Here is a 72,089-nt window from a genome sequence, read left to right as displayed (position 1 = left end):
GTCGGCGATATCGTTCGCCCATCGAATGATTTAAGCCCAGCGAGGCTAAGTTATACGGTACTGATTTAGTGAAGAATGCCTTGGAAAAGGTAAAGTTGATTCAGGAGCGGCTTCGCACAACACAGTCCAGACAGAAGAGTTACGCAGATCAGAAGGCGCTTGATTTATCATTTATGGTGGGGGAGAAGGTTCTCTTGAAAATCTCGCCGATGAAGGGAATCATGAGGTTCGGGAAGATGGGCAAGTTGAGCCCAAGGTTTATAGGTCCATTTGAGGTGTTGAGACGAGTTGGGGAGGTTGCTTATAAACTTGCTTTGCCTCCCAGTCTATCAGGAGTTCATCCGGTTTTCCATGTGTCTATGCTCCGGAGGTATCATGCCGACAGGTCGCATGTGTTAGTCTTCAGCAGGGTTCAGCTAGATGAGAGCCTGGGTTATGAGGAGGAGCAAGTTACCATTGTTGACAGACAGGTTCGCCAGTTGAGGTCTAAGGAGATTTCTACGGTAAAAGTTCAATGGAGGGGCCAACCAGTCGAGGAGGCGACTTGGGAGGCCGAGGAAGACATGCGGAGTAGATATCCACACCTATTCAGCACTCCAGGTATGATTCTAGACACATTCGAGGACGAACGTTTGTTTAAGAGGTGGAGAATGTAACAACCTGACCGGTCGTTTTGCTTTCTAGATCCCCTTCCCCTAAATAAGACTCCTCATATGTGCTTTTATTATTTTATGACTTGCGGGGATGGCTAGTTCGAGATTTGGAAGGGTTCGCGTTGAAATCGAAACACTTAGTTCCTTAGTTTGGCTTTAAAGGGGCTAAGTTTGACTTTGGTCAACGTTTCTAGTAAATGACACCGAAACCGGGATTTGATGGTCCCAATAGGTTCGTATGAAGATTTTGGACTTGGGCATATGTTCGGATCGGGTTTTGGATGACCCAGGAGCATTTCGGTGCATAAAGTTGAAAGTTGGCGCATTGAAGGTTTTAAAGTTCTATAAGTTTGGTTCGGAGTAGGTTTTGGTGTTATCGAGGTCCGTTTGTGATTCCGAGCCTGGGAATAGTTTCGTATGGTGATTAAGACTTGCACGAAAAATTTGGTGTCATTCCTAGTAGTTGAAGTATGAATCGGCGCGCTCGGAGTAAGTTGGAAGAATTTGAAATTCTTAAGTTGATCCTATTGGTTTTGGGTTGCGATTCTTAGTTTTAATGTTGTTTTATACGTTCCGAGGGTACGAGTGAGTCCGTCTCATATTTACAAACTTGTTGGTATGTTTGGATGAGGCCTCGGGGGCCTCGGGTGCCATTCGGACGATGCTCGGATCGATTTAGAGCCCAAAGGGTCTCTGATGTGCCCGCATCTGCGAACTTTTGGCCGCAGAAGCGAGCCCAGGGCCGTAGAAGCGCAAGAGAGAGGGTTGTCTCGTGATCGCATAAATGGGGAAAGGGCCGCATCTGCGAAGGCGCAGGTGCGGGATTCCTACCGTAGAAATGACTTGGGACTGTGGCATGTAGACCGCAAAAGCGGTGAAAGTTCCGCAGAAGTGGACTCGCTTCTGCGAGGAAGCGCCCGCAGGTGCGCTTGGAGGCTATCCAGGCCTGACCGCATATGCGTCCTAGCTTCTGCAAATGCGGTAGACCGTCCACAAAAGCGAAATCACTGAAGGCAGTGAGGTCGTTTAAGACGGACTTAGACCGGTGTTTGGACTCATTTCTTTCTTTTTCTTGAGCAATTTCGGAGCTTTTAGATAGGGGTTTCCACCTAACTATTTGAGGTAAGTAATTTCTATCCAATGTGAGTTAAATACATAGATTATGGGTAGATTTTAACATGAAAATTTGTGAAAATTATGGGTTAGATGAATAACCCTAGGTTTTGATAAAAATGGGATTTACCCACGAAAATGGTTATGGGATTAAGTGAAAATTATATATTTGAGTTCGTAAGGTTATGGGTAACGATTTTCTTCGAAAATTTTTGGAATCCAGGCACGTGGGCCCGGTGGCAAATTTTCAGAATCTTCCAATTTGGGTTGGGTAATTACTCTAATAGTTAAACCATTAACTTTTAAGAGTATATTGATTAATTTATATAATATTTGATTAGTTTCGGATTGTTCGGCACCGAGTTTAGGCTTTAGGGTGAATTTGAGGCCAGAAAGCGAGCTTTGAGATAAGGTAAGTCTCTTGCCTAACCTTTTAAGAGGAAATTTACCCCCATAGGTAATTTAAATTGCTATTTGCTTCTAATTGTGGGGGGCTACGTACGCACGAGGTGATGAGAGTCCATGCGTAGCTACTAATTATGCTTATGTCCGGGTAGTTTAGGACCTGAATCATGAAATACTTGTAATGTTTTCACCATACTTGTTAATTAAAGTGCCTGAATCATATTGGAACTTGATAAAGGAATTGTAAAAGACCGAATTTCACTTACTTGAGTTTTGGCGGGTTACTCAACCGTTAATAAGAATTGTGTTTCGTTGTACATTAGCCTTATATTAGCTCTTAAACCGATTGTTTATAAAGTATCATCTCTTCTTGTGAAGCGGGCTGAATGCCTCGGCAGTAGATAGATGCATCTATGGTTCGTGCCGCTCGACCCTTGGCAGTGTACACATTATTCTGGATCGGGCCGTACTACCTCGGCATAATCGTGCGTGATAACACTCGAAGTGTAATTATATATTTGATATCTCTCTTTCTGGCTTGAGAGGCTAAAATTATATAAGACAGAAATTTATTTGGAACTTACCATGTGTGAAAGAATTATTTACTTTCTGTTTGTTATTGAGTTATTATTATTATTTACATAATCCATGCTCATTTAGAATTCTGTATTTCTTTGTTGTTAGCCCATAGTAAGTGTCAATGTCGACTCCTCGTCACTACTTTTTCGAGGTTAGACTTGATACTTACTGAGTACATATTGTTTATGTACTCACGCTACACTTCTGCACAAACCGTGCAGGATCTGAGGCAGGTGCATCTGGCGGTCACACCGGCGCGCATCCCCGATACCCTGAGGCCTAGTGGTGAGCTGCTTCCTGAGTCGTTCTGCAACACCTAGAGCCTTTCTTTTGTACTTATTTTCTGTCTATGTTATTTCAGGCAGTAGTTAGAGTTTTGTATATTCTACGAGCGCTCATACACTTGTGACACCAGGTCTTGGCACACATACTAGTAGACTTTATGGTTTTGGAGTACTTATATATATCTATGATTGCACTCAGTTGCTTTCATTTTATTTATTAAACTTTCTACTTCTTAAATTTTTTAATAAATGAAATTTAATTACTTGAAAACTTATAAAAAGTGGTAATCACGTAGTTAGTTCACTGTTGGCTTGCCTATCGACGATGTTGGGCGCCATCACGACCTATAAGAGAAATTGGTTCGTGACACTTGGCTCCTTCCCCAGCCTGAGAAGTGGTTGGTGCCATAGGGATCACATCGGCCTGGGCCACACTCTCCATAAGGCCCATGAGGAGGACTAAAGTGTCCTGAAGTACGGGGGTAGTAATGAACCCCTTAGGACCTGAACTGGTCTAACTGGCACGGCCGGAACAAGAATCTCCTCCTTCTGCTCGATCTGAGGCTCTGCAATAAGTGTTGCTGCTCGGGCTCTAGGCTGAGCTCTGCCTCGGCCCCGTCCTCTACCCCTAGTAGTGGCAGCAAACCTGGGGCTCCAGCTCCTGACCAGCTGTAGATGTTGTCCGTGTCCTCACCATCTATGAGAGAACAAGAATATAATAAATCAAACTTCAGTGATAGAATAAAGTCGCACAACAGAATAAGAAAGGAGTGAAATTTTCCTAAAGCCTTATAGCCTCTAGAAAGATAAGTACAGACAACTCCGTACCGATCCTCAAGACTCTATTAAGCTTGCTTATGACTCGTGAGACGTAGGCAACCTAGTGCTCTGATACCAACTTATCACCACCCAAAATCCCAACCGCGGGGCCGTGATGGCACCTAGCACCGAATGCCAAGCAAGCTAACATAACAGGTAATACAAAATAAAGAAAAGCAATAAATAACTGATAACTGGTCAATAGAACATAAACCACCCCAAGATCTGGTGTCATAAGTACATGAGTGTCTATATCCAACTAAATACAAGGTTTTAAAAAAAATACAACACTGTCCGAAATAAAATGAAAACAATACAGTGGAGATAGGAAAGTGACTCTAGGGTCTGCGAATGGGGTGCAGATCTACCTCGGATCACTGATTGGTATCCGCTAAGTGCCTCTCGAAATTCTACTGGTACCAACGTCAAAATCTACACAAGAAGTACAGAAGTGTAGTATGAATACAACCGACTCAATGTACTTAGTAAGTAAGTGTCGAGTCTAATCCCGATGAGGTAGTGATAAAGCTAGGACAAGACACTTACTAAAACCTGTGCAGATATATATATATAAAGCAACAAAAATAACAAGTAAGGCATTTAAAAGTAATAATAGGGTGGGGGCATATAAAAGGGAGCAACAATCGGAACAATAAATACAAAATCATTAAGTAAGTCTCTTTCTGAAATGAGCAACGAAGCAGCCAAGGTAAATTCATAATCTGAGAATCAAGTAAATCAATGAAATCATCAAATTGCACGGCATCACCATTTGTGCTTTTACTCTCATCCTCACCATATAATATAAATGCAATGGTACGACATCATCCTTCGTTCTTTTACTCTCATCCTCACCATATAATATAAATGCAATGGCACGGCATCACCCTTTATGATTTTACTCTCATCCTCACATGATAAGGATAATAAAGCAAACAAGTACACGACATCACACTTCATGATTTAATCCTCATATTCACTCAATCAAAGATAACAATATGCAAATATGACATGGAAACGCTCTTCGTTATTTTCACTCTTTCTCACCAAGCAATATTAATAACCCAAAGTATCAAGCAAGGTGGGAAGCAAATTTCAACTTCAACCATGATGTGATGATAAGCAACTTAACTTTCAATATCCCAACAACCTCAAAATAAGAAATAAACGCGAAAGCGAACAATTAAAGGAATAACAATCTAACTAAAGCATGGAAGACATAGTAAATGAAATAACATGGTACAACAAGATAATTTTCACCCGCATGCTTTAACCCATGACAATGTGTATATACTCGTCACTTTGCATATACGTCGTCCCCACACATAATTCAACTAGAAAATAGAATAATAAGTTCTAATTCCCTCAAGTCAAAGTTAATCACGGCACTTACCTCACTCCGCAACCAAATCAACAATCAATCACGGCTTTGCCTTTCGAACAAGCCTCTAAACCAACCGAATCTAGCCAATTATCGATCAAACAATTCAAAATAAGCTATAGAAACTACCCACAAATGAAAAAGGTTCAATTTTGATCATTTTTTAAAAAGCCAACAAAAGTCAACCCTGGGCCCGCTTCCTCAAAATTTGAGATTTTGACCAAAACTCAATTACCCATTCACCCCAGAGCCCAGTTATGTAATTTGTTTCGAAATCCGACCTCAATTTAAATCCTAATTTTGCAAAATTTCTAAATTCACTCAAACTCCTAATTTCTACCATGAAATTCTTAGATTTGATGTTAAATGTTCATAAAAAGTAAACAAAAATTAATTAAAAACTAGATAAAGGTGTTTACCAAAGATTTTGGGAAGAAAAGCTCTCAAGGAAATCGCCTCTAGAGTGTTTGAGATTGAAAAATAGTGTAAAATGAGCTAAGTCCTGAATTTTCAATCTTTTACCCAGTTGCAGACGTTGTATTTGCGAACACTTGTTCGCAAATGGGATGTCCGCAAATGCGAGACACTGGTCGCAACTGTGAAAAGTGCATCAGATGCACAAAAGTCGCAACTGCGGCAAATTCTTCGCATTTGCGAAGGTCCCTCCTTCCGCAAATGTGAACAAAGCTTCGCTTTTACGAAGCTGTCCCAAAGTTCCTAGAGTCGCAAATGCGAGGCTCCAGCCGCATTTGCGATTTCTCAGCCTTCACAAATGCGGTCTCTTTTTCACAAATGTGAAATTTCCCAGTCTCAGTGCCTTTCACAAATGTGATCACGTGACCGCAAAAGTGAAGCTCGCAAATGCGAGATCTGCAGGATGGCACCAGCAACTGCTAAGCATCAGCAGTTCTAAAACCATCCAAACTCATCTGATACTCACCCGAAACTCACTTGAACCCCTCAGGCTCCTAACCGAATATGCACACAAGTATAGTAACATCATACAAACTCGCTCGCTACCTCAAATGATCAAAATAACACCAAATAATAAGAATCGATCCTTAAAACTCAAGATTTTAACTTGAAAACTCAATTTTCACAACCTTTCACATAATGCGCCGAAATACGCTCGGGTCACCCCGGACCCCAATCAAACATGCGTGCAAGTACAAAAATATCATAAGAACTTACCGGAATTATCAAAATACCGATCCGAGATCGTTTACCAAAAATATTGACTGTGGTCAACTCTAACCTTATTTTTAAGTCAAAAATATTATTTTCTTTAAAATTTTACTTAAAAACTTTCCAAAAAGCGACACGAACCATGCACACAATTCAAGAAACATCAAATGAAGTTATGGGAGGTCTCGGAATACGTAAATAAAGATTAGTACTCAAAATAACCTATCGGATCGTCACAAGAGGAAAAGCTACATTCATCAATAAGATTGTTATTACTTTCCATCTCTCAATTCGTTTCTTTTTATATTTGTTCCTTTTTTAATATCGTTCATACTTGGAAAAGTGAGTTAAATTGATTATTAGTAACCCGAATTATTTGTCTACTTGTTTTGACCACAAATACTACTTTTAGGTTAAACAAAATATAAATGTATGTATGTAGACAAACATGTAAAAAATGTGTTCGAAGAAGTTACTCAATATTTAAATTAAGTTTAGTAATATTCACTTTTTATTAACACTGTTTTTTTTCTAAAATTATTTGTTAAAATTTAAACTCACATCTCCTCTTTTCTCCTTCCTTTTTATCCTATCTCTGCTGATATACGATTTGATTTTGAGACACCAATTAAATAGATAGAGTATGATGAGCGGATGTTAGTTCAAATTTTTACGAGCATGCTTAGGGAGATGGGTGAGAGGCATTTAAATATCAGACGATCGGAATAAACTTGTATGACATAATACGTGGAAAAAGAGCAATCACATGTCATTATTCATTGATTTTGTAAACTTATAGCATCTTTGGCTGAGTTTCTCTGAAGGCCAAAAGTATTTTTTTTCTCCAAAAGTATTTTTTTTCTCAACTTAAGGTGTTTGACCAAGCTTTTTTGGGGAGGAGGGGAGAAGTATTTTTGGAAAGAAACAGATAGGGCCGAGCATATATCGGGTAAGACCAAGCCTAAACCAAAAAACATTTATTGGGTCATCAGTTTCGGGTTATTCCGTTAATGTTTAAGTAACGGTTTTGTGTTATTTGACTATTGGGTTATTGGTTTGCCCAATTTATTAACGATTTAACCGATAACCTAATAAGCTTTATCAAAATTATAATTTTACTCTAAGGTCTATAAAGCCACCTTAGGAATTCATTATCTATTAGTACTATGGTTGGACTTCATAATTTTCAAGGTATAATTGCTACTATTTTGTATTCTTTCTACTGCGTTTGGACAAGTAGGCTTGAGCAAATTTCTTAATTCCTGATATAAAAGCAGTTTTTATAATTATGGTCCTCTAATAGTTTTAATGTTTAGTATATTCTGCTAATTGATCCTCCCAGTGAATCCTCCCGAATAGCCTAGAGTACGCGTGCCACTTTTCCAAAATATGTTATTTCTCTTGCTACTATTGTTGTATAAGTGCATTTTACGGTATCAGTATATTTAATATTTCGCTCTTAAACAATAAAACATTATTACGTTTGATGAAAAAAATTAATAATGAGTTCTTCAATCATTGTCTTGGTAGGATGCAAGTTAATATGGTGAACTTATCCTCTTTCATTTCATAATCTCAATGATGTTCATACGTGTGTGAATATATGAAGTATATTTGAGCAAAAGTTGTTGGTGTATGCAATTGAACAAAACTTTTTGACGAGGGTAAACATGTGTCGATGAAACTTTTGTTCACTCTTTAGAATTATAATTGAAAGAAAGCAAGGTTATAAGATAAATTAGCGTTATATTCTACGTTTTTTCCTCTAAATTAAGTTATCTTATGGGGTAAATCGATAATAATCGATAATCGATTAATTGATACTCGATAAACGATATCTTATCGGTTCAGTTATCGGTTTAGTATATTTGTAAATCGATAACCGATATGTCGAACCGATAAAATTCACAACCGAACTAAACCGACTGATACCCACCCCTAGAAGCAGAAGCAGTTTATGAGAAGCGGAAAAAAGTAGCTTTTTATTAAAAGCAGGAGCAGTTTTGACTTTTCTTCTTACCAAAAATACCCTTAACAAAATATAGTATATACCAATGTAACCTTACTTATTTTAACCTAATACTTAGGATATTAATGTATAAGTATTTTTTTTATTTTTAGGATAGCTTTCTAATATATAGTGACTTCAAGGGCGAATACTTTTATATTTGTTAAATAATTTTTAATATATTTAAATCATCTTAAAAGAATTAAAGTACTTTTTAATTTTATTTTCATATTTTACTTAAATAAAATGGAAAGATTCAATTATTGTTTTTAATAATAAAATTTTGAGATTATTTATTTACTTACAATATTAACTATTAAGTAAATCTATTCACATCCTTATTCGTAATTTGATGTTTAAAAGTATTTTTCGAAAAGTTTGGTTAAACACAAATTATCGCTCAAAAGTGCTTTTTAGATTGATTAGCAAAATGTAAAATATTTATCTCCAAAAGTATTTTTTCGAAAACACTTTTGAAAAAAACTCTTTTCGAAAAAAATACTTTTTAAAATAAGCAAATTTTTTCAGTTTGGCCAAACATGCTATTAATATGGCAGAAAGTAAGAAACTAAATGTGTAGTCGTAGGACATTATAAAAATGATATTGCAGATGATCCTCGTTAAAATAGGGAGAATATTTTAATATTATATTAAATAAAATTATGTACTAATAATAACAATTGATTATGCTCCGCGTATAAGATAATAAATTTTTATTATTAGTTTCTTTAATATTAATAGCGTGCAAGTTCTAATATTAGTCTATATTAATTGAAACATTTTTTTTGACAATTTGAAACTTGTAATGATTGTATCATTTTGATAATTAATTTTGAGGTCAAGAAAATACTTCATCCAATACAAGTGTAAAAGTATTGTTTCACAAATTAAAATAATTAAGGGTCGAACGAAATTTACTCTACGTAAAATGGTCAAAACTATCCATGGATTATGAAAATTGGTACAAAATATCCTTCATAGACCTATTAAGCAAAGAATATTTTGTCGCTCACTAACGGCTATAATTAAAATTTATTACGTGTCAATCTTCCTATTGGCTAATTTAAAACCCTTTCCAAATTATGTTAAGATCCATATTACAGTCTAACTAAAGATCCACCTTTATATACAAAGTTTCCTTTCTCTTTATCTATAACTATAATACCAACTCTTATAATCTTAGATTCAAAAGTTTCTCTTCTCTTTAACTCAACTCAAGAAATCCAGTAACTCACTTTTAAACAAGGAAGCAATGGCTAAAGGGGGAAATTAAAGTTCACAAATTAAAGGTCAAGTCAGTCCTTGGAGAAAATGCAATCTTTCAAAAGGTAGGCCGTATCAACGAGAGCCTAAAAAATTCTCCCAGTCATGATAGTTTTTATATATTCCTATATGATAGTCGTTGCTCCATTAAAGACCAACATCCAGTCTATGTTGGTCAATCACGAGGCCAATACCTCGTTAGCTCTGACGTTGTATTCCACCTGCTCTTCATGGAACTTATTGGGGGTGACTCAAAAGATTCCACTAACATCGCATGTGAAGTCGTCTTCTTCTACCACTTGCTCGAAAATTCTTATCCCCATCTGCAGAGTCCTTGGTTTAGCTCGTCAAAATGTTTTTGATTGTTGGATTCCTTTGGAAATTATTAGAAACTAAAATCACCAAAAAAGAAAAAACTTTTGCGTTGGTCAACCATCATATATATGTAAATTTATTTTCATACTTATAGTTTTATAGATTTATGAAAGATGATGATAGATAATACTTAGTAAAATGTTGATCTCCAGCACCGGTCAGGATGCGACGGCGTGATTAACCTATTCTTACAAGGTTAGTCTCTCAATTGATGGAGAAACCTAATCGGGCTACTTGAGTCTCTATGCAGGTCATGGGTCGGTGTTTTAATTTGGGAAGGGATACTAATTTGTGCCAATCATATCAGCCCACACTAACAAATAAATATTCATTTATTTTGTATTAAGAGGACTATTATTAGTTTCATAGGTAGAAAAGAACCACAAAATTAAGCATACTAATATTTTGGCTCAACAGGCGGACAGAGGCATATTAAAGCCTCATTTTTTTTTTAAGACTAAGACGTCTAAATCTGAATGCACATCTGAATTTTAAGATATGTATTAAGATTAACATATTTGAATCTAAATGTATAACTGAATATCAATATATGCATTAAGATATGAATAGTAAATGATTAAAAATATTTATTTTTTCAATATCTGAATATATAAATTTTATTTTTATTTAAAATTTAATAAATATAAAATTCAAATAAAAATAAAAACTATTAATTAATCAAATATTTATCAAAAAAAATTAAAATTATAAATTGGTAGTTGGTGGAGGTTGGCTAACCGTGATGCTTGTGGATGTCGTTTGGAAGCGGTGGTTGATCGTCGTTTTAATTGATGGTGGTGGTTCTAGGTAGTAATTAGTGGTGATTAGTAGTAGTAACAATTTATGATCGAGGATGATGGCTGGTGATAGTTGACAATGGTGGGGTGCTGGTGATGGTGGACGGATGTTGATAATTTATAATGGCGGGTGACGACGGTTATGGTTGATGACGGTAGTGGTGGTGGTGAAGTTGAGTTATGTGAGTGAGTGGTTGAGAATGATGGTGTGGGGGTGATGGATGGCGGTAGTTGATAATAGTTGGGGTGGTAGGTGGTGATAGTTGATAATAATGGGGGTGATAGAAGTAGATAATAATGGGCAATGGCAACAATAGTTGAGGATGGTGATGGTGGGTAGTGGTAGTTGTGGTTGAGTATGGCGGTGATAGGTGATGCGTGATGGTAATTGATAATGGTGGTAGTAGGTTGTGCATAATGGTAATTGATAATGGTAGGTGGTGGTGGCGGTTAGTGGTGAATGCAAATGATAGTATCTTAATGAAATTAAATCTTTGTTCTAGATCTTAATCATTTTGAAATATTCAAACATATTAAGTGGTTATAAAATATAAAAAAACAAACATACTTAATGATTAAGATCTGAATATTTAAAATTCAGACTTAAAAAATAAATACATTTAATGTCTGAGGTCCGAATGATTAAGATTCAGACCTCAAATAAGTACAAAGAAATAAGACCTAAGAAATATTGAGAATATTTTTAATATATTATTATATATAATTAATATATAATCTATGTATATGGGCCAAAATTTTAATCCGGTAGACTATTTGTGTAAAATATCTTCCGTTTACTCTAACTTTTTAACGCTAGGAAAAACCAAAAAAAGAAAGAAAGATAAGTACGTAACAATATTTTCAACGCGTTTTGAGGTTTAGCACGTCCATTCTCATTAGTCACTCCGTTGGGATTGAGGTCACACAGACAGAGTGAGAGGGAGTGAAGAGTGACAAAAAATGGCAAAATCGTCGGCGACCAGAGACGCCCAAGCTCTTTTCCATTCTCTCCGTTCTGCTTATGCTGCCACTCCTACTAATCTCAAGGTATCCCTCTCTATTCTCTATTTCTGTGCGCCAATTTCTTTTTCAAATCTATACGGTGGGTCCTAATAAAATTGTTTTTATTTTCGCCCCAGATCATTGATCTATATGTCATGTTTGCCATCTTCACTGCCTTAATTCAGGTATTCTTTAACAACTTTGCTGTTATTTAATCCATTTGATTTGATTTGTATGTAGATCTATATTTATAAGTTGTTAACTTTCTACTGGCCTTTGAAATTATAATAAGAAATGCATGTTATGGAATTTGATTACTGCTTGACGGCTTATGAGGTCAGTTAAAGCATTACCTAGCTTAAATTGATCTTGGTCTAATCTGATATGCTGCATTGGAAATATAATTTGATTTCTAAAGAAGGCTGAGGCTGAGGCAGAATTTCTTGGGGAGGAGGAGAAGGACACATTATGTGGAGAAAGTGGGGTTGGGGTATTATATTTTATATTTTAAGGTTTCTTTTAGTATTCAAAATACTAAGGTGTAAAACTCTAAAATGTGAAAGCTAGGGAGGGCGGCTGCACCATAATATCGACAAGCTATAATAAATGAGCTGAAAGATATATTATTTTAGCGTTCTGCAGTTTGCAGGAAAGGATATAGGAATTTCTTTTCGAGGTGATACGGGTATTTTGACTTCCACATTGTTGTTTTATCTGGTTTATATGTTTATTAAGGCTTTATTAGAGACTGGATATTCTTGGTCATTAGAGAAAATCAACATAGACACATGAACAATTATCTATTGTCATAGAGATTTGAGATTACATATGTAAGTACGAGTCTGCAAGACCAATCACTGATTGAGCTTGTGCTCCACTGATGTAAATTTCAAGAAGTAAAATGACTTCTATTAACTGATCAAAGGTTCCCGGTTTTCCTCCTTACTTTTAGTCTTAGTTCTTCAGTTTGAAAGTTGAAGAGAAGGTTCAAATTGTGTGCAAGTTTTTCCTTTCCGACTACTGTGAATAATGCCTATTTTCAAGAATTGGCTCCTTAAAATTTTCAAGATATTTTGTATGAAATAAAATGGATGGCATGCGACACGGTTAAAACCATTAATTTGTACCGTAGAGTTCCATAGGCCATTAACTATTGATTATTTCCTTTTTTACCAAAAAAATATAAATTGTTGGTGTAACAACAATGGAATATGATGCATTTGTTTGATTCATATACACATTTTTGAAATGACTATGACTTCATTAGTGATCCAAAATTAGTGACTTTCTATTGCCCCAGGGCATTCGTCAGTGGTAAGGACGCAACGCAAGATGTGGGGCGCACGCCATGAGTTTGAACTTTGCCACTGACATGAAGTCTAGTATTTAAGCGGGAGTAAGGTATAGGTGCGAGCCCACACTCCCCCGTGTTTTGAACCTGCGGGTCAACTGAGGTTGAGCCACCTAACTCGCAGGGGGATTTGTTGTCTTAGAAAAAATAGTTACTCCCTCTGCTTCAATTTAGATGACACATTTCGTTTATCGAGAGATAATTTGAGTGAACTTTAAAGTTAATTTGGATTAGTTCAACTCAGTATTTTAGAATTAAAATTTAGATATTTAAAGACTATACAAAAAGTACTATAAGTTGCAATATTTTTTCATGTCAATATGATAAAAAATACGTTTTAAAATGTTGGTCAAACTTCACACAGTTTGACTCTTGAAAAGCGAAATATGTCATCCAAATTAAAACAGAGTATGTTTTATATCTTTTGCCTGTTTGATTTTCTCTTTGTGCTTGCTTCTGGCAAAACCAATGTTTTATGCACTTAAAAGATTTAACTCTGCCACGAGCAGGGCAGAGGGGCAGGCCCATACTCTAAGTTTTGAACTCGGCTTAATACCTAAGGGATTTTCTCAGTTATCAAAAAAAAGAACCAATCTTTTATCTACTCAAGAATAGATTAAAAAATAAATAATACAGGATTCATTCTGTATTTGATGATTAGAGGGAATTGATCTCGTGTCCCGAGTTTGGTTATCAATAAAGAAGACTTAAAGACAATCATATTAATTGTGCATACAACATCAATAAGGTTAGATAGTCCATCATTTTGGGTTGTTTGGAATAGTTTGCCAAATCAGATCTAACATGGAAGGTCTAGAAGGTCACATTCCCTTTTTGTTTGTTTCAATTCCGTCATGACTTCCAACATTACAATCCGCCAATGTGGTAGTCACCTCTCATGGATTTCCTATTATTGTTAAGTAGATACTGCCCTATTCCTCTATCCCCTTTTATACATCAAAATATTTTCATTGATAACACCAGAAGACAGTATCACTATACAAAAAGCATGTTTTTACACGGAATAAAAGTCTCTTATCTCTTAATAGTAGACTCTCTATTTCTTCGGAAGTTCTTCTATTCCTTTACCCATATCAACTAAAAGCACAAGGGTGAAGCTGCTTTCTACATGTCCTTCCTAGCCTCTATTTTCTGGTTTCCTGTCGCCAGATTATACTGATATTGAACAGAGAATGCACCAACAATAGTTCCATTGCGAACTGATTATAACCATATCCTTCTCAAGTATCTCTTGTTAAGATGGCTTTCCAAGCTGCATACTACGTGAATAAGGTCACTCTCTTTGGTGCCTTCTTCTCCCATGCTGATTTCAAATGGGCCTTAAAGTCAGCAACTTTCAAAAGACGAGCATAACAATTATAATTAGAAGCTGTAGGTGGCGATCTATTCGACATCACTCTATCTTCTAACCCAAAACAGTCATGTCTATAAATACTCTTAAAAGTTATCGACATCATCCTATTGCCACTCTTATACGGATCTCCTAAACGATAAATCTGACAACACTTGGCTTCCTCCTCTTTTAAGGAGTTCAACTACTGTTGCTTCTTCGTCAGCTGTGACAAATATAATTGGGCAAACTCATTTTTCGAAGTTGGGTTCTGATACCACGCATCCAGCCCAAATTGAATTTGGTTACCTATCCCTACCATAAAACCAATGATTCTGGAAAATCCAGTCCTTCCTTCCATGATTCCTCTCTGTAAGCTCGTCTATAACGGTTATAGACAGTAACCTCCCGTGGGAACCATCCATACTGCTTACTCCAGCACCTAGTAACAATCACCTCATCCACATTGAATCCTTTTGACTCACAAATCTCAACCACTTCCTGAAGAGTTTGATATTACTCAGGCCACCCAACTCTGGAGGGGCTATCATCTTATCCTTTCTACCAATGATATTGTATCTCCCCTTTGTATCATCTCATAAGAAATCTCTCATTAATTGCTCAGTTTTCTTTTACCAACTGAGATGGAGATAGTGAATAAGGACATAAATAAGTGTACGAGAAAGACCTAAAAAAGAAGTGTACAGGAAAGTGCTGACGTAATGAGGGTGGTTTTTCCTCTTCTAGCTAAATGCTGCATCATTCCACCCATCCATTATCATCACTGGTTGTCAGTAGAGCTGTCAAAATGGGCTGGGTGCGGGCCATGAAATTTGGTAGGATAAGGACGGGCCGGAACCATTTTTTAAAGGGCCTTAAAATAGGCCGTCCTAAGCGGGTTTTGGGCTAGGATGGGTTTTTGAAAGAAATTTTTTCCAATCTAAATTGGAACCAAAAACTCTGCCAATTTGTTAATATTTCAAACATATGATGATGTGTAGGTAAGTAAAAATTGCAAAAACATCTATTTTTACAAGACAATATGCCAATATTACATAAAACTTCAACGTATTCAAGAAAGCTGACTTTATATGCAAACTGAAGGATGAAGATGTTAATAAAATTGTGAAGCTGTCAACTAAATTCTAAGAAATTACCATTTAATAATCGAAATCGAGAAAAAGACACTTCACAAAAAGAACCCTTAACCCAAACCATGGACAGATTCACATCAAAATATATCTACCCAATAGTCACATACATATAGAATATGGTTAAGAAGAAAATAAAATAAACTAAAGGATTCCCAATTATCCAACATGATCTGAATTCATCTATTTGTTGAAATAAATTCTATTGTGTAAACAAAGAGCTGAGACTGTACAAAAACTAAATAATTAATCTTAATTAAGGGAGCTAAAAATGTAAGATTCAAGTAGATTCATTTTAAGAAACCATGTCCCAACAACTCAACTCAAAAGACTTATTGGTTATTTGGAGTAAGACCTGTCTCTTTCTAACAACAACAACAACAAACCTAGTATAATCCCATGGGTGGGGTTTTGGAGGGTAGTGTATACGCAGACTTTACCCCTACCTTGAAGGTAGAGATGTTGTTTTCGATAGACCCCCAGCTCAAGGACAAATAAAAGAAAGAAGTAGCAATAAGCAGCAACAACAACAAGATAATAATGAAACGAAGCGAAATGAACAACATGTAGTAATAGAGATCTAACAATACTAGAATACAAGACTACCACTAATACTTATGTTATGAGAAAGCTCACTACTACCTACTAGCCTTCCACCTTGATTCTCGACCTCCCCACCTTCATGTCAAGGGTCATGTTCTCGATAAGCTAAGTAACGCCATATCCTACCTAATCACCTCTCTTCAATACTTTTTTGGTCTACCTCTACCTTTCTTAAGACCCACCAAGGCCAGTCTCTCATACCTCCTTACTTGGGGCATTTTTGCGTCTCCTCTTCACATGCCCAAACCATCTAACCCTTGCTTCTCGCAACTTGTCTCCCATCGGGGCCACTCCCACCCTAGCCTGAATATCTTTATTCCTAATCTTATCAATCTTGGTATGCCTACAAATCCGTCTCAACATCCTCATTTTTGCTACTTTTATCTTCTGGACATGAGAGTTATTGACTGACAAACACTTTGCCCCATTACAACAAAGTCGGTCTAACAACCATTCTATAGAACTTAGCTTTAAGTTTAGGTGGCACATTCTTATAGCAATTTTTATTTTTAATTTTTTATAATTTTTATTTGTTTACCTTTAAGTTTAGAACTTAATTTTTATTCTTTTACTTTTTCTTTTAAATTTTAATTTTGAATTAAATATATTTTTCTTTTGGCCCATGGGCTGGCCCTGGCCTGGCCTTGATCGAACCTCAAGGACCAGTAGGCTAGCTGGGGCCTATAAGCCTCATTTTTAAATTGGCTAGAAAAATCTTAGCTCAACCCTACCCAAGTAGCTAGTTGGGTTGGGTTGGGTTGGCCTGGCATTATGGGCCAAGTCCAGTTTGACATCTCTAGTTGCCAGATCTCAGTATACTTAACTATTTCCCTCTAATATGGCTGTTTAACCCTTTATTACGTTATGTGGTTTTGTTCGTCTCAGGTATTGTATTCCCTATTGCTATTATTTGGTACTACTTATCTTTTATCTCTCCCTTTTTCTTTTCTCTTCCTTCTTTCTTCCTTCCTTGCTTTCCTCTTCTTCTTCTTGCCCTTCCCGAGCCGAGGATCTATTGGAAACAACCTCTCTACCTGCATTAGGTAGGGGTAAGGTCTGTGTATAGACTACCCTCCCCAGACTCCGCCTGTTGGGATCATACTGGGTTTGTTGTTGTTGTTGTTGTTGTAACCCTTGATCCATAAAAAACAATGACATGACTCATATGAAGCACGCTCATCTAGCTCCTATTAGCTCAATGGTGCCATACCAGATCTTTCACCTTCTCCCTGTAACTTTCTCTTCTTTGCAGTGACCCTTCTGTAAAAGATAGTGCATCAATATAAAATCTAAAATGACGACCAAATACATTGCTAGACAATTATAGACCAATACCTTCTCTGTGCACTCCCCCATGTACACCAAATACCCCCCACTCAAAAAAAAAAAAAAACACTCAAAAAAAAAATATCTTACCTCCTTAGGGCATTGGTCTAGTGGTAAAAGCATGATGTATGGTTAGGCATATGTCATGAGTTCGATCAATTATCGCGAACTAAAGCCTGGTATTTAAATGGAGAAGGGTAGAATGGCGGGTCCGTTATCCACCAAGTTTCGAACTGTGTGCTGTAGGCCCTCAGGAATTTCTCGGTTATAAAAAAATTACTTTACCTTCCCAAAGAATTTTTGCATAAAAAAGCCTATTTATTCACCTATTTTACAAAATCCACATCTATTTGCCGGCATTACAGTTTGTATTGTTCCCAGCAGCACTTCTTTTACACAAGTCACTACTTCTCTTTTTCTTTCTTATACTCCTCCTCCTAAGGTCTCATTTGTGTAAAGTTTTTTTAACTAAATGTGAACTCGAAAAAGCTGTGTGAGAAAGGATCATTTGCCTGAAATTTGTTACAAATGTGCTAACTTATAGGAAGCCGAAGATAATGTGCCAAACTCAAAGCAGAAATTTTGCCTGTGTAAAGAGCTCCGCTGCTAGTTTATTCGTTGCTAATTGAAGAGTAAAGACTTGATTCAGTGTTTGAGAATTGAGATATATTTGCTTGATTTGCTTATTAGTTTGTTTTATCTATCTGGTTGATTGTTGACATATTTTTCACTTCTACTGACAATAATCAGGTGGTATACATGGCTTTTGTTGGATCGTTTCCATTCAACTCTTTTCTCTCTGGGGTGCTCTCTTGTATTGGCACGGCAGTCCTTGCTGGTGAGCTAAGTATTCTATTTGGGTACCCTCCATTTTAGGAAAATGTTAATTGGAACTGATTGATTAGTATCTTTGGGCGCAGTTTGTCTTCGAATCCAAGTAAACAAAGAAAACAAGGAATTCAAGGTAAGCTTTAGTGGAGTAGGATCTTCCATCTTACAGTTTTACCTCGAATCTTCCCTCTACTTAAGTTGTGTTAAAAGATATTGTGAAGTTGTAGATTAACGAGGAATGCGTAACATCCTAGTCCTGCACTTCTAATTATGTGGTCTTGCTTCCTCATAGAAGAAGAGAAATGTAAAGCGAGAAAATTACAAGTACTTGCAGAAAATGTTTTTGGTTCGCATTTGATATTTTGTCCATCATTGCAGGATTTGCCTCCGGAACGTGCTTATGCAGATTTTATTCTCTGCAATTTAGTGCTCCATTTGGTGATCATGAACTTTCTTGGCTAGATTGAGGCATCAAATATGGAAAATATGTTACTTTTACAAATATTGGTGAATTATATATGCAAGGATAATACTGAGTCAATCGTGAGGATTTTGTTAGGGCTTTAGAAATATTAAGCTTCTCGTGCGTGAAACTATTGCGCCCTTCTCTATCATTTGTGAATTCGATAGAATATCAATCAGGTAGACAGACTTTGGCCCAAATTGGTAAGAAAGAGAACTTTTCCGGTATCAATTTTTTTTCCTTATTTCTTTCCAAATTGTTTAGGTACAAAATTTTTTCCTGATTTTAGTATAGTTAGTGGAATCCAGAAATCTAAGCTGAAATTTGATCAATGGGACCGAAAAGGTGACACCAGTAGCCTGAACGTATAGAAAATTCTAACACACGTCATCAAATATGTGCATATATATTTATCCAAGGGCAGATTCCTCGTAAATACATCTGGAGAGGAATTGTCGTATATCCAACATCAAATCAAACTAAAGTTAGAACATATCACTTAGGTTGGTTGATATAAGTATATACACATATTCTGCATTCATTGGTTTGGTAACATTGGGGTAGGGTAATTGTTTTTCCTTAACATCACTACACTGGCACTGCGGCCAATTCAGTTGCTTACTTTATGATGTTGGCGAAAACCTGCAACTGCATTTGCGGTCAAATTCTGCTACCTCTTGTTTTTCTTGATTCATTTGAGGACTTTCGTTTTACCGCGGATTTTGACCTGCTATTTTTCTTAGACGTGTGCTTCATTGGAATTGATTTGTCTCGAAAGACAATGGACCATAGTTTTTAATCATTTAATTGACCGATTCTAGGTTTCTTGCATTAGTGATTCAAAGTGTTAAATCATTTAGTTGGCCAAGTCTATAGGTTTCTATTTTGTAATAGTAATTTCTGAGGTCCTTTATAGTATTCCCTCAATCGTGCACAGATTTTTCTTATTCATGTTGCTCAGTTCTCTCATAGACATTTTTTGACGACTTCTACCGCTGCGGTTTTCTTTCTAAAAAGAGTTCTCTCGACTTGGCACTTATTAGGTATGCAAAATAGCTTTGCCCCCCTGCGTGTTCTCTTAGGTTGCCAATTGCCAATTATCATATGTGGGTCTGAATAACTATCTTGCATTTTCTCTTCCTATTTTTAACTTCTAGAGGGTCCTATTTCATGGGTTAATTTCATGGATAGTTATTGAACTAAAAGGATTGTTGCAACGTCATAAAATTAACAAAAAAATATATGTCACATAAAATGAAATTTGTGCGAAAATTCATCAAGCGGGTGAAGAAAGTTACAATTAAGCAGCAAGTCTGCAACATAAGATGAAATTGCCAAATAAGCACTGCCACATCATCTACCCATAGGTAACTTGAGTTTTTGTATATTATGTCTGCTGATAAATTTCAACTTTTAGTCTAAATTGGGGTGAAAAATGGGAGATATGTGGATATGGGTTTATTGTGCTGATGACATGTCAGTTCTTATCAGGCATGTGGTAGTTTAGCTCTAATTTTTAGCGTCGAATTTCCGGCAGCCGAGGGTTTACCTCTACCAAGAAGGTAGGGGTAAGGTTCGCGTACATACTACCTTCTCCATAACCCACTTATGGGATTACCTTGAGTTTGTTGTTGTTGCAAAAATATAAACATAGTCGATTTACTTTTTGGTTACATAATTTAGTTTTAAGACTTTGCTATAATAAACACTAAGAGGTCGTTTGGTAGAGTGTATTAGAAAAAATAATGTATGCATTGGCTTTGTGTATTAGTAATACCTTGTTTGATATACTTTTCCAACCTATTTATAACTAATATAAATATTAGTTACACACCATATTTGGTATTATCACATATATAGTTAATACATAGCAAACCATAGTATTAGCAATACCAAAGTTATTAATACATGCATAAGCTTAGTTAAAAATAAAATTACCCTTTCAAATTTTATGCTTGATTAAAATTCTTTTTACCTGTTTTTTATTAATGTCAATAAGATACATGTTGACAAATTTTCCTTTTCTAATATTTGATTATCGCTGAAACTGATCCGTTATTTGATTCATGATCTCTTCAAATGGAACAATATGAATTGTAGAACTTGAGCCACCAGATTTTACCGTAGCTATGGCTTAAGTGATTCAATTTAGACGTAACAATTAGCATTTACAGGTGAATAAGTCTTGGCTCCAGCCTCGACACAAATTATAGTAAATCTTTAACAATGTCGAATAAACAAATATTATAATGTTCTTTATGTTATTAGAACAATAAAAGGCCGTGTATTGATATATCGAGCATTGTCCTTCAGAAAGATAAACGACAAGTGCTTCCGAGTTTGGGATAAACGATATAAAGCAAGCCAATTATTAGATACTTCCCTAAAATACAAATTAACATAATCAGATTTTGTCTCAGCTATAAGATATCCTAATCTTGTGGGAAGTGTTTTCCTTGTTGATTTGATCGCATCAGTTTTGGATAATCATTGCAAATTGCAACAAAGAAAAGATACTTAGTTAAACTAATACTTAGTGTATACTTATCAAATATACTAGTTCTAATGTACGTGTGTTGTACGTGTATACCACGTCAAATTTGTTAGTTATATAGTATTTGTAAATAAATATTTTATTGTATAAGATACAAGTATGTTAAGATGTATCTCATCTAACATCTCTTTATCAGCGATGTTCTTGGCGTGTATACCACGTCAAATTTGTTAGTTATATAGTATTTGTAAATAAATATTTTATTGTATAAGATACAAGTATGTTAAGATGTATCTCATCTAACATCTCTTTATCAGCGATGTTGTTGACGTATGTTTCCTTCTGTCGCTAAGTTCCTGGTGTATATTCCCTTTTGTTGCTTGACTACTTTGTCGTGATCAATTTTACTATGGACATTGGCAAATAGAGTTCAACTTTTGCAATTGTTTGACAATGTGATTTAAATCGATGCAAATCACAAACATATCCGAAATTGTCTTTGAACAAATTGATTTTTTAAAATGAAAGTAGAGTTTTATTCATTTATTTATAATTAGGAATAGTAGTGACGCATTCAATCAGAATTTCAATATAGATCTCTAATTTGTATTTATGCAATAACAAAGTCAAAGAGTTAATTCTATATAGGTTAAAATCATAAAATATGGAATTGTCTCATTTTTAGAATATGAATGAATTAGGATAACATTTAGACTTTTAACACCTGGAATATATAACACTTTCACATTCAGACATTTAACATAAAACGACCGGATATTTATGCAAATAGGTCATATCAAGTGCTTGTAGCTCTAGCTGCTGTTTTGAATGTTTCTTTTAGTTTCCCGAGCAAACAAATCTGCATCGTACTATGAAATTTTAAAAAAAAGTTATATGAAAAGCGTATTAAAATATTTATTAAAAATAAATTTAATAGCCTTAATATCAGATAGAGCAGGACTAAACATTAGAATAATGAACTCCTAACGAATACAACACCATTTTGTAGCTAAAAGGAAGACAATAATTAAGCTCTTCACCCATGAAATCCCCGCCATGTATCGGAATTTAAGTTTAATTCTTCGTACTCAAAGTGATAACTTCTTTCAAACCTACCCCTGAATATATTATAGTGTAATATAAAAAATTTAATACAGAAAAATCACTCTTTTACATTCGGTCCTTCGTAGTTATATAATCCCCAACAAGCAAGAGTCAAGATAATTTTATACTTGGAAAAATAAATGCACAATGTTATGTGAGGGAAAAAGGAGAAACTTAAGTACAAATAATTTAATACATAAAATAATAATGTAATTACATACATTAATTCATATTGTTGTTATGGGCGTCATCTTTAACTTACCAAAGATCTCCTTACCAATATGCTCTGCGCAACCCGTATTATTCCTACAAATTTCAATTCAGTTATAGTATGATTAACTGGGGTCCTAAATTTAATAAATACCTTTATTCATCAGTGAAATCTTACTAATTAGGTACCTGCCACACTAAATTTTATAAAGACACAATCAATACCGAATAAATATATCAAGTAATCTGATCTCAAATATTGAATTAGATTAGCTGAATTGAATAACAAACTACACATAAACACGCACTCTACAAATTATATAGGTCTCCTAACTACACAAAAATCTCGTGTTTTCATTAGTATGCTAGATTTATAGAAAAATAATCGAATTTAATGAATACTGCGATTAGGATTGAATGTACCTTAGAATTTTGAAGAAAATAATACAACGTAAGAACTTCAATTGAAAATCAATATTCAGTTGAATCTGTTTCACCTGAGCAATAAAAATATTTTCAAACTCATCAACACCTAGAAGAACCATATAATAATTTGCCTCCTTTGAATCTTGCACGATGCTCTTCACGACTTCGTCTAAATGCATGACGGCTAATTGTGACACCAATAGCTTATTTTGCATTAATACTTTCATGGATGGAACAGACCCTAGCGTAAAGGACAAAAAAACAACAAGTCTAATTTAAATATGGAATAGTTTATATATGTTAGATTTTTAGTTGATATTTAGAGTCCTTAATATTAAGACTTTTATATAATTCTAATAAGGAAAGATTTAACAATTAAAATTTTAGTTGATTTCAATATCCTAAATATTAGAAAAATAACTTAAATTACAATTTTATCTAATGTGAAATATATTTTTTAAGGGTAAAAAAGGCGAATCGCTAATGATTTTCGTGCTTTTAATATAATATAGATAGATAAAGTACAAAAATATAAAAAAAAATATAGGTAATATGGACATCTGGACCATACGAAAGTGTAAATTGAAAATGCATATAGAGACATTATCACATGTAATATTAGTATACTACTAAACAGTAGAGGTAAAGTTTACGTACACACTACTTTTCTCAAACTCTACTTGTGAGATTATACTAGATTTTTTATTGATGTTTACTAAAAAGTAGAGATAATTATTTTGTCCTTATGAGGCCCATGGTTAGCGTAGTTTTACTTGATTTACTAACAGGATTTTATCACTAAATATATATTACTTGAATATTCCCATGAAGTGGGTTTGTTTTTGAATAGTTTCTAAATATTCTTTTCGTCTTTTTTTCTTTAAAAAAAATAATCTTGGAGGTGGGGTTTAAAGTGGCAGGGATGTGGAGAAGGGGTAAATCTCATGCATTGTAGACTAATAACAAAATCGTAAATCCTAAATGAAGTTACCTTCAAAATCGGATAACAACTGAATCTGTTAGTGGTTATAAGGATATGTGAATTAACTTGATATTAAGCGATAAATTATATTATAATTAAAATAAATAGCGATAAAATAAACTGCAAACCACAGGAGTTGGACGATTTCAATTTTAAGAATGCCAGCCACCCTTGAGTTAAATATACTTTTATTGACAGAAAAATATCAAAGAGTAGGAGTTTGGAAAATATATTGCTTATGAGCGTATGTTACAATGTGTTTAATGGATTGTCAAGTCCCCTTTATATATTGGGGGAGACCTACCCTTTAGGGTATTATTTAATTATACTATAAAAACATAAGTACTTGATTTTGGAAGACCGTTGGTTCTCTTTTTTGTGATTTCTGTCATAATGACTGGTTAATGGCGAGAATTACGGACCCCTATCGGATGAGTTGGCAAAGCTTTCTTCGAGACCGTTAGAAACAAGACCGGTTACGCCTTTGGCAAACTCGAAGGCAAACCTAATGGTTTCGATGGCTAATTTTGATAGTGCTTTAGGTTCGATCATAATCACCATGTGCCGACCTCGGTTAGTGGTGTTAGTCATAAAATCGATCTTTGAGCTCGACTTCACCCGATCACAGATATTTCGACCCTGGCCTAATCAAGGAGTTCGGAAGCTCGGTTTTACCCGTATATAGATAGTCCCCTTATTTTTCGGAGAGTGGATGACGAGAAACAATATGAGCCTCAGATTCTCACTTCGATATATCATGACGCAAGTGACAAAAATATGACGTCAAAATTCCCTTATTTTTTGGAGAGCAAATGATGGGAAACGATTTGAGCTTTCGCTTCTTAAAACCGTGACAATGAATTCATGACGTAAGTGATAAGAATAATGAAAACAACCCGTCGGTCCAGTCTTCGAGGCATTAAATGTGTGTCAGTCAATGATCGGCCATTTTGGGATACGAACCGCCGTGATGAGAACCGCCGTTTGGGAACACTATAAATACCCTTCAACCCATTCATTAGAACCTTTTCCATTTCAACTCTTGCTCTTGCGTTTTAAGAGAATTTCATCGTCCTCACCTTCTGGTTTTAAGCTTAAAAACTTCCTTCCTAGTGAGTTCTTTGAAATTTCTTCATAAGTTACCTGCTAATTACAACTCCTCTTTTACCAACATCTTCTTCTTTCCTCTATTTAGAAAAAATGGCAAAGACTTCAAAATCTGTTCCTAAAAAAAGAGACCTCTTCTTTCTTGAAACTATCGGAAAATATTTCACACGTTGCTACTGAGGAACCAACATCGGAACCCCCCTCTAAAGTCGTTTGTCCCTTCGGGGTGCCCAACCAGGACTAACTTTAAGATCGAGAACACCTCTTGGTACCGGGTCGGTGCAAGCTGGTCTCGAGGTATATATGCACTAGTACTGCCAGCATCCTCGATAAGGTCAAAGAGGACTGCCACTGGGAAGATAAACTTGTTGTGATCCCTACCCCAGAGGAATCGATCACCACCTACGTGGAGGGTTTTCTAAGTGTTTACACTTACTCTTTCATGCTCGGTCCCTTAGACCCAGTCATCATAGCCTTTTGCAAAAGATACAAGGTAACTCTCGGGCAGATTTACCCTCGTTTTGGAGGATTGTAATTCTTCTGCGTTTCTTCGTGAGCAAAATCGAGGGGTGTCCATTTACTATCGACCACCTCATGCGCATGTATAGCCTTAGACTTTACTGAGGGGGGTTAATCAAGCTCACACGCCGAGCCACTAAGGCCATATTCTCGAGCATCGATGAGGATCGGGACCGGGGCTGGTTGGGCCGATTCGTTCGAGTGAGGACCTCGAACTTGATCCCGAATGCGGATATGCCATTTAATGAGAAATGGAATATGAAATGTAAGTATAACTTCGCCTTCAAGATTTCTTTTATTGCTTTTCTTTTTCATCCCTTCTCATCGATGTTATGTGATGATACAGTTGCTGCCCAGATGCCGGATGTCGTTCCTCAACTCAAGGAGTGGGTCGAGGGCATTGTGACACATAGACTTTATTCCGAGCGCTTATGGCATGAGCTCTCGAAGGGCCGATGGGAGGCCCGTAATCATGGTGAGAATTTCTTCTCTAAGTTATATTTGATCTTACTTTCACATCATCAATCTCTGAATAGTTATATTTGATCTTACTTTCACATCACGACAAATACGCTAATCCCCCTGCTCCGAAGCAAGATAAATAAAAGAAAGGGAAAAAAGCTCTGAGTTCCCCGGGCATTGAGAATAAAATACCGAGGAAGCGGCTGGCGCACAAACCTAAGAATGCCAGCCCGAGAACTCTCATCGAACTCACTCCAACGGTTGAGGGATGAGTCCGAAGAAGAAGAAGACGATTCCGAGTTGGTGGCCCGCGTGAGAAGCGGTTCCGAAATGCCTCAAGCCATGGAGGCCATAGAAGAATCAGTGGCTGAAGTTTTCGAGCCAGGGAGGGTCGAGACCGATTTGCCCCGATCTAGCGAGGTCGAAAAAGAAACTGTGACCGGTACATCTCGGCCAAAAGATAAATCGCCTAAGGAGGCGCTTGTGGTGATTGATCTCTCTGGGTCGCCTTCGTTTACCAATTCTATGATAAACGAGGCTCAGACGTTGAAAGGTAACCTCAGCGAAGGGGCACAAGGAGCAACCGATTCTTTCCATAATTTCTTCGACGGCCTGGATTCTACTACTTCGGAGGACGTCACCGGTTTGGGCGACTTACCGGTACCAAGGAAGATACCATCCCCATGAGCTGGCAGGTCTTCTTCAAGCCCAAAATTAGTGAATCAGTTCCCCGCTCCGAGGTAGATCCTACTCGGAGACGTGCAATTTTTATGTCCATTCCAGAGGACGCCCGGGTTCTCTCTACCCTGGTGGGGATTGCTAGTTACCTTCGGTGCTTGGTGACCGAAGAGGATCAAGCTAGAATGAACGAGGTGGAAGCGCCCTGCCTGTTCAACGAAGCACAACAGGTGCTAAATTAGGTAATTTCGAATGTCCTTTCATTATGTACTTAGATTTGATAATGAATAATCCTAACATTTTCCTTTGTGCTTGCAGGCCTCGGTGCTTCATCACAAGGCCTTTCTCCGATACCGGGAGGAGTTCAAGCGTCACGAGGCCGAGACTCGGGAAACAAAAATGCTTCCAAGCTTCTTAGTGAGAAGCTCCAGGACGAGTTAGAAGCGGCTCGGAAGGAGCATGCCGGTTTGGTCGAGCAAGTAATACGAATATTCGAACTTAGTGATGATGATTCAGATACATTGGCTAACGACTCTAACCCATAGGTTCAAAAGAGACTTGACCAGATCGGGCAGCTCCAGGTGGAGGTGGACATGGTGAAGGCTGAGGCCAGAATGGAAGAAAAATATGGACCGCTTGGCCTCGAAAAAAGAGACTACCCGAGCGCAGTTGCCTTCGGCTGAGGTTCAGCTTCGGGCTATAAAGGAGAAATATTCGGTGCAGGCCAATACGATCGAAAGACTCCATTCTCAGTTGGCTTCGGCTGTTTCTGGTCAAGAGTCCCTCGCCAAGGAGCTTGAGGCGGCCAAGTTAGAGATCGTTGTGACCAAGACCGAGGCCAATGATAAAGTGGCTCAGTTCAAGGACGATGTCCAGGCCATTCAGGAACAACCGAGAAACATGGTGAAGCATGCGAGGTGGCAATCCCGAAGGGAGACCCTCGAGGGAGTCCATGCTCAGAGTTTCGACATATTGGCTGAAATCGAGAATTCCAGGATATGCGAAGCCAAGGCCCAGAAGTTGGCTTATCTCGAGGAGGATTCTGAGGGGTCTGAAGAGTCGGGTGGGTCCGATGGTGGCGAAGACCCTGTAGGCGATGATGTAGCCCCCGATGAAGATTAGGCCATTTAGGGTTTTTTTACCTTTTGTACTGTCTTTGTTGAGGCCGTTTGGCCTTTTGAAAAAAATATTCATCGGGGCTATTCAACCCTTGTAAAGAAATTTTTGATGTATATATATATATAAGGTTTTTCCTTTTCATAGTTTTTGAATCTTTCCATTGTTTTATTTGTATTCGCAAAGGTCGAAATGCCTTAGCATGAAATGATTAGGTTATGTTCGAAGGTTCGAACAAACCTTGTCTTTACTTGGTTATGTTCGAAGGTTCGAAGGTTAGAAGGTTTGTCCAAGTATCTCTGCATTCGTTCTTCTCTGACCTCGAATGTCCCATTAACCTGGTTTACCACAATGAGTGAGTCGCACTTGGCTTCGATCACCCCTGTTGTAATGATACAATCGGTCGTTTTGAGGCTTATAGTTATGTTCCCCTTTTCTACTCATCCTTGTGCTTCACTGTTGTTTTATGACTTATCGGGTTGGTTCGTTCAGGCCGGAAGAATTTCAGAGTGAATTGAGACACTTAGTCTCTTAACTAAAATCTTTAGTTGGAAAAGTCAACCGGATGTCGACTTATGTGTAAACAACCTCGGATTGGAATTTTGATGGTTCTGTTAGCTCCGTTGGGTGATTCTGTATTTAGGAGCATGTCCGGATTGTGATTTGGAGGTCGGGGGTAGAATTAGGCTTGAAATGGCGAAAGTCAAATTTTTGGGAAGTTTTACCGGGGGTTGATTTTTTGATATCGGGGTCAAATTCCGATTCCATAAGTCGCCGTAGGTTCGTGGGGTAATTTGTGACTTGTGTACAAAATTTAAGGTCAATCAGACGTGATTTGATAGGTTTCAGCATCATTTGTAGAATTTGGAAATTTCGAAGTTCATTAGGCTTGAATTCGTGTGTAATTCGTGTTTTTGATGTTGTGTGAGGTGAATTGAGGATTCGACTAAGTTCGTAGTGATTTAGGACTTGTTGGTATATTTGGTTGAGGTGCCGAGGGCCTCGGGTTGATTTCGGGTGGTCAACGGACTTGGTTTCAAGTTGGTGAAGCAGTTGAAGTATTGCTGCTACTGGTGTAACCGCACCTGTGGAGTGGGCACCGCAGGTGCGAGCCCACAGAAGCAGGAAGAGAGACGCAAAATCGGGCTAGGTGGAGAAAGCAGTGGTCGCAAGTGCGATGTTCCTTCCGCACCTGCGAGTACGCACATGCGGCAAGAATGGCACAGGTGCGAAGTTTGAAGGTTTGGTTATTTTCGCAGAAGCGGACAAAGGGCCGCAGAAGCGCCTCCGCAGGTGCGAAACCTGGAGCGCAAGTGCGATCCCAATGACTTAAGTGGATTCTGTAGAAGCGGAGTAATAACCGCAGAAGCGGTCCCGCAGGTGCGAAAAGCCTAGGTAGAATGTTTAAAAATAAGGGTACGCGATTTTAGTCTCATTTCAACATTTTGAACTCGGACTTGAGCAATTTTGGAGAGAATTTTCGAGGGGATTTCTGAGATAAGCTTCTTGTTAATCTTGTTCCCCATTGTTGTTCCCGCGTAGATTGTGTGGTGTTGAGGTGAAATTTGGGGGTTTGAGGCTAGGAATTTGGAGAGTTAATTTTGGGGAATTGAATGACCATTTGATGTCGGATTTTGATAAATTCGGTATGGTTAGACTCGTGAGTGAAGGGGCTTTCGGGTTTTGTGACTTTTGTCGAATTTCGAGACGTAGCCCCGGGGCCGGCTTTTGACCAATTTCGGATTTTGGCTTATAATTTCATATTTTTCTTATGGAGTTGATTCCTTTAGTCCGTATTGATTGTGTTGTACTGCTTGTGGCTAGATTCGAAACGTTTGGAGGCCGATTCGCGAGGCAAAGGCATATTGGAGTAGAGTTTTGCTCGGATTGAGGTAAGTAACAATTTTAAATCTGGTCCTAAGGGTATGAAACCCCAGATTTTGGTGTTATATGATTGTTTTGGAGGTAACGCACATGCTAGGTGACGGGTGTGTGGGCATGCACCGTGGGAATTGTGACTTGGTCCATTCCGTGAAACTGAGAAGTTGAATAAACTTGTTGTTAACTATATGCTCTTCATGTGTTATAGAAATTTGATTGTGAATCATGTTAGAGACCATAATTAGGCTATGTGTTGGTACTGTTGGGACCCACAGAGGCCGTGTTACATGTTGGATTACCTGCTAAATGCTATTTGTACTCAGTCTCAGTGTTATTCTTGTCGAGAGACTGGAGAGATTGCTGACTAAGTGAGGCGGAGGGCCTGATTGTGAGGATATTTATGGGATCGGGCTGCACGCCGCAACATGTTTTCATTGGTTTATGCCATGATTTGGCATGATATTGCGCTTGGGCTAAAGAAGCCCCTCCGGAGTCTGTACACGCCCCCGCAGGTACCTACTGAGTGTGAGTGGCGAGTAACGAGTGCTGAGTGACAGTGAGGAATGAGTGGCTGAGAGGAATGAGTGATTGTGAGGTTGGTTTGAATGGGAGGACTGAGTGATTGTTGCCCCTGAGAGGCTGTATATGATTTCATTGTTGTTGCACATAGTTGTCATATATCACTAATTTTGGAAAACTTCTGAAGGATACTTTTATTTGGTTTTTACTTGAATTTTGCATTAATAAACTGATTTGACTTAATTTGCCGGATTTGAAAGCATGTCTACTTTTCTTGTTGAGACTACTGAAAATGAATTATAATTGTGTAGCTCGTCTCTATCTTTCAATTCCTTATTTATTATTGTTACTTACTGAGTTGGTAGTACTCACGCTACACCCTGCACTTCGTATGCAGATCCAAGAGTTTTTGGACGCGGACAGTGTTGATATTTTGCGTAGCTGACCGTTGGAGATACCGAGGTAGATGCCCGGCGTTCGCAGTCCTTGATTCTCCTTCCTTATCCTTTCTCTCATTGTATTTGGATCCAAACGGTTACAGTCGTTTCATTTTTAGACTGATCATGTATAGATGCTCATGGCTTAGTGACACCCCGATATTAGGAGCTATTTCCGCACTTGTGTTTTGGGTTTTACCCCCTTGTTTATGAAAACTTTGCCTATTTCAAATGTCTTGAATTATTTTTCTGTTAAATATTTGGAGTATTTGGAAATAATGGCTTGCCTAGTACCATCGATAGGTGCCATCATGACAGGTTAGCATTTGGGTCATGATAAGTTGGTATCAGAGCCTAGGTTACATAGGTCTCACGAGTCATGAGCAGGTTTAGTAGAGTCTTGAGGATTAGCATGGAGACATCTGTACTTATCTTCGAGAGGCTGCCGAACCCTTAGGAAATTCCACATTCTTGAATTCTTGTCGTGCGAATCTTTTGATTCTGGTTATTAAACTTATGTTGTTCTATTCTCTCACAGATGGTGAGAACGCGTACTATGGGATAGGAAGGACAGCCACCAGTACCACTAGTTGGGGCCGCGAGAGGCCGAGGTCACGGTATGGGCAGAGGTATAGCTCGCACAGCAGCTAGGGCAGCACCTGCATATATACCAGATGCCCCAGTTCAGGAGCAGGCTCCAGTTGTGGATGAGCCTGTGGGACCAACTCAGACACCACCCATGCCCATTGTGATTCCAGGCCTTCAGGAGGCCTTAGCTCAGATTCTGACCGCGTGCACCAGTCTTGCTCAGGCGGTCTCTGTTCCGGCCGCAGCAGCCACTTCTCAGGCCGGGGGAGGTGCTCAGACTCCCGTCACCCGCACACCAGAGCAGGTGGTACAGGGACTCCAGACACCGGGGGTACCACCAACCCAGCATATTGTAGTCGTTCAGGACTATGTGGTTCCTGTTATTCCTGATGATGAGCAGCGTAGATTGGAGAGGTTTGGGAGACTCCAGCCTCTATCTTTCAGTGGTACAAAGGGAGAGGATGCACATGGTTTCTTGGATAAGTGCTAGAGGATACTCCGTACAACAGATAATCTAGAGACCAGTGGGGTCTCGTTCACTACTTTTCAGTTCTTCGGGGCTGCCTTCAGTTGGTGGGAGGCTTACGAGAGGCGTAGGCCGGTCGGCACAGCACCCCTTACATGGCAGCATTTCTACGTTCTTTTCCTGGAGAAGTTCGTGCCTCAGTTCTGCAAAGAGGAGCTGTGCAGGCAGTTCGAGCAGCTTCGTTAGGGTGATATGTCTGTGACGCAGTATGATATGAGATTTTCTGAGTTGGCCCGTCATGTTGTCTAGCTGGTTCCCATAGACAGGGAGAGATCAGGAGGTTCATAAATGGCCTCACTTTTCAGCTGCGATTGCTTATGACTAGAGAGAGAGTGTGTGGTGCTACTTTTGATGAGGTTGTCGACATTGCTCGTCAGATTGAGATGGTTCGCAGCCAAGAGCGGGGTGAGAGGGAGGCCAAGAGGCCTCATGGACAGGGTGGATTTAGCGTTGTTCCTTCTGGAGGTCAGTTCTACCACGACAGGGGTCGTCCTTACAGGCATGCTCAGACGGCTCGCCCAGTTCACCGTGGTGCATCATCTGGCCATGGTTCACACAGTTATCAGTAGGGTCACTTATCTCTCAGTGCCTTTCCAGCTCAAAGTTCGTCCCGTGCTCTATCGGGTCAGGGCTCGTCTATGCCAGGTCCTTCTACCAGTTATTTTCGTGCTCGGGGATCCCTTCAGTCCCCATCACCCACACAAGGGAGTTGTTTTGAGTGCGGGGAGTTTGGGAATGTGTGGAGGCAGTTTCCTCATCGTTAGGGAGGTCCAGCGCAGCAGATGAGTCAGGCTGTGCCTTTTGCACCAGTTGCTACACCACCCGCTCAGCCAGCTCAGTATGGGGCCCAGTCAGTTAGAGGTTGCCCTAGAGAGGGAGGCCGATCAGGTGGCGGTCAGGCCCGATTCTATGCTCTTCCCGCCAGACCAAATGCCATTGCTTCTGATGCAGTGATTATAGCTAGAGGCTATTGGCATTGGATGTTCAGGCCTTAGCCAGCTAGTTTGTTAGGTTGGATGTTTCTGAGCCGAGTCGAGTATTGGTTTGTGTGGTTTCTCGGTCTTCTCTTTATGATCGTATCAGGGAGCGTCAGTATGATGACCCCCATCTGCTTGTCCTTAAGGACACAGTCCAGTACAGTGATGCTAAGGAGGTCACTATTGGGGATGATGGTACATTGAGGATGCATGGCAGGTTATGTGTAACCAATGTAGATGGGTTGCGAGAGTTGATTCTTCAGGAGGCTCATAGCTCGTGGTATTCCATTCATCCTAGTGCCGCGAAGATGTATCAGGACTTGAGGCAGCATTACTGGTGGAGGAGGATGGAGAAGGACATAGTGGAGTATGTAGCGCGGTGTCTAAATTGCCAGCAGGTGAAGTATGAGCATCAGCGGCCAGGTGGATTGCTTCAGAAGTTAGAGATTCCGGAGTGGAAATGGGAGCGGATCACTATGGATTTCATTGTTGGGCTTCCACGGACTCAGCGAAAGTTTGATGCAGTTTGGGTGATTATGGATAGGCTGACCAAGTCAGCTCATTTTATTCTTGTGATGACTACCTATTCTTCTGAGCAGTTGGATCGAATTTATATCCGCGAAATTGTCAGGCTTTATGGCGTACTGGTATCTATCATCTCTGACCGAGGTATGCCATTTACATCACGGTTCTGGAGGGCCGTACAACATGAGTTGGGTACTCGAGTGGAGCTGAGCACAATATTTCACCCTCAGACGGACGGACAGACCGAGCGCACTATTCGAATATTAGAGGATATTCTCCATGCGTGTGTGATAAACTTTAGAGGTTATTGGGATCAGTTCTTGCCACTTGCAGAATTTGCCTACAACAACAATTATCAATCGAGCATCCATATGGCATCGTATGAGGCTTTGTATGGTAGGTGGTGTCGGTCTTCAGTGGGTTGGTTTGAGCCAGGCGAGGCTAGATTATTGGGTACAAACTTGGTTCATGATGCTCTGGAGAAGGTTAAGGTGATTCAGGATAGACTGCGTACAGCCCAGTCCATACAGAAGAGTTATACGGATCGGAAGGTTCACGATGCTGCATTCATGATTAAAGAGCGGGTCCTGCTCCAGGTGTCACCCATGAAGGGTGTTATGAGATTTAGAAAGAAGGGCAAGCTGAGCCCGAGGTTTATCGGCCCATTTGAGGAATTGCGACGTGTTGGGGAGGTTGCCTATGAGCTTGCATTGCCTCCCAGTCTTAGCAAGAGTTCATCCAGTATTCCATGTTTCTATGCTCCGGAAGTATCACGGCGATCCGTCTCACGTGTTGGATTTCAGCTCAGTCCAGTTGGACAAGGATTTATCTTATAATGAGGAGCTGGTGGCGATCTTGGATAGGCAGGTTCGAAAGCTGAGGTCGAAGAATATTTCTTCTATGAAGGTTCAGTGGAGGGGTCAGCCGATTGAGGAGGCGACTTGGGAGACCGAGCAAGATATGCGCAACAGTTATCCTCATCTTTTCACCACTTCAGGTATGTCTTTATACTCGTTCGAGGACGAACGTTTGTTTAAGAGAGGGATGATGTAACGACTCGGCCGGTCGTTTCAAGAGTTGTAGCCATGTTCCCCTTTTCTGCTCATTTTTGTGCTTCACTATTATTTTATGACTTATCAGGTTGGTTGGTTCGTGCCGGGGAGATTTCAGAGTGAATTGAGACACTTAGTCTCTTAACTGAAATCTTAAGTTAGAAAAGTCGACTGGATGTCGACTTATATGTAAACGACCTCAAATTAGAATTTTGATGGTTCTGTTAGCTCCGTGGAGTGATTCTAGACTTAGGAGTGTGTCCGGATTGTGATTTGAAGGTCGGGAGTAGAATTAGGCTTGAAATACCGAAAGTAATTTTTTGGAATGTTTGACCGGGGGGGTTGACTTTTTGATATCGAGGTCGGATTCTGATTACGGAAGTCGCAGTAGGTTCATGGGGTAATTTGTGACTTGTGTGCGAAATTTGAGGTCAATCGGACATGATTTGATAGGTTTCGGCGTAGTTTGTAGAATTTGGAAATTTCGAAGTTCATTAGGCTTGAATACGTGTGTAATTCATATTTTTGATGTTGTTTGAGGTGAATTGAGGATTCGACTAAGTTCATATCGTGATTTAGGACTTGTTGGTATGTTTGTTTGAGGTCCCCGAGGGCCTTAGGTTGATTTCATGTGGTCAACGGACTTGGTTTTGAGTTGGTGAAGTAGCTAAAGTATTGCTGCTACTGGTGTAACCGCACTTGCGGAGTGGGCACCGCAGGTGCGAGCTTGCAGAAGCAGGAAGAGAGACATAGAAGCGGGCTAGGTGGAGAAGGCAGTGGTCGCAGGTGCGATGTTCCTTCTGCACTTGCGGGGATGCAGATGCGGCGAGAAGGGCGCAGGTGCGAAGTTTGAAGGTTTGGCTATTTCCGCAGAAGCGGACAAAGGGCCGTAGAAGCGCCTCTGCAGGTGCAAAACCTGGAGCGCAGGTGCGAGCCCAGTGACTTAAGTGGTTTCCGTAGAAGCGGAGTAATAACTGCAGAAGCGGTCCCGCATGTGCGGATAAGTGGCCTGCACGCCTGGGCAGAATGTTTAAAAATAAGGGTTCGCGATTTTAGTCTCATTTCAACATTTTGAACTCGGACTTGAGCGATTTTGGAGAGAATTTTCGAGGGGGTTTTTGAGGTAAGCTTCTTGTACTCATTTTTTATTAATAATCTTGTTCCCCATTGTTGTTCCCGCGCAGATTGTGTGGTGTTGAGGTGAATTTGGGGGTTTGAGGCTAGGGATTTTGAGAGTTAATTTAGGGAATTGAATGACCATTTGATGTCGGATTTTGATAAATTCGGTATGGTTAGACTCGTAAGTGAAGGGGCTTTCGGGTTTTGTAACTTTTGTCTGATTTCGAAACGTGGCCCAGGGGCCAGCTTTTGACCAATTTCGGATTTTGGCTTATAATTTCATATTTTTCTTATGGAGTTGATTCCTTTAGTCCGTATTGATTGTATTGTACTGCTTGTGGCTAGATTCGAGACGTTTGGAGGCCGATTCGCGAGGCAAAGGCATATTGGAGTAGAGTTTTGCTCGGATTGAGGTAAGTAACAATTTTAAATCTGGTCCTGAGGGTATGAAACCTTGGATTTTGGTGTTATATGATTGTTTTGGAGGTGACACACATGCTAGGTGACGGGCGTGTGGGCGTGCACCGTGGGAATTGTGACTTGATCTATTCCGTGAAACTGAGAAGTTGAATAAACTTGTTGTTAACTATATGCACTTCATGTGTTATAGAAATTTGATTATGAATCATGTTAGAGACCATAATTAGGCTATGTGTTGGTACTGTTGGGACCCACAGAGGCCGTGTTACATGTTGGATTACCTGCTAAATGTTATTTGTACTCAGTCTCAGTGTTATTCGCATATCATATCTCAGTCTCTATTATTCTTGTTGATACATTATATTATTGTTGTTTGGGCTGATTTTCTTGATTTCTGACATCCCGAGAGACTGAAGAGATTGCTGACTAAGTGAGGTCGAGGGCCTGATTGTGAGGATATTTATGGGATCGGGTTGCACGCCACAATATGTTTTCATTGATTTATGCCATGATTTGGCTTGATATAGTGCTTGGGTTGAAGGAGCCCCTCCAGAGTCTGTACACGCCCCCTCCCCAGGTACCTATTGAGTGATAGTGCCGAGTGCTGAGTGACTGTGAGAAATGAATGGCTGAGAGGAATGAGTGATTATGAGGTTGAAGTGAATGGGAGGACTGAGTGATTGTTGCCCCTGAGAGGCTGTATATGATTTCATTTTTGTTGCACATAGTTGCCATGTATCACTGATTTTGGAAAACTTTTGAAGGATACTTTTATTTGGTTTTTACTTGAATTTGGCACGAATAGACTGATTTGACTTAATTTGCCGGATTTGAAAGCATGTCTACTTTTCTTGTTGAGACTACTAAAAATGAATTATAATTGTGTAGCGCGTCACTATCTTTCAGTTCCTTATTTATTATTGTTACTTGCTGAGTTGGTTGTACTCACGCTACACCCTGCACTTCGTGTACAGATCTAGGAGTTTTTGGACGCGGAGAGTGTTGATATTTCGCGTAGCTTACCGTTGGAGATACCGAGGTAGCTGCCTGGCATTCGCAGTCCTTGTTTCTCCTTCCTTATCCTTTATTTCGTTGTATTTGGATCCAAACTGTTACAGGTGTTTCATTTTTAGACCGATCATGTATAGATGCTTATGGCTTAGTGACACCCTGATATTGGGAGCTATTTCCGCATTTGTGTTTTGGGTTTTACCCCCTTGTTTATGAAAACTTTGCCTATTTCAAATGTCTTGAATTATTTTTCTGTTAAATATTTGGAGTATTTGGAAATTATGGCTTACCTAGTACCATCGATAGGCACCATCACGACATGTTAGGATTTGGGTCGTGACATCTGCCCCAAGCTTTTGGCTAATTCAAGGCCTGCAATCATGGCCTCATATTCGGCCTCGTTGTTAGTCAATTTCACAGTCTTAATAGATTGCCTAATTATATTACCTATCTGTGGCTTTAGTACGATGCCAAGTCCGGACCCTTTTGCGTTTGAGGCGCCGTCCGTGAAGAGAGTCCAGATTCCCAAAGAAGTCCCTGAGTTAATCAATAACTATCTTTTGACCTCGAGTATTAAGGTCGGTGTAAAGTCGGCCACGAAATCTGCCAAAATTTGTGACTTAATGGCGGTCCGGGGCTGGTACTCAATATGGTAACCACTTACTTCCACGGCCCATTTGGCCAATCGGCCTGAGAGTTCAGGCTTATGCATAACGTTCCTTAACGGGTAAGTTGTTACGACACATATGGGGTGACATTGGAAGTATGATTTTAGTTTCCTGGAGGCGTTTAGCAAGGCGAGCGCCAGTTTTTCTAGGTGAGGGTACCTAGTTTCTGCCTCACCTAAGGTCCTACTAACATAATAGATCGAAAATTGCATACCTCGTTCTTCCCGAACTAGGACTCCACTTACCGCTATCTCTAAGACCGCCAAGTACAAGTATAGTTGTTCGTTTGTCTTTGGTGTGTGAAGTAGCAGTGGAATCGATAAGTATCTTTTGAGCTCCTCCAGAGCTCGTCGACATTCAGGAGTCCATGAGAAGCTATTCTTCTTTTTCAACAGTGCGAAGAATCGGTGGCTCTTGTGGGACGACCTCGAGATAAATCGCCCCGGAGCGGCTATGCGCCCAATTAGCCTTTGCACGACCTTTACGTTGTCTACGACCGTGATATCTTCTATGGCTTTGATCTTGTCGGGGTTGATCTCGATTCCTCGGTCTGATATTATGAACCCGAGGAATTTACCCGATCCAACTCCGAACGCACATTTTTCTGGGTTCAACTTCATATTGTATTTCTTCAATATGCTGAAGGTTTCCTGCATATGTTTTAAACGGTCCTCTGCTCGCAGGGACTTAACCAACATATCGTCAATGTAAACTTCCATCGATTTTCCTATTTGTTCTTCGAACATCCGATTTACTAAGCGTTGGTATGTGGCACCAGTATTTTTTAATCCAAACGACATTACATTATAACAATATGTGCCGTATTTAGTGATGAATGAGGTTTTCCTGATCACCTAGGTCCATCCGTATTTGGTTGTAACCGGAATAGGCATTGAGAAAACTGAGGATCTCGTGGCTGGCCGTGGTGTCGATCATACGGTCGATGTTGGGCAAAGGAAAAGAGTTTTTGGGGCATGCTTTATTCAAATCTTTGTAATCTACACACATTCTTAGTTTATTTCCTTTTTAGGGACTACCACTACGTTTGCTAACCAATCCGGGTATTTAACCTCCTGAATGGACCCTATTTTAAGGAGTTTAGATACCTCGTCCTTGATGAAAGCATATTTGACCTCGGACCGAGGCCTCCTCTTCTGCTTGACCGGATTGATTTTCGGGTCTAGGCTTAGTTTGTGAGTGGTTATCTCCGGTGGGATCCCTGTCATATCAAGATGGGACCAAGTGAAACAATCTATATTAGTTACAAGGAATTGAATAAGTTTTTTTCTGAGCTCGGGAGTTAACCCCATGCCCAGGTATACCTTCCGATCGGGCAGATGCTCGATCAATATAACCTGTTCCAGCTCTTCGACCGTTGATTTGGTTGCATCGGAGTCATCGGGGATTATAAAAGATCGGGGGACCCCATAATCATCATCTTCATAAGTCCCCTGCTTATCTGATTGGGTTGTTTGGCCTCTTGGTTCACGCCTGAATTTGGTTCCTTCGATGTTGTGAGTACTGATATTGAAATCACTTCTTCGACTGCAAACATCTCGTTTGCGGCCGGTTGTTCCCCATAGACTATCTTAATCCCTTCCGGAGTTGAGAATTTTAACACTTGGTGAAGAGTTGAGGGCACTGCCATCATGTTGTGGATCCGCGGCCTTCCGAGAAGGGCGTTGTACCTCATGTCTCCTTCAATCACATAAAACTTGGCCTCTCGTATGGTTCCGGTGATATTGACCGGTAACGTTATCTCCCCCTTAGTGGTTTCACATGCCATGTTGAACCCGTTTAGAATTCGGACTGCAGGCATGACTTTGTCTCGTAGACCGAGTTGTTCCACGACCCTCGACCAAATGATATTGGCCGAGCTACCTGTATCAATCAACACACATTTAATTCGAGTTTTATTTACGAGTACAGATATTACCAATGCATCATTGTGAGGTTGTACGATCCCTTCCTCATCCTCGTCGCTGAAAGATAAAATTCCTTCTGGTACGTAGTCTCGAGTTCGTTTCTCCCTAATGATGGATACTTTGGTGAGTTTCAACATCGGCCCTTGTGGGATATCGACTCCACCGATGATTATAGTTATGATGTGTTGAGGTTCTGTATCTTCTTATCTTGTATGTTTGTCCCTATTTCTAAAGTGGTTCTTGGCTCGGTCGCTCAAGAATTCTCGAAGGTGCCCATTGTTGAATAAACGATCCACTTCTTCTCTCAATTGTCGACAATCTTTCGTTCTATGACCGTGAGGGCCATGATATTTGCACATCTGGTTAGGGTCCCTTTGAGCTGGATCGGATTGCAGAGGTTGAGGCCATTTGGTATAACTGATGTGCCCGATAGTAGATACAAGGGCGGCAACATCGACATTAAAGTTGTATTCCGATAACCTCAATACTTCTTTAGGCCCGATGGACCTGTCGAAGCTGTTTTTGGTCATGAGCCCCCGGTTGCTTCGGCCTTGATCATTTCTCCTGTCGTTTCATACGGGGTTCCGCCCTGACCCACTGCTCTTTCTATCTCCATGATATGGTAGATATTGATCCCTGTTTGATCTTGGCTCACGATCGATATCTCTCTTGACTATGTCGAGGGTTCTGACGGGATAAATAGACTCCGAGGGGGGCCCGAGTTGGTCAGCTTCGACTCTGATTTTTGATTGATACCGGTTATGTACATCTTCCCAGGTAATGGCAGGGTATTCTATCAGATTCTGCTTTAATTGGTATGAAGCCATCGAGCTCCGAATATTGAGTCCCTGAGTGAAAGCTTGAATAGCCCAATCATCAGCGACTGGAGGCAGATCCATTCGTTCCATTTGGAAACGGGACACGAATTCTCTGAGCATCTCGTTGTCCTTCTGTTTAACTTTGTAAAGGTCTGATTTCCTGGTCTCGACCTTGATGGTACCAGCATGTGCTTTCACGAAGGAGTCTGCAAGCATAACAAATGAATTAATAGAATTAGGAGGTAAGTTGTGATACCATGTCATAGCTCCTTTTGACAGGGTCTCCCCGAATTGTTTTAGCAGAACAGACTCGATCTCGTCGTCTTCCAAGCCGTTCCCTTTGATGGCGCACGTGTAAGAAGTTACATGCTCATTTGGATCAGTCGTTCCGTTATACTTAGGTATTTCAGGCATACAAAATATTGTGGGGATTGGCTTTGGAGCCGCGCTCGGAGGAAAAGGTTTTTGCACGAACTTTTTGGAATCCAATCCTTTCAATATCGGAGGTGTTCCTAGATTTTGATCCACCCTGGAATTGTAGGTTTCCACCTTTTTATTATTCGCCTCGATTTTCTTTTCCCCTGATTCTACCCACTTTGTCAGCTCCCCGAGCATCTTTATAATCTCGGGATTAGTACCTGATTCTTGTTCATTTGACCTTATTATGACCGGTTCATTTTTGAGGGTGACTTCACGGGGCAGATCAGGTTCAACCCTGCTCGGCGTCTCGCTTTGGCTCTGCAACTGAGCCATTGCCACTTGTTGAGCTTGCAGCATTTCGAAGATCATCTGTGGGCTGATCCCGTCTTTTTCATTATTTTGTGTGTTTTGAGTCGCCGATCGGGTCCCATCACGGATGCTATTTTCGGCGTCGGTAGGCAAGTTGGCTTCGATCGCCACATGTGAATTAACATCAATCGCATCTGCGATCAAAATTCTAACGGGACCAGCAGGTGGCCCTACTGTTGTTATTCTCACCCTTGTGACCGAACTCGTTGTCGATATGTAAGGGTGCTAATTGAGAGTTTGACATTTTTTGCCTGAAATCAAAGATACTTCAAAGAGCAAGTGTAAAGTAGTGTGTGTTATGAAGATTTGTATCCAATAACTTTACCCTCAAAATCGGATAACAATTGAATTTGTAAGTGGTTATAAAGATATGTGAATTAACTTGATACAAAGCAATAAGTTAGATTGTAATTAAAATAAAAAGCGATAAATTAGATTGTAATTAAAATAAATAGCGATAAAATAAACTGCAAACCACAGGAGTTGGGCGATTTCAATTTTAAGAATGCCAGCCACCCTTGAGGTGAATACACTTTTATTGACAGAAAAAATATCAAAGAGTAGGAGCTTGGAAAATGTATTGCTTATGAGCGTATGCTACAATGTGTTTAATGGATTGTCAAGTCCCCTTTATCTATTGAGGGAGACCTACCCTTTAGGGTATTATTTAATTGTACTATAAAAATATAAGTGCTTGATTTTGGACGACCGTTGGTTCCCTTTTCCGTGATTTCTGCCATAATGACTGGTTAATGGCGAGAATTACGGACCCCTGTCGGATGAGTTGGCAAAGCTTTCTTCGAGACCGTTAGAAACATGACCAGTTACGCTTTCGGCAAACTCGAAGGCAAACCTGATGGTTTCGATGGCTAATTTTGATAGTGCTTTAGGTTCGATCATAATCATCATGTGCCGATCTCGGTTAGTGGTATTAGTCGTCAGATCGATCTTTGAGCTCGACTTCACCCGATCATAAATATTACGACCCTGGCCTAATCAAGGAGTTCGGAAGCTCGATCGAATATCGAGCTTGTTATCACAATATAAAAGTCTTAGATTAACCTATTTTTGTGTGTATAGTTTTAGCTGCATCTGAACAAAGCAGAAAGGTCTGTTTCAAAGTCAATGATGTAAAAAGCAGTAGTATTTCTGGTTATAGAAGTAAATATTCAAATACCTATGAACTAGCAGGGAACGTACCCTTCAAACCATGTGATTTTTTGTGATAAATAAAATGCTTTGAAAATTTTAAAAAAGCATACCTATGAACTGAAAGCATGTTGATATCAAACTAAATGCAGAGCAACTACCTGTCCAAGATTAGGGAATATAATGCTTTTGTTATGCTAATTCAAGGAAGAAAAAACGCAGATGGATTAACCAAAATTAAATGCGAAATTGATTGAAGTGTGGATGTACATTAAAAGCAACATGTCCCACCATCTATTTACGTTCATTTTTTCTCGTGTTGAAGTATTTATATTTAAGTTCCTTTATAATTATGAGATACTTATATACTATATCTTGCTTGTTTTTTATATTTCATTTATCTTTCCACTAGCACATATGCATGGAAATGGATTCATATCCCTCAGCCGTTTTCTTCTTAAATGAAATGACTGATGCCAACCTTTCAATCCTCTCATCATTTATTTATACTCCTCAAATTTAAGAAAAATGAAGAGACCAAATTGCACTTTTTACACCACTACATATAATTTCTCTATTTATTGTTGTAAAAATAAGCCCCCTCTTCCTCTTTGTAATAATATTATTTTAATTTTCAAACTAAAATTTAAGATTTTATCGTTGGAATTTTTTTATCTATGCTAACCAATGCTATTAAGTAAATCCTAACGCAAGTTATGAGAATCAAACTCGTGCATTAACATATAATTAATAATTTAAAAGTTACTTGATTGTCCCCGTAGAAGATAAAATTAAGGTTAATAAGATAAAAAGAAACATTCTAAAATTGATATTTTCTTTTGAAAATATTATGTTTTGAAGTTTTTGGAAATAACTAAAGGTAAAAGTTGAGTGCTTGGACCACTTTTTGAGAAAAAATCTCTTGAAAAGCATTTATGCTAAATTTTTTGTAAAAACTTACTTTGTATTGTTTTTGGATTTGGCAAAATATTTTTGCTGTAATTGATTTTGAGAATTCAATTCAAATGGAGAAATCTTCTTTGGTTTATACTTTATATATATACTAGGAGTACAATTTATTTAGAACCAAAAAAATGTTACATTGAATTGTTTTCTGTGGAGAAAAGGTGCTTAAAGGTGGGTCCCAGAGAAGACCTATAGACGAATGACACTAATCCAAAAAGAAAGGCGCACGGGTGTCACACGTGTCCAGATAAGTCTAGGCTAGGCCCACAAAAACCAATGAAACCAGTGTTGCCACAATCCACAATTGGGCGATGGAAAGCACGTGCTCCCTCAACCAAAAAACTCTCTGTCACACAGACGCACATATTCATATCCCCCCTCACTTTCGTTTCTCCAAAGTCTTTCTCTCTCTAAATGTTCCCTCGCGTCCTCTCTCTAAAACCGTCTAGTCTGTGGTGATGTTGATCCTCTCTGCGTCTCCTTCTTCCTCCACTCTCTCTTCTTCTTCTTCTTCACACATTTCTAGGCCTTTAATTTCTTCCTCATCTTCATCTTCTGCTTCATTTTCAACTTCTCTACCAGTAGTAGCAGTCAAAGCTGGTGCGAGGCTACTGTCAATTCGGAAGTTACGGTGTGCGATTTTCTGTGCTTCCAAGGTTCGTGGAATGGCTGAAATAGTTGAAGAGAAGAAGGAATCGAATTCAACTGCTGCTGCTGCCGCCGCCGCCGTCGCAGTTTCTACTTCTGAGAATCATGAGCTTCCACAGTTGCGTGCCTTCCTTGACGCTCGTACTGGAGAAGGTTTATTTCTAGCTACTCTTTTTTTTTTTTAATCAATTTGAAATATCTTGTGCGTTTTGTGCTATGTCAGTGTGGTTTATTTTCTATCCACTCGTGCATTTTTGTGCGTAATATGTCAGTGTCTATTGTACGCATTTGCGGTACGACGTCGTTTTTGTTCGAATGCATTGAAATACTTGATATTCTTCACAGCTAACGATGCTAAACATACAAGACACTCGCAAATGCGCGTGTAGATTTTTTTTCTTTTCGATGAGAGCTTATATTTCTGTTTTTTCCTCTTCCTGAACTTCAGTTTGTTTGCTAGGATAAAAATTCTGTTGAGCTGATGGTTAAAAAGTAAGGATATTCCATTTAGCATGGACTTTTACTGTGAATTTCTTAGAGTTATAATTGTTTTGCCGCATAAACAAGTGAACTCTATATTCAAGGTAAATTAAAGCGATGGAGATCTGAGGTTTGTTTAATATTTTGTTTTTCCTAACAGTCCTATCAAATAGACTTGTAGGAAAAACGTTCCATTCTAAGAGATGAATTGGTCACAAGGGCAGTTTCAGTAGTGGTATTAATTGAATTGATTTTTTTAATATAAAATTGCAATAAATAGCATACTGGTCTTTGGAAGCATGCTTAAGAGTTCAGACACCATTTCAATGAATTTGTCAACCTTGATGCACAGGGAAAGTATGTTTTGGTTACAGTAAGCTCAATGAGTGTTCCTCTATGAAAACACATCAGTTGGGCTTTGGTGCTTCAACTTCATAGGGACATCTTAAACTGACAACTAGCAGAACTAAACTTGAGGAACGGTGCCACTATAACGTAATGTGAGTCCATCTTGATGATGGTGCTCGGTAATTTGTGGATGGTAAGAAACTCGAGACAATTAATAGGGGATGTGATGAGGGGAAGGATATATATTGAAGGGTAAGGCTAAATAAAAGTTAGAGGTTGAAAACCTTTTTATGAACATCAAAATAACCAGATGAACTACCAAGACAGGATTGTTAAAGAGAATTAAGAAGCTAACTGGTTTCTACTCTTTTTTGCTTTCTCTTTTTCCATCTGTTTGGTTTAAAGGAGTTGATTGCTGAGAGGTAAAAGCTGTAGACTAATTTGCATTAGTGTTATTAAAAGCCATCGCTTTGTCGCTTAAAGCGATGAAGTGAAGCAAGGTGTTGTTGCTTCATATGTAAAACCATGCGCCTTAGAGAAGTTTGCGCTTCAAACAATGGTGCACAACGCGAGTCCCACGAGAACCAATCGCTTCTTTGAATCTCAAGTTTGAGGAGTTGGACTAATATGGCACTATTGTATATTGGGTGTTGAAATTAGTAGTTTAATTTCAATTTAATTCTTGTTATACTAAATTCGTAGATGTTTGATTTTTTTTTTTATTTCCTGTAAATTGTGTTGTTCACTTCAGGGAAAGGTGCTCTTTCTTCTCTCTTTTCGTTTCAAGCCTCATGGACCTTGTCGTTATTTTTGTGCTTTTGGATTGTAAAAACATTGAATGCGTTGGCCCCCAGGTCTTTGGTCTAGCGGTAAGAACGCAACGTGTGGCCTTCTTTGATGAAGCATTCGGGGTCTTAGATTCGAGCTAGCTTACACTTCTTTGTTGTCGTAGCTTATAAATCACAAAATTTATGCAAAGATTGGAAAACAATGTGGCCTAGTTGGATTTTTTTATAAGGCATCACCTAGTTGGATCTTGACTGACATAACACATACACTTATACCATCTTCCCACATGGCTGCTAATTCTGTTGGGGATTAGACGCAAATACCACTTTTAAGCACTCTGTGGTCTAGATGCTATTCTTATAGTTTCACTCGACATATTTTAACTTGTTCAAAATGTGAAAAGGATTAGCTAAGTTTTCTTTCTGATACTGTCTTTAGCTCCTTTGGATATCTTCTCCATTGCTGTTTGAAGGATTTCATTTCCTCTGCTAATTATCATGATCTCATAATTGTTTCGACTGCTATCTTGTTACGCTGAAAATGTGCAAGTAGCGGCATGAGGGAAAAGTCTTTGTAAAGAAAATCACTTTAAACACTTTAAACTATTTCATGTCTAATGATATATAGACTATGTAAATCGTATACTGGGTATACTCTAGTGGAAAATGTTTATCCATCAAGAAATATATTTAAAGAATTATGTACTTGACGTAAAAGCAAAACTGTCTCTTTTTCCTTATGAAAAAAAAGTACTTGGCATAAATAAAACTTAAAACTATTGTACACATGCAGTCTTAAGTTTCTTGTAAAATAAGTTGAGGTATAAAGTTATGTTTCTTTGTCATCAAAAAAGTATAAAGTTATATTTCGTCATTAAAAAAAGAGTATATTAAGGTTCTTAGACTGCTTCCTCAAGACTTTAATGGAGCATTTTTCCTTCCTTTCCATGACTTTTGCACCACCACATTCCTTTCCTTTGTCTTTTTGGGTAAACTCAATTAAATCCTATCCTGTTTTTTTTTTTATTATTTTGGGCTGTGAGTTGTGCCTTTTTTCTCTTCTATATTCCCTACTTGAAATTTCTAATCAAAGAAGATTGATTTGGAAAGATTAAAAGGACAGACATCTGAAGCAGTTCACAACTAGTGTGCCTATCTTAGGGGCTAGTTATCTACATGAAATGTACAAAGTAGGATCTTAAAAACATGTCATGTTTGGCCATTCCTTTTGCTGTTAATGGCTTACTTTTCTCTCCTTTATTTGAGGTGATTCTGGATTAGTGTAGAATTTCTTTCAATTAGTGATTTGTTGGTTTTGAGGGTTAAAGAGTTGGGAGACTGGTGAATCGGTAACATATGTTTCACTTATAGGCACTGGTTTACTGTTTTCTGGAGTCGAGCAAAAATTTGGAAATACCTAGTTCCAACAGGTGCTTTGTCGTGCTGTGAGAAGTGCCACATCTGGAAGAAAGAGCAAAAAGAAAGGAAATGTTCTATTTTTTTTTTTTTTAATCTATGTTATGAGATCGCTTTAAGCATTTATATGTTGTCTACTTTGTGTTTCTTTGGGTTCTTTTGAGGTATCTCATAGGTTGATTTGCTACATGGTGTCTAATATGTTTTAGCATGTATGGGTGCATTACTGTTGGGAAGTATTTTGTTGATATTATTTACCTGTCAAAAAGAGAAACCTTGGGCATCTTACTGAGGGTTGGATTGCAATATACATTTTAAGAATAGCAGAACTGCTGCCGAATTCTTGAAAAGTTCTTCTTAAAAGGATTTGGAAACCTACTAAGATGTTGTGGCAGTTCGTAAGTGTAAGACCTTGTTGACGCTTGTCTAGTCACCTTACCATCTTTCACTGGCTTGGCTTTGCTTGCTAAATTTAAACATACTGCTCGGCAGATGCCTTGTCCTCGTGTATAGTGACATGTATTTTGGTAGATCGCTTCTAATTGTTTTGAATGAACCTTTTTCTATTTTTTTCCCCTGCATTGAGTGTTCTCTTTCTTGTACAGACTTGCTATCTGCTATTCGGAAAGCAGTGGAAGATGAAAAACTGCCGCTTAATGTTGCTGAAGGGATGGAGGAGTTGTATCAGAACTATCGGAATGCAGTAAAATAACTTTCTTCAGCCTTATGATTAATGTACTTTTTTGGTGTTGGTTCTTTGTCCGCTTAAATGTGTTTGGTCATACATGTAAGAATCTTCTTGAATGAACATACGTTCTGGGGGTATAACATGCTATCTTAGGGTACTAAAGAACATTATAATATATTTAAGATGGTGAACGTTTATTTTGTTTCTTCTATTGTATTTGATCATTTGGGTTTTAGTGGATGGTACTATACAACCATGTGCTGTTGGGTATGGAAAAATAAAGTTCACATTTCAAAGTCAAGGCATCAAAACCTCTTTCTGTAGTGTACCAGTAACAGTAGTTAAAACTTTGGAGCTGGAAAAGGTAAAATGGAGAGAGAAGCCACAATTTGACATGTCTTTACTTATCCATAAACCAATTATGTGCTGGAAAGACATTAGTATGAGGCCAAGTATTTGCAGAAAATGACCTCATGATAATAGGTTAAGCCCTTGTGAAGAGTTTATGTATAGACTGTCACTCGACATGTTCCTTATCATTTCTTCCTGAAGCATGGAATATATGACCTTGGGATGGCAGAACTCTAACAGACATAAATCTCTTTAACAAGTTGCTTATAGTTGAATTTTCTTCTTTTCTTGGTTTGTCCTATGTGTCTTACTTTTTCCTATGCCTCAAGCTACATCTTAATTTGAATGTCAATGAATTGGTCTGCTACTTGCTTTCTCTTTCCAATTAAAATGTAGAAAAGTTCATTATCTCCTTCTCAGAAGAGTACTTCTTTTAGACTTAAGCATATTGTCAATCTGTGAGGACTAACTTTATTTTGTGATACCCATGTATTGCTTTTCTTAGAGAAAGAATGAGTCCGTTGAGACCCAAAATTATTTGGCATTTTCTTTTTTGTTTATTTGAAACTTCTTGTGGGTCATGTGCTTCTCTTGATTTCTCCTGATTGCCTTTTCTTTTCTTTTTAAGGTTTTACAAAGTGGAGTACCCAAAGCAGATGAGATCGTTTTGTATAACATGGCTCTTGTGTTGGATCGTATTTTTGTGGATGTGAAGGTAGTCCTCTTCCATGTGGGTTTTACAATTCACACTAAAAGTTGGGATTTATATCTTTGTTTTCTTACTTCAGACATGCACACGTGTATTCTGTCAAGTTGTTAAAATGCGACATCGTAAATGTGGCAACACCCTTTGTTTCAGGATCCTTTTGAGTTCTCGCCACATCATAAGGCCATTCGTGAACCTTTTGACTATTACAAGTTTGGCCAAAATTATATCCGCCCTTTACTTGATTTCAGGTCAGTCTCAATTCTATTTTGTTGCGTTAAAGATCAAGCAATAGTTTGATTAACTTAAAATTAGTGTGGTTCTTTTGACCTGGTTAATGACTGAATTCATAGGCATTATTCGTGTAAACAACATAAAGATATCCTCTGAACTGGGTGTGGTCCACACATTTTTGTCACTGTATCCACCAGCTTGTTGAGATCAATAAATTCAGACCTGGCCTGCTCTATATGGCCTCTTTATACCTGGTAGATAATGGAATGATGCAAGGTACAGATAAGCTAGTACTAGTTCATACAAGGTTGGCAGGTGGGGGAATATATGTGAGAATAACATGTTGCAAATTTAGGTTAAGAGACTGATAGTAAAACTACTGAAATTGCTTATATCTTAAGGGGAAAGGGATTATGTCATGTTAAAATAGTTGTCCTAATGGCTAGTAGAAAATCATTTTGATCATGATGGAAGGGATAGCTAAATCGTTTGCATTTATGTACAGGGAAAATACTTTTTGTTATTACCCTAATTTTTTCCTCATTGCAGTTGTAAGTTTAATAATGTTATTTTCTCCATTGGTTGGGAAAATTCTCCATCTATTTTTAGCTGATAGAAAGAGCCAAGTCATTGCTCTATTCTGATGAACAATTTGTCATGTCCTAGTATCTATTCATTATTTTTACCCAGCGATGATTAGCATGCCTCATAGTATTCCCGCAGTAAGAAGAATGACACAATCGAAGTACTGTGCGCCTAACAATCTATCCATTCGATTGGACCTTATTCCATTGATTTTATGATCTAAATACGTATATTTAGAAGCTATATAAAAATTATTTTGGACTTTTTAAGTTTAAAAATATAAAACACTGATAAGAAAATCATAATTAAAGAAAAATGTCATTTGACTCTTCAAATAGTAGTAATTATGTGAAACGAAAAGGGATAGAGGGAGTATGTTGGTTTTGGTGACATATCAAAGGAGGAGCAACCTATTATAGTTTTCTAAATTTGCTTTGTGCATTGCATGTCATTGCTTTACTGGTATGTAGATAGAGATTTTGGAAGAGATGAAATAATAAATCTCCTGAAAGGAGGAACAATTAGCAAAAAACCTTACAAATTGTGGTCTTGTAGTCATTGTATGAACAACTTAATCACCACATAGTGGTGCTACTACTTAAGTTGATGTATCTATTTGACTGTTTAATGGCTAGTTTGTGTTTAGCACTTCACTGAGTTGTGTGGGTCGATTTACCAAGTGACAAGTCCATGTTTTCCCGTTAATGTACAATTATAGCATTTATTGATGGTTAGCCATTCATGTAAAATTGCTATAATGTGGGGGTGTTACTCCTCTGTTAAATAGTGAAGTTGCACATTTTTGAGTTGTGGAATTGATAGGAAATTCAAAATCTGTATTGCGTGTCAGATAAGTATGATGGTACATTGTCTTTCATAAAAAAGGTATGATGTTAGATGGTTGTGTTGTTCAAGGAACTCACTATGCCTCTACCAGGGCCCGCTGATGAACAATATCTCTATTATGGACAGGCATGGCTCATTTATTACAAAAAATTTAATCAGCTTTAGAGAATACATTTCAAATGTGGTTAATAGCAAGCTCTTTGGCCTTTTGCATTGAAGTAAACAGCCCTGTGCCCTGCAGATCACGATTTATTTCTGACTCTAACCTCTAGCATTTTTGACTTTTTAGGAGTTCTTATATTGGCAATATATCAGTTTTTGGTGAAATAGAAGAAAAGCTCAAGCAGGTTCGTTATTTCAGGCTTTCAGCGTGTCACTATTTATTATTTTCTTCTGTGTATGTGATAGTATGAATAAGGGGATAGCTATATTGCTTGGTCTGCGGTTAAAGTGAAACAGTTGAATTGAAACTTTATACTTGCCATGAGATCTCACTTGAGACCTGTCATGAAATAATCAGCCCAAGCATAAAACACTTTTGTTGTTCTTGTACTGGTTGGGCTCTGCTTCCGTGTGGCTCTTTAAGTGGTTTTGGTAAATCAAATGAAAGGTTTTGCTAACTGAAGTTGGCATACGATCTGCTAAACAATTATAGCTCCTTCATGTAAATTTCCTTGAATAATCAAGTAATGCTGGGAAAAATTTCTAGAGCACATTCTCAAAACATGAGCTTAACATGGCTTTGGTTTTCACACCCCTTACAGGATTTGCCGTACTGGATGTACTAGATAATGTTTCCTAATTTCTTCTCTATTCAGCAGCTTCCTTGGCGGGGATGAATGTACATAAGACTTTGTAACTACTTAGCTTTAATACGTTATGTATTTGGTTGAATTATATTAATATTCCTACTTCAGAGCTTCTATTATCTTATGCTGGTTTGTCCTTCTTCTTAATGAAAAAATTTAGATGATCTTTCTCATTTTATGCATTTCGTCTTTCAAAAGAAGTTACTTGCCAGTTAGAACTATGTGCTCTCCTTATCCATCAAAATTATATGCTCATTATTTAAAAAGAGACACGAATAAATAATCTTCGCTCAAGATGTTGTGGGTGGACCAGCTATTTATTTATCACCTGGATATTCGCTGGTTTACGCCTAAAAGGATCTTCTTATAAAGTTGAATATTCTTCTTCGATGCTGTATAGCACTATATGGAGAGCTCTTGAGTGCTTGCAGTACAATTTGTCCTGAAGAAAGATTAAAAATTTTATAAAAAAAAATAAATAAATAAATTACTGTGAAGTCTTGGTTCTTTTCTTGATATTTCATTTTCGTACTCCGTTTACTGTTTAAAAAGCTCAAACTTGTTAGTCGATATGTTTGCCCAGTTCTTCTGTTTGTTTCTTTTTCTTTTTTTTGTGGGGATAAGGGCACAGTTCTTCTGTTGCATGGCTTTTTATATTTTATCTTGATCCTTTTGCTGTTGTCCTAACTGAATCCAGTATCTCGTTATACTAATTTCAGGGCGATAATGTTGTTTTGATGTCAAACCATCAAAGTGAAGCAGATCCAGCGGTTATTGCTCTGTTGCTTGAATCGAAGCACCCATACATTGCTGAGAACATAGTTAAAATCATTTTCACCCAATTGCACTTTATAAGATAATTATACCTCAAGCAGCTTAATTCACTAATATATGCTTACTGTTAAACAGATCTATGTTGCAGGAGATAGAGTTATTACTGATCCTCTTTGCAAGCCATTCAGCATGGGAAGGTGCTTAAATAGATAAGTAGCATTGTCAAAATATGTTCAGAAATCATCATTTACTTTAGACATCTGACAAGCTTTTTATGTCTAGGAATCTCCTGTGTGTTTATTCGAAAAAACATATGGGTGATGACCCCAAACTTGTCGAGAAGAAAAAGAGAGCAAACACAAGAAGCTTGAAGGAGATGGCTGTGCTATTGAGGTACATATGCTGGTAGTACTTTGTCCTTTTTGGAGTATTTTGATGAAGCTTTTACTTTGCAAGTTGTGGTGCCAGGTAGTCTCGGGGTTCTATTCTGGAGACATTATTACCAATATTATCTGTGCCAATCTCTAATCAAGATTGTCTCTGCTAAGTTTTATAAATGAAACGGAAGATTCTCTCTTTAAAGTCTGTGTAGTGGACATGATTAAAAATGGCAAGCTAAACCTAATATTGCATGTGTGGTCCTATTATTTCAATCTCGTCTCATCTTCTCTAGCTATCGAAAAAGCTTGTTTTATTAGATGTTTGATAGTTCATTTTCATGAGGGAGTTCAACCCCACTTGATTAATCTGCCTGGAAGAAAACCAAAGAGCAAGTTGTGGTAAAAATGATGTGTAACGTGGAATGTGTAGTAGATACTACAAATATGATAGACGGAGGTTTCCTCATGAATTTGGATATGCGAAATTCAATTATCGTCCACCATATGACTGCTTTATCGGGTTCATACTCTCAAGTCCTAAAGTGTTGGGTGAGTAACTGAATGCCATCGTTCGCATAATAATACAAGAGAACATCTTAGGATATATATACTTTTGGCAATTCGAGATAGCCCAATTATTGCCCCATTTGATGGAAGCATACATCTGAGGATACATGTACTTGTGGTCCAGGGGTGGATCAAAACTAATATGGATTGCTCCTAGTGGTGGAAGAGATAGGCCAAACCCTGTTACAAAAGAATGGTATCCAGTAAGATTTCTTTTTTGATTTTGATTATTGTTCTGTTTTCCTATATATTAGTTTTTACATTCTATTTTGATGGATGTACATTTTATAAGCGTGGCCAACATCCTTTCATGATAATGTATTTTCTCAGTTTCATTCTATATGACTCTGTTTGAACGAAGGAAGAGTTTCAGATGTTAATTTGAATCTGCATTTTATTAGTGGTAGTAGAGGAAAAAAAATATATAATGGTTTAACAGTTAGTTTGATAAAGAAAACATCACAGAAAATTTAAAATTGGAATATTAAAATGAATTTGAATTGTTGTATGTTGTACAAAGTAACAATACCAGCGGAATGGTGAAAACACTTTGGGAAGTCCCAAAGTAGAAAAACTGTTATAAATTGAAATGGAGGAAGTATGTGTTATTGCCGTATTCATTCTTAATACCTTTGGGGGAAATATGTTTTCCCTGCCTAGGCAACAGGGGAAGGCTCCCACATATTCTGGATTACATCTCATGCCAATTTGCATAGGCAACCGACTGTATGAAAACAAAAAAAAATAAGCAACTAAAAATGCTAGTGGGTTGACGAATTGTTGCTTTACACAAATAACTAATATTACTTGAACTGTAAGTAAAAAAGAAAAGGCTAACTAGCTTTGTCCAGGAAGCACAACAAAAGAATACTAGTAGGCAGAAGCAGCGGTAAGAAGGCCGATGTCAAGTGAAATAAGTAACAATAGCATTCAGTTGTCTTCACAACAGGGCAACAACCCTGATTCCGCGAGCTGTAATGTTTTTTTCTTGGTTGAGACCACCTGATTGAAGGAAACCTCTGCACTATCTGCATTAATCGCCTTTTGCGCATAAGATGTCTCTTTGTTTTATATGTCACTTGATGGCTTCTGTAGGAGCTTTCCCTCTCTTTCCCGTCTGTGCTTTCCTCTCCGTCTTTCCCTTCTTTGAATAAAAAAGCCAGGAAGTCAGCCAGTCTGTTCTAAATAAGGGTAAGTGCCATCTAAAGAAGTTCATCCGCTGATTAAATAATCTGCTGTTCTTGATTGCTTCTCGCTAGATGAACTTCTTTAGAGGGTTAATTAGACTTGTCCGACGTATTGTGTCAACAATTTGTGTTCCTGACAGTAGCCGCTTCCTAGGTGAGGTTGTTCATACGCTAGTAACTTTTAAGGCAGAGTTAACTGTTTTTATCCTCTTGATATAGCAAAGGTACATACTACGGTTTACTGCTTCTATTCTGTATGTTCAGCAATAAACTTCTCCATTGCATTTGCCTTGTGACAGTTCTAGGATAATGTTAGCTCTGACAATTTCTCTTTTTTCTCTTAGCATATAATATATCTATATATAGTGTGTACCTATGTATGATGAACAATTGGTTTCAAAAGTTTTGGTATTTATGAACCTTGCCATGATGCGTTAATTAAGAGATGCTTTTGTTATTGTATCCAAATTAGCCAAGGATCCATATAGGTACCAACTAGTTGGGACTAAGCTAATCATTTGTGAAGGGATAAGTGGGAGGTTTAGAGAACCCATAATCATATAACGGGTTCCAACTGATCTGAGACTGATGCATAGTTGATTGATTGATTCTGTCCAATGTGCGGTTGACTCTTTTTGCTTGTCTTTCTTCAGGCGCCATTTGATGCTTCCTCAACAGACAACATGAGAAGGCTTGTAGAACATGCTGGAGTCCCTGGTCACATTTATCCTCTAGCAATATTATGCTATGATATTATGCCCCCTCCGCCCCAGGTTGGTTTATGTGACAACTATGTTTGTTTCTGTAATGACTTTACATTTTTATATACCCCTGCTTGCTTACGTACAGGTTGAGAAAAATATTGGAGAGAAAAGAATAATATCTTTTCATGGAACTGGCATATCCGTGGGGACCAAAATTGATTTTCACGAGGTTGCTGGTGCTTTGGAAGACCCTGAAGAGGTTAGTTGTTAGAGGTTTTCCGTTTAATTATTGGAAGCTCTTTTTGGACTAAATTCTGCAGCCTAATGAGAGGTTTAGTAAATATTTGTTGGGAGACTTGAGGGAACTTATTGTATTTAATACTCAAGCTGGCGTGGACACCACCATCATTTAAAGAGAAAGTAAAAAAAAAAACTATTTTGATTTAACAGAGAAAGAAAGGAGAAGGAAAGTCGGACAAAAATCCACTTTTCATATGCATTTTTTTTTTCCTATTTGAGACCAAATTAACAACAACAACCACCCAGTATAATTCCACTAGTGGGGTCTGGGGAGGGTAGAATGTACGCAGCCTTACCCCTACCCTGGACGGGCAGAGAGACTGTTTCCGATAGACCCTCGGCTAAAAAAGGTGAAAGAAGCCCTGATAGCAAGTAATAGCAAGACAAATAATTAGAAAACTAAATCGAAGATAGCAACAGAGAATATGAAAGAGGTACCGATAACAAGTAATGGCACGACAATATATTTAGAAAACTAAATCCAAGGCAGCAAACGAGAATATGAACGAAGTACTGCTAGCAAACTACGGAATTACCGATGACAAGTAATAACGGAACAAGACATGCGAATATAGCAAACTAAGGAAAAAAGGGTACCGGACTAGCACTAATACTACCGAACTAGAGAAGACAAAGGGAAACGCACGATTACCTACTAACTTTCTACCCTAATCTTTAACCTCCACACCCTTCTATCTAGGGTCATGTCCTCGGTTAGCTCAAGCTGCGCCATGTCCCGCCTGATCACCTCTTCCCAAGACTTCTTTGGCCTAACTCTACCCCTCCTCTCACCTCCCAAGGCCAACCTCTCACATCTCCTGATGGGGGAATCTGTGCTCCAGAGACCAAATTAACAGGTGATCAAAATGAACGCTATTGATCTTTGCTAAGACCCGTGTTCCTAGAAGTTTTGATTCCTTCAGTTGAGCTATTCTCTTGACGGTGGAAAGTTAAGAAGAAAAGCTCCACAGCAACTATCAGTGTGCAAGTAAAACATTTATTGGACACTGTTTTTGTTTTATTCATTTCTTGTTAAGTTATTGCTGTAAACTGAAGCTAAATATGCATTTGTAGCTTGCTGAGGACTGTGAAATCTGTTTCCATATCAAAAGAAGCAAAGATGGAAATTTATGATCTTTTTTATTTTTTAACAAACAAGACTGAAATGTACCTTCTAATTTGCTAATAAGAAATTATAGTATTCCATGGAATTCAAATGATGATGAATTTTCCTGGAGTGTTGATAATGTAGGAAGTTGGTGAGACTTCAGTTCAACTAATTTCCAATATAAAGCCACCTCCTTTAGGTGTTAAAAGCCACCTCCTTTAGGTGTTAACTGACTTGTTTGGCTGTCAACCTTCATTCCTGTGTTTTCTCTTTTATTTAAGCATGCCTAAGCTGTTCGGCTGCTGTACTTGGCAGTTGTACAGTTAGTTTTTCTACCTCTTTCTATAGTTTCAGTTTTCTGTTTCAAAATTCTTCTCCTCTTCCCACAATCTCTCAGACCTTTAGCTCAAACATTCTTCTTTTGTCTCTCTTTTCTGTCATTCAGTAAAGAAGATGGTTTAACTAATTTCACTGCTTTCCGACCTGAAGCTCAAACATTTCCCACTTGCCTCTGCTTCCTATCGATCATTAAAGGAAATGATTTCACCAATTCACTGTATTCTTTCTTTTCATAGTAAGAATTCTCTGTAATGTTCTATTTCCACGAGTCTTTCTATCTCAGATTGATGTCCCATTTTACAGCCCAAGATATGCATCTTATTTTTATGAGATGCCGCTGGCACTTTTGTTTTCTTTCAATCAACTGTCATCATTCAAAACTGCTATTTCCTCCCCCCTCCTTCCAAATAGTGGGGAAATGCATTGTGGTTGGTCTTTTTGATCAAGGAAATTGGAGATGAATCCATGAAAGCTTTAGAAAACTGCACCTAATGTGAAGGGCGTAAGAGTGGATACTGTTCTTAATGCAGGCTAAGATGGTCTACACAAAGGCACTTTATAACTCTGTAAACCAGCAGTACAACGTGCTAAATTCTGCTATACATGGCAAACAAGGACAGGAGGCATCAACTCCCAGCATTTCGTTATCACAACCATGGCAGTAGCTTCTGTTCCGACTTTATTTTCCATACCTTGTTGCTTCAGTCAGGTATGTACTTCACCCACTAAAAATCTGTTGAATAAATTCAGAACTGGAACATTTTGCTTATATCGTCGCGTCTCTGAGTCAATTTTTATGGGTATATATGTCTCTGAATTACACTAGTTTGCAGATGTTTGTTTGGAAGTTATAACCAAATCACAAGGATAACACTCACAAACTATGCCACACTTTGCGCTTGCATGTGGTTGGTCTATGCGGAGAGTTGTCCAATTGATACGAACAAGTAATTCTTGAAGTTACAGCCTACATAACCCGAAGGAATTTTTTGGCAGGGCTTAGATAATTCTTTTGACACGAATGTATAGTTACTTTTACCTTGTATCTACTAAATGTTGGATCTGAATCTGTTAGCAATGATAGCTTTCAAGCACTGTCAATTCTGACCTTTTAAGTAAGTGTACGTAGCTATCCTAGATTGCTCATCTTACCTTAGAAGCGGTAATCCAATATAATAAATGCTCTGCAACAGTTCTGCTTGTTAATAGTTCCTATAACTGTGAGATGCTGTTTGAACTACATAAATGTAGTCAGATTTAGTTTCAACGGCAGTGGCTATTAACCTATTTTACTTCGATTGACTTGTAGTTTGCTCTACAGTATAGGTAATCCAGGATGCAGATGGAAGCATCCTGGTCACCCTTTTTTATCAATCAAGTGGAAAAGGAATGGTAGCTACTACAATGAGCCTCTGGAACCCCTAATGAAAGGCCTTTTAGCATGATACGTAGTGGTACTGAATATGATAGCATGCATGTATTGCAAACGATTGTCGTGCCTCATTCTGTTGTCTCTCCTATGTACATATTTGTTCATAATCTTTCTCCACCTAACCATCTGCTTCCTTGGTTAGCCCCTCTACATTCCTTTCTTTCACGCGGGTACTGACTGCAGTGTTCTTTTTGGTAACTGGCTTTCGGGTGTCTTGTTTCAACTGAAGAGATTGTGTAGGTGAGGCTTAGGAAGAATATGTCTACCGGAACTGATATGTTAAAAATAATAGTAGCAAATATTGCACCAATCTCAATAGCGAAAGTAGTCACGGCAGCTTCCTTCCCCATCTAAGTATTTATTTCTTTTATGCAGGTTATAGCTAAGTATCAAGACATAATAAATGATATATATGCTCATTGGTCATGACGACTGAATGCATCTCTTGGTTAGTACCGATGGGGAGTGGTACTCCGAGACAATCTCAGCTCTCAGGACTAACGAGGACATGCATGTGAGTTGAGTGTGTGGCTAGTACAATTTAATTGAATACTCCATCCAATACTAATTAATTGTATCTCTTAACTCAGGAAAAGCTTAAAAGACATGATAAAAATAATTAATTAAACCAACTAATGTCAAAAGGCAAGGTGAGTAAACTAATGACACCACCGAGTAAAGTGACGTTTGTTCATGGTGAAATTTTTAGGAATGTTAACTTTAAAAGTCTGAGAGATGTACTTTGTATTGATTTTTTTTATTATTACTTAATATGTTCATTTACTAGTACTATCAACTATATATTGCTATTCAACTTAGTTAAAAATTAAGCAAAATATCTGTCAATGAAAGAATAGACAATTTAATTTTAAAATATATATTTATACTATAGACTTTATTACGATGTTCTTATTTCTAAATTCTAATCGATAATGCATGTAAAAGAAATGATGTTGGCCTATATGACTAGTGACAAGTGGTCCTGCAAGATTTGCTGGAAAGAATATATTAGGGCCGTAGACGCCTATATGAGATTCTAATAATGTCGTGGTATGCTTAATTATCTATTAACGTAATTATATTAGAGTATTTAAATATGAGTGTAAATGGCCGCCTATAAATAGTCCGTAGTGGGATAGAGTGGGTGATATGCTCATATAACAGCCAATCCTATTAGAGGGGATTTGACTAAGCTTATAAGCTAGTAATTGACTTATAAGCATTTTTTGGTTTATCTATGCGTTTTGGTAAATATCAAAAGTGGCTTATAAGCCAAAATAAGTCATAAGTTAGATTAACTCCAACTTATGATTTTTTAACTTATAAACACTTTTGGTTTGACAAATAATTTTACTCTTTTATCCCTATTATTTTGTTATAATCTTTGAAATACTTCCTCTAAAACAAAAACCTAAAACCTACCGTTCTTCATGACTCATTCAATCACCATTTTTTCCAGACGAGCAATACCTCCTTAACTTCCTCTACTGTCTAAGAACAATCAGATTGGTAATTGGTACCATTTAGGGTAGAAAGTTTCCTTTACTTTCTTAAATTATTTGCTAAGTCCTTTTTGCATCTTGTTGTATAATTAGAGATCTGGGTATGTTCCTAATTATTTCTCAATCTCTTAAAAAAGAAATAAAGAAGCATTGTGTTTTAAAGGGGAAAACGTTAATGTTGTTCAACAACATATATTGCCCAGATTCGAAATTTCTCTTGTTCTTTGTATTAAATATGAACCAAACGATTATTCTTTATTTTATTCCTTACACTGTAATGACGTTCGTTCAAATTATTAATTGTTTTATTTTAACTTATGATTGTATTTTAGTTTGTCACAATATAATTTGATAAAAAATAATGTTAATCTAACAAATTTTGCATAAATATTAAATTGAGACATAAATTATAATTGTATTTGAATCATTCGGTTGAAAATCCTGTAATAAACAACTTTAAGGGCATTTAAGTTATTTTAATAGGAAAAAATGCTTATCAGTTTTTTCACCAAACACTTCCCTTTCATCAGATACGAAATTGCTTATTTTATAAATCAGCTTCAAGACTAAGAGGGTGTTTGGCTAAGCCATTTTTGGCTTATTTACGCGTTTGATAAAATTAAAAGTGTTTATAAGCCAAAATAAGTCATAAGTCATAAGTTGGTCACCTCCAACTTATTATTTTTCAGCTTATAAGCACTTTAAGTTTGACCAAAATTTTTACTTCTCTATCCCTAATATTATTTCGTAATTTCCGAAATACCCTTACAGAAATAAAACCCTAACCCTCTCCCTACCTTCATTCTTTGACCTTTTTCAGACTTTTCTCGAAACCAACAACTGTGCTGCCAACCTCAAGAAACAATCAAGTTCTGAAGCACTTCCATACGTCAAAGGCATGTGAAAGCTTTCTAGTTTAGAAACTCTTAATTCGTTCATCTTCTTTATTTCAAAAAAATTGTTTGCCCTGTGTTATTAAAAGGAACCTGATAGATGTATAAGTTTTTAGCAAAGAACTGATGTACTTGATGCATAAGTTTTTAGCAAAGTACCAAATATATTAATTATTATATTATAGCTTATGAGTGTATTTTAGCTTCTCATAAATTAATTTAAATTCATAAAAAATAATCTTATCTATTTAAATTTGTATTAAGTAAAAAGAGAAATAAATTATTTTGTACTTGAATCAATTTGGTATCCAAAATCTTGTAAAAGTCACATTTTTATTAATATAAATAACTTTAAGGGCATTTTAAGTCACTTTAGCAAAAAACGTGCTTATCAGCATTTTCCTGCCGAACACTAGCTGTTTATTATCAACTTCATCACTTTTATCCAAACACACAATTACTTATTTTTAAATCAGTTTCAGCACTTAATGTTTATTAGTTACTTTATATCAGCTAAGCCAAACGGGCTGTAAGGTTTTTTGCTAAGCTTATAAGCTGGTCAAATTGGCTTATGAATACCTTTTGTCTAATCTACGGGTTTGGTAACACCCAAAGTGCTTATAAGCTAAAACCAACCATAAGTCATAAGTTGGTCACCCTCAACTTATAGCTTTTTCGCTTATAAACACTTTTAGTTTGACCAACACTTTTACTGGTTTATCCTTAATAATATTTTCTAATTCACAATACTTTCCCAAAGTAAACTTCTTGACTTTCTCTTCATTCCATAATCGTCGTTAATTCTTTTCTTTACAAAGAAATATTTTAATTTATAATCTTTTAAAAAAAAAATCAAGGATATTTTAGTCATTTAACAAAAGAATAGCTTATCAGTATTTTTTTATCAAACACATCAACGACTTATTATCAGTTTTAGCACTTTTATCCAAATATGTAAATGATTATTTTAAAATCAGTTTCAACACTTAAAAAAAAATTTAGCACTTTAAGTTTATCAGTTATTTACAATCAGCTAATTCAAACGAGCTCTAAAAAATACTTTTCAGCACTTAATGTTTATCAGCTACTTTAAATAAGCTAAGCCAAACGAGCTTATTATTGCACTAGGCTGGCTTAAATCCCCGATGCGCATATTCCTAAAGTGAAATTTTTCATTCGAATCATCAGTTTACGTGCTAGTTATTTTATAAAAACAATGAATATGGTATCTGTCAAATACATATAACTTTTAAAAAATATCAAGGAGAAAGTCTCGTAGTGAAATACATTTCCAAACATAATTTCAAATACTATTTTTTTACTTAACTCTAAATACTATTTTTTTTTAAATTATAATATTTTTGTCCAAACGCCTACTTAAAGATTGTTAGATCGACTTTCTAATAACTTTTACCATATTAATATTTTATTTAAATAAATAAACAACATACATTGTTTTCATATCTCTTAAAGATTGTTAGATCGACTTTCTAATAACTTTTACCCTATTAATATTTTATTTAAATAAATAAACAACATACAAGTTACATGCCTCACAGTACAACTATATAGGAAATTCAATTCCCTAGGAGACCTCTCGATCTAGAGATGTACATACATAAAGTAGACTATAATCTAATACTATCCTAATTTTTTTTTGTCGTATCTTAAGAAATTTACCTATTATTAATTAATAATAAAATTGATCATATTAAGTTTAATTTGCTCATTGAAAATATAACAAATTACTTCTAGATTCTTTACTTCAAGAAAAACTTTAATAAAAAAAAAAAAAATTCTTTCTTGATATCTGAAAAAATAAAATATTATAGACTATAAAAAAAAACTAAAAAATTAGTTAAAGTGAACGGGAGAAATATGGAGTACTAATAAAGATACATAGATAATCATGATAACTGTTATTCCCGGTCAATATTCCTGTATTTGTAAATATTAATTCTGCAAAATATAAGTTAACGTAATGAAACAATAATAATGAATTCGAGCCCACTGAATTCACAGTGTTTCCTTAAGGAATTTAATCCCCTCCTAGTACCCAAGGTAATGGATTATTTCCTCCCAGGATAGAACGAATTACACACTGGTGTAGCGGTACTTCAAACCCCAGTGTTTCGGCGAACACAAAGTTCGGTAGCAAATCACACTTACAGTTGCTTTGTTTGAAGTTTAAAAACAATGCAGAACAAAGGAGGAGATACTCAGAAAATCGAATGGAAATGCTGAGAGGAAGGAATGCAATGTATAGCTAATTGTATGTTGAGTTCTTGTATCTTCCTTCAACATTGCTGCTCATTTATATAGCAACCAAGAAGGAGTGCAAGACCAAAACGTCCACCCTTCATGGTGGAGCAAGCATTAAGTGTTTGTGGAGCAAGCACTTCATGGTGTGTGGAGCAAGCACTTCATGGTGGGAAGACCATTATCCGGCTGCCAATTATCAATACACGGATTGGAAAATATCCGTTACAAATACGGATAATCTTACGTTAATATTTACTATTAACAAATAAATTTGGTCCAAAAAATTAATCAATCAATCGATCATTTGACCAAATCCAAATCCGAATCCGAATCCGAATCCGAATCCGTAGCCGTAGCCGTAGCCGAAGCCGAGCCGAGCGAGCGAGCGACGACGACGGCGCGAGGCTTGCTTTCTTCTTAACTCTTTAAGAGCTACAAGAAGAGCAATCATATATATACCCACCAAAAATGTCTTCCACTTCCAATATGGGACAATGTCTTATTGTTAAGAGGGGGAAACTTAAAATTTTACTCAAAATTTCATTTTCCCTCCATTTCCCATTCACCCTCATTTTAAGAATATTACATCTTAAAATAAAACCTCAACAATCCCCCACATGAATGGGGAATGGCTATATCACGGAAGTATGCATGAAAAACTGTGTGATTTACAAGCAAGGATTAATTGCATCTGGATAAGTAGGTTTCCCTTTGAACTTTCCGTAGTAAACTTATGTCGGATATACTCGGTCAATCGGTAGATTTGATATCTTTGAACCGTCGATCTTTGGTGTATACCTAGACAACCATAAGTCACACAATCAACCCTTAACCGTCTTTGGTTCTCATTGTTGTGTTCGTTTCAGCCATGAACACCGCCTGGTTCATAAGTGCGTAGAGAACTGGCCTTACAAAGTTCTCCTTGAAGCGGCTCACACTTCACACTTAAATAGGTTATTCCTAAACGTGTCATCCTGTAGATACACTATTTGATATACCCCGTATCAAATTTAGAAATCATTAAAAAGCCTTAATGCTTTATCCTTGGTACTGAACATTGTCTCATCACGAGAATGGACTAAAATTTTATTTGACAATGTTGAACCGTCATTAATGACTTTGTTTGATCTCTTTGAACCTAGATCTTGGGATCTCCAGTCTTCTAGGTAGAGTTACCGCCACAATGACTTGTTCTCGGCCATAGCCCCATTCCCCTTGATGATTTCTCAACTACCTCTCTAGTTAGGCCTTTTGTAAGTGGATCCGACACATTATCACTTGACTTTACATAGTCAATTGTGATAATTCCTCTAGAGAGTAATTGCCTAACGGTTTTATGTCTTCGTCGTATATGACGAGATTTACCGTTATACATGACGCTCCCAGCCCTTCCAATTGCCGCTTGACTATCACAATGTATGCATATTGATGTCAACGGTTTGGGCCAAAATGGAATGTCTTCCAAGAAATTCCGGAGCCATTCAGCTTCTTCACCGGCTTTATCTAAGGCTATGAATTCAGCCTCCATTGTAGAGCGGGCAATACATGTTTGTTTGGACGACTTCCAAGATACCGCTCCTCCACCAATAGTGAAAACATATCCACTCGTGGACTTAGAATCAGTTGAACCGGTGATCCAATTTGCATCACAGTATCCCTCAATCACCGCAGGGAAATTACTGTAGTGCAATTCAAAGTTCTGGGTATGTTCTAAATATCCCAAAACTCGTTTCATTGCCATCCAATGAGATTGGCCTGGATTGCTCGTATATCGACTCAGTTTACTTATAGCACAAGCTATGTCTGGTCGTGTACAATTCATGATATACATTAAGCATCCCAATACACGAGCATAATCCAATTGTGATATGCTTTGGCCTTTGTTCTTTGCTAATGCAAGATTCACGTCAATTGGAGTCTTTGCAACTTTAAAGCCCAAGTGCTTGAATTTTTCAAGTACTGTCTTAATATAATGAGATTGTGACAATGCCAGACCTTGAGGAGTCTTATTGATCTTAATTCCCAGAATTAAATCAGCAACTCCCAAGTCTTTCATATCAAATTTGCTATTGAACATACGCTTAGTAGCATTTATGTTGGCAATGTCATTACTCATTATCAACATATCATCCACATATAGGCAAACAATGACTATGTGATTTGGAACATTTTTAATGTACACGCATTTATCACATTCATTTATCTTAAAACCATTTGACAACATTGTTTGGTCAAATTTCGCATGCCATTGTTTGGGTGCTTGTTTTAGTCCGTAAAGAGACTTAACAAGTCTACATACCTTCTTTTCTTTACCTGGAACCACAAACCCTTCGGGTTGTTCCATGTAAATTTCTTCCTCCAACTCTCCATTTAAGAAGGCCGTCTTAACATCCATTTGATGAATTTCAAGACCATACACTGCAGCTAATGCTACTAACATCCGTATGGACGTAATTCTTGTAACTGGAGAGTATGTATCAAAGTAGTCTAGACCTTCTCGTTGTCTATACCCTTTGACTACGAGCCTTGCCTTGAATTTATCAATAGTGCCATCATCTTTGATTTTTCTCTTAAAAATCCATTTAGAACCCAAAGGTTTATTTCCAGGAGGAAGATCAACCAATTCCCAGGTATGGTTGTTCAATATGGATTCTATTTCACTATTGACTGCCTCTTTCCAAAACAATGATTCCGAAGAAGTCATAGCTTCTTTAAATGTTTGAGGCTCATTCTCCAATAAGAAAGTCACAAAATCTGGTCCAAATGAAGTAGACGTTCTTTGACGTTTACTACGTCTTGGATTCTCCTGATTACATGTACTTTCTTTTGTTTCTTCCCGAGGTCGTTTAGATCCTTTACCAAACGACTCACATTCCTTTTTATACGGATATATATTTTCAAAAAACTCAGCATTATCTGATTCTATAACCGTATTATTATGAATCTCGGGATTTTCTGATTTATGAACCAGAAATCGATATGCTTTACTATTTGTCGCATATCCTATGAAAACACAATCAACGGTTTTTGGTCCTATCTTTACCCTTTTGGGTTTAGGAACTTGCACTTTTGCCAAACACCCCCACACTTTAAAATAATTCAAGTTGGGCTTCCTTCCTTTCCATTGTTCATAAGGAATGGATTGTGTTTTGCTATGGGGCACTCGATTTAATATTCGATTAGCCGTAAGAATGGCTTCCCCCACAAGTTCTGTGGCAAACCAGAACTTATCAACAACGCATTCATCATCTCCTTTAATGTGCGATTCTTTCTTTCCGCAATCCCATTAGATTGGGGCGTGTAAGGGGCTGTTGTTTGATGAATAATTCCATATTCTAAACATATTTCTTCAAAAGGAGATTCATATTCACCACCCCTATCACTTCTTATCATTTTTACTTTCTTGTTAAGTTGCGTTTCAACTTCATTTTTGTATTGCCTGAATGCGTCTATTGCTTCATCTTTACTATTCAGTAAGTAAACATAGCAATATCGAGTACCATCGTCAATAAAAGTTATGAAATACTTCTTTCCACCGCGAGATGGTATTGACTTCATGTCACAAATATCTGTGTGAATTAAGTCTAAAGGATTCGAATTCCTTTCAACTGACTTATAAGGATGTTTAACATACTTACATTCCACACATATTTGACATTTTGATTTTTCGCATTCAAACTTGGGCAGTACTTCCAAGTTAATCATTTTCCGCAAGGTTTTATAATTGACATGACCCAAACGCACATGCCATAAATCATTTGACTCAAGTAAGTAAGAAGAAGCTGGAATATTATTATTATTTTCAACAACCATTACATTGAGATTGAAAAGGCCCTCGGTGAGGTAACCTTTTCCCACAAATATTCCATTCTTACTAATTACAACCTTGTTGGATACAAAAACGCACTTAAAACCGTGCTTAACAAGAAGTCCAGTAGAGACTAAATTCTTTCTCATTTCGGGAACATGAAGGACATTGTTCAAAGTCATGACCTTGCCAGAAGTCATTTTTAGAAATACCTTCCCATATCCTTCAACTTTTGCTGTTGAAGCATTTTCCATATAAACTGTCTCTCCGGGTTCAGCAAGAGCATAGGTAGCAAAAGCCTCTCTAACTCCACAAACATGGCGAGTGGCTCCTGAATCAAACCACCACAGTTTAGGATTTCCCACCAAGTTACATTCAGAGAGCATGGCACACAAGTTATCAACATCATCATGGTTTACTACCATGTTTGCTTGACCCCTTTTCTTGTCTTTCTTCGGAGCACGACACTCCGTAGATTTGTGTCCGGATTTCCCACAGTTGTAGCAGTTTCCACTGAACCGCTTCTTGCTTGGGTTGTATTTCGGACCAGAAGCCTTCTTCCTCTTTTTGTTAGCTTCAACAATATTTGCTCCCATTATTGTTGAATTTCCACGGCCTCTCCTTTCAGCAGCTTTATTGTCCTCTTCAATTCTCAACCGAACAATGAGATCTTCAAGGGACATTTCCTTTCGTTTGTGTTTCAAATAATTTTTGAAGTCCTTCCACAACGGAGGCAACTTCTCAATCATTGCTGCTACTTGGAATGCTTCGTTGATTACAAGACCTTCAGCAAGTAGATCATGAATAATCACTTGCAATTCCTGGACTTGAGTAATAACAGACTTGCTATCTATCATTTTGTAGTCCAGAAATTTTGCGGCAACGAATTTCTTCATCCCGGCATCTTCAGTCTTATATTTCTTTTCAAGCGCATTCCACAATTCTTTGGATGTCTCCATGCTACTGTATACATTATACAGATTATCATCCAGTCCGCTAAGAATATAATTCTTGCATAAAAAATCAGAATGCTTCCACGCTTCAATCACGAGAAAGCGTTCATTATCTGGAGTTTTATCCGGCAGATCAGGAACATCTTCCTTGATGAACTTCTGTAAACATAACGTAGTTAAGTAGAAGAACATCTTCTGCTGCCAGCGTTTGAAATCAATCCCGGAAAATTTTCCGGGTTTTTCTGCCGGTGCCAACGCCGGTGTTCGGCTTGTCGTTGCGTTGGCAGTCGCCATCGGAACAGCTTGGTTTTCGTTTTCAGTCATCATCTTTTCTGTAAAAGAATGACACAAACAAACGTTTAATACACGTTTTCAAACTGGAGTAAAAATCACGTAGATTTTAATATCCAACAAAACGCCACGAAGGCTTTACTCTCCAAAACGGGAGTACACAAAACCACAAAGGTTTTAGTTTGCAGAATAATAAGAATAACACAAGTACAGAAATAAATATTAAATTCCTTAAGATTGTTATTCCCGGTCAATATTCCTGTATTTGTAAATATTAATTCTGCAAAATATAAGTTAACGTAATGAAACAATAATAATGAATTCGAGCCCACTGAATTCACAGTGTTTCCTTAAGGAATTTAATCCCCTCCTAGTACCCAAGGTAATGGATTATTTCCTCCCAGGATAGAACGAATTACACACTGGTGTAGCGGTACTTCAAACCCCAGTGTTTCGGCGAACACAAAGTTCGGTAGCAAATCACACTTACAGTTGCTTTGTTTGAAGTTTAAAAACAATGCAGAACAAAGGAGGAGATACTCAGAAAATCGAATGGAAATGCTGAGAGGAAGGAATGCAATGTATAGCTAATTGTATGTTGAGTTCTTGTATCTTCCTTCAACATTGCTGCTCATTTATATAGCAACCAAGAAGGAGTGCAAGACCAAAACGTCCACCCTTCATGGTGGAGCAAGCATTAAGTGTTTGTGGAGCAAGCACTTCATGGTGTGTGGAGCAAGCACTTCATGGTGGGAAGACCATTATCCGGCTGCCAATTATCAATACACGGATTGGAAAATATCCGTTACAAATACGGATAATCTTACGTTAATATTTACTATTAACAAATAAATTTGGTCCAAAAAATTAATCAATCAATCGATCATTTGACCAAATCCAAATCCGAATCCGAATCCGTAGCCGTAGCCGTAGCCGAAGCCGAGCCGAGCGAGCGAGCGACGACGACGGCGCGAGGCTTGCTTTCTTCTTAACTCTTTAAGAGCTACAAGAAGAGCAATCATATATATACCCACCAAAAATGTCTTCCACTTCCAATATGGGACAATGTCTTATTGTTAAGAGGGGGAAACTTAAAATTTTACTCAAAATTTCATTTTCCCTCCATTTCCCATTCACCCTCATTTTAAGAATATTACATCTTAAAATAAAACCTCAACAATCCCCCACATGAATGGGGAATGGCTATATCACGGAAGTATGCATGAAAAACTGTGTGATTTACAAGCAAGGATTAATTGCATCTGGATAAGTAGGTTTCCCTTTGAACTTTCCGTAGTAAACTTATGTCGGATATACTCGGTCAATCGGTAGATTTGATATCTTTGAACCGTCGATCTTTGGTGTATACCTAGACAACCATAAGTCACACAATCAACCCTTAACCGTCTTTGGTTCTCATTGTTGTGTTCGTTTCAGCCATGAACACCGCCTGGTTCATAAGTGCGTAGAGAACTGGCCTTACAAAGTTCTCCTTGAAGCGGCTCACACTTCACACTTAAATAGGTTATTCCTAAACGTGTCATCCTGTAGATACACTATTTGATATACCCCGTATCAAATTTAGAAATCATTAAAAAGCCTTAATGCTTTATCCTTGGTACTGAACATTGTCTCATCACGAGAATGGACTAAAATTTTATTTGACAATGTTGAACCGTCATTAATGACTTTGTTTGATCTCTTTGAACCTAGATCTTGGGATCTCCAGTCTTCTAGGTAGAGTTACCGCCACAATGACTTGTTCTCGGCCATAGCCCCATTCCCCTTGATGATTTCTCAACTACCTCTCTAGTTAGGCCTTTTGTAAGTGGATCCGACACATTATCACTTGACTTTACATAGTCAATTGTGATAATTCCTCTAGAGAGTAATTGCCTAACGGTTTTATGTCTTCGTCGTATATGACGAGATTTACCGTTATACATGACGCTCCCAGCCCTTCCAATTGCCGCTTGACTATCACAATGTATGCATATTGATGTCAACGGTTTGGGCCAAAATGGAATGTCTTCCAAGAAATTCCGGAGCCATTCAGCTTCTTCACCGGCTTTATCTAAGGCTATGAATTCAGCCTCCATTGTAGAGCGGGCAATACATGTTTGTTTGGACGACTTCCAAGATACCGCTCCTCCACCAATAGTGAAAACATATCCACTCGTGGACTTAGAATCAGTTGAACCGGTGATCCAATTTGCATCACAGTATCCCTCAATCACCGCAGGGAAATTACTGTAGTGCAATTCAAAGTTCTGGGTATGTTCTAAATATCCCAAAACTCGTTTCATTGCCATCCAATGAGATTGGCCTGGATTGCTCGTATATCGACTCAGTTTACTTATAGCACAAGCTATGTCTGGTCGTGTACAATTCATGATATACATTAAGCATCCCAATACACGAGCATAATCCAATTGTGATATGCTTTGGCCTTTGTTCTTTGCTAATGCAAGATTCACGTCAATTGGAGTCTTTGCAACTTTAAAGCCCAAGTGCTTGAATTTTTCAAGTACTGTCTTAATATAATGAGATTGTGACAATGCCAGACCTTGAGGAGTCTTATTGATCTTAATTCCCAGAATTAAATCAGCAACTCCCAAGTCTTTCATATCAAATTTGCTATTGAACATACGCTTAGTAGCATTTATGTTGGCAATGTCATTACTCATTATCAACATATCATCCACATATAGGCAAACAATGACTATGTGATTTGGAACATTTTTAATGTACACGCATTTATCACATTCATTTATCTTAAAACCATTTGACAACATTGTTTGGTCAAATTTCGCATGCCATTGTTTGGGTGCTTGTTTTAGTCCGTAAAGAGACTTAACAAGTCTACATACCTTCTTTTCTTTACCTGGAACCACAAACCCTTCGGGTTGTTCCATGTAAATTTCTTCCTCCAACTCTCCATTTAAGAAGGCCGTCTTAACATCCATTTGATGAATTTCAAGACCATACACTGCAGCTAATGCTACTAACATCCATATGGACGTAATTCTTGTAACTGGAGAGTATGTATCAAAGTAGTCTAGACCTTCTCGTTGTCTATACCCTTTGACTATGAGCCTTGCCTTGAATTTATCAATAGTGCCATCATCTTTGATTTTTCTCTTAAAAATCCATTTAGAACCCAAAGGTTTATTTCCAGGAGGAAGATCAACCAATTCCCAGGTATGGTTGTTCAATATGGATTCTATTTCACTATTGACTGCCTCTTTCCAAAACAATGATTCCGAAGAAGTCATAGCTTCTTTAAATGTTTGAGGCTCATTCTCCAATAAGAAAGTCACAAAATCTGGTCCAAATGAAGTAGACGTTCTTTGACGTTTACTACGTCTTGGATTCTCCTGATTACATGTACTTTCTTTTGTTTCTTCCCGAGGTCGTTTAGATCCTTTACCAAACGACTCACATTCCTTTTTATACGGATATATATTTTCAAAAAACTCAGCATTATCTGATTCTATAACCGTATTATTATGAATCTCGGGATTTTCTGATTTATGAACCAGAAATCGATATGCTTTACTATTTGTCGCATATCCTATGAAAACACAATCAACGGTTTTCGGTCCTATCTTTACCCTTTTGGGTTTAGGAACTTGCACTTTTGCCAAACACCCCCACACTTTAAAATAATTCAAGTTGGGCTTCCTTCCTTTCCATTGTTCATAAGGAATGGATTGTGTTTTGCTATGGGGCACTCGATTTAATATTCGATTAGCCGTAAGAATGGCTTCCCCCCACAAGTTCTGTGGCAAACCAGAACTTATCAACAACGCATTCATCATCTCCTTTAATGTGCGATTCTTTCTTTCCGCAATCCCATTAGATTGGGGCGTGTAAGGGGCTGTTGTTTGATGAATAATTCCATATTCTAAACATATTTCTTCAAAAGGAGATTCATATTCACCACCCCTATCACTTCTTATCATTTTTACTTTCTTGTTAAGTTGCGTTTCAACTTCATTTTTGTATTGCCTGAATGCGTCTATTGCTTCATCTTTACTATTCAGTAAGTAAACATAGCAATATCGAGTACCATCGTCAATAAAAGTTATGAAATACTTCTTTCCACCGCGAGATGGTATTGACTTCATGTCACAAATATCTGTGTGAATTAAGTCTAAAGGATTCGAATTCCTTTCAACTGACTTATAAGGATGTTTAACATACTTACATTCCACACATATTTGACATTTTGATTTTTCGCATTCAAACTTGGGCAGTACTTCCAAGTTAATCATTTTCC

The 72,089-nt window shown here is 37.9% G+C and overlaps 2 protein-coding genes across 5 annotated transcripts; both read left to right on the top strand.

The window, feature by feature from the left end:
- The first annotated feature begins 11,706 nt into the window (after positions 1–11,706).
- On the top strand, positions 11,707–19,171 carry LOC138896864 (dolichyl-diphosphooligosaccharide--protein glycosyltransferase subunit DAD1). The gene is made up of 5 exons (XM_070182365.1): positions 11,707–11,909; positions 12,002–12,049; positions 18,397–18,484; positions 18,567–18,610; positions 18,856–19,171. Exons 1-5 carry the CDS (start codon positions 11,823–11,825, stop codon positions 18,937–18,939), a joined length of 351 nt encoding a protein of 116 aa, XP_070038466.1. The 5' UTR covers positions 11,707–11,822; the 3' UTR covers positions 18,940–19,171.
- A 24,590-nt stretch (positions 19,172–43,761) lies between these two features.
- LOC104102221 (glycerol-3-phosphate acyltransferase, chloroplastic) lies at positions 43,762–58,897 on the top strand. Of its 4 annotated transcripts, none has more exons than XM_009609892.4 (13): positions 43,762–44,209; positions 47,694–47,791; positions 48,756–48,842; positions 48,987–49,084; positions 50,788–50,845; positions 52,027–52,128; positions 52,217–52,278; positions 52,364–52,486; positions 53,153–53,231; positions 54,869–54,988; positions 55,065–55,178; positions 57,197–57,375; positions 58,474–58,897. In XM_009609892.4, the coding sequence occupies exons 1-12, from the start codon at positions 43,867–43,869 to the stop codon at positions 57,329–57,331; spliced, it is 1,419 nt and encodes a 472-aa protein (XP_009608187.1). In that variant the 5' UTR covers positions 43,762–43,866; the 3' UTR covers positions 57,332–57,375; positions 58,474–58,897. The 4 variants fall into 4 exon arrangements, with proteins under 4 accessions (XP_009608187.1, XP_009608177.1, XP_009608180.1 ...); XM_009609882.4 differs by lacking the exon at positions 58,474–58,897 and adding an exon at positions 57,500–57,872; XM_009609885.4 differs by lacking the exon at positions 58,474–58,897 and adding an exon at positions 57,493–57,872.
- Positions 58,898–72,089: the final 13,192 nt, after the last annotated feature.

This window comes from Nicotiana tomentosiformis, chromosome 8, assembly GCF_000390325.3.
Source record: "Nicotiana tomentosiformis chromosome 8, ASM39032v3, whole genome shotgun sequence".
NCBI classification, from domain to species: Eukaryota; Viridiplantae; Streptophyta; class Magnoliopsida; order Solanales; family Solanaceae; genus Nicotiana; species Nicotiana tomentosiformis.
This window is presented reverse-complemented; position numbering and strand designations above follow the sequence as displayed.

Excerpts from the sequence above, each read along its gene's own strand:
- LOC138896864 (XM_070182365.1), top strand. The coding sequence starts at position 11,823 with ATGGCAAAATCGTCGGCGACCAGAGACGCCCAAGCTCTTTTCCATTCT. Across the intron at positions 12,050-18,396 it reads TCTTCACTGCCTTAATTCAG|GTGGTATACATGGCTTTTGT; the intron begins GTATTCTTTAAC and ends GACAATAATCAG. Across the intron at positions 18,485-18,566 it reads TGGCACGGCAGTCCTTGCTG|TTTGTCTTCGAATCCAAGTA; the intron begins GTGAGCTAAGTA and ends CTTTGGGCGCAG.
- LOC104102221 (XM_009609892.4), top strand. The coding sequence starts at position 43,867 with ATGTTGATCCTCTCTGCGTCTCCTTCTTCCTCCACTCTCTCTTCTTCT. Across the intron at positions 44,210-47,693 it reads TGACGCTCGTACTGGAGAAG|ACTTGCTATCTGCTATTCGG; the intron begins GTTTATTTCTAG and ends TTTCTTGTACAG. Across the intron at positions 52,129-52,216 it reads CATACATTGCTGAGAACATA|ATCTATGTTGCAGGAGATAG; the intron begins GTTAAAATCATT and ends ACTGTTAAACAG.